The 72,089-nt window shown below is 34.4% G+C and overlaps 3 protein-coding genes and 1 pseudogene across 3 annotated transcripts; 2 read left to right on the top strand and 2 right to left on the bottom strand.

The window, feature by feature from the left end:
• The first annotated feature begins 1,007 nt into the window (after positions 1-1,007).
• LOC128175341 (uncharacterized) lies at positions 1,008-2,904 on the top strand. Its single transcript, XM_052840882.1, has 4 exons — positions 1,008-1,186; positions 1,462-1,565; positions 1,808-1,932; positions 2,389-2,904. The coding sequence occupies exons 1-4, from the start codon at positions 1,059-1,061 to the stop codon at positions 2,902-2,904; spliced, it is 873 nt and encodes a 290-aa protein (XP_052696842.1). The 5' UTR covers positions 1,008-1,058.
• Positions 2,905-3,361: 457 nt separating this feature from the next.
• Positions 3,362-4,371, bottom strand: LOC128176914 (uncharacterized). The gene is made up of 3 exons (XM_052843434.1): positions 4,348-4,371; positions 4,009-4,185; positions 3,362-3,916 (listed from the first exon to the last, which is right to left on the bottom strand). The coding sequence occupies exons 1-3, from the start codon at positions 4,369-4,371 to the stop codon at positions 3,401-3,403; spliced, it is 717 nt and encodes a 238-aa protein (XP_052699394.1). The 3' UTR covers positions 3,362-3,400.
• A 1,953-nt stretch (positions 4,372-6,324) lies between these two features.
• LOC128176912 (uncharacterized) lies at positions 6,325-7,790 on the bottom strand (annotated as a pseudogene).
• Positions 7,791-29,937: 22,147 nt separating this feature from the next.
• On the top strand, positions 29,938-71,403 carry LOC128175411 (dmX-like protein 1). Its single transcript, XM_052841025.1, has 51 exons — positions 29,938-30,121; positions 31,212-31,337; positions 31,499-31,570; positions 33,416-33,494; positions 33,867-34,071; positions 34,421-34,487; positions 34,576-34,615; positions 34,733-34,868; positions 35,410-35,595; positions 36,380-36,403; positions 37,050-37,133; positions 40,862-41,037; positions 41,151-41,372; positions 41,581-41,756; positions 42,378-42,490; positions 42,796-43,503; positions 43,706-43,838; positions 43,973-44,122; positions 44,581-44,806; positions 45,110-45,240; positions 45,393-45,765; positions 47,438-47,578; positions 47,699-49,357; positions 49,574-49,764; positions 49,937-50,056; positions 51,327-51,424; positions 51,646-51,811; positions 52,194-53,338; positions 53,656-53,777; positions 54,317-54,352; positions 55,912-56,228; positions 56,552-56,880; positions 57,028-57,137; positions 57,376-57,621; positions 58,208-58,362; positions 58,621-58,724; positions 58,936-59,066; positions 59,510-59,705; positions 59,818-59,932; positions 60,224-60,328; positions 61,329-61,343; positions 61,860-61,907; positions 64,231-64,355; positions 64,751-64,892; positions 65,464-65,547; positions 67,120-67,180; positions 68,197-68,327; positions 68,558-68,635; positions 68,933-69,077; positions 69,342-69,559; positions 69,727-71,403. The coding sequence occupies exons 1-51, from the start codon at positions 30,035-30,037 to the stop codon at positions 69,934-69,936; spliced, it is 10,257 nt and encodes a 3,418-aa protein (XP_052696985.1). The 5' UTR covers positions 29,938-30,034; the 3' UTR covers positions 69,937-71,403.
• The last annotated feature ends 686 nt before the right edge of the window (positions 71,404-72,089 follow it).

Here is a 72,089-nt window from a genome sequence, read left to right as displayed (position 1 = left end):
ATACATGGTGCGTGTAAACTCGTTAATTTACAAAGATTTAAATTCACAAAGTTTGATCCGGTGAAAAAAATTGTCGTTGCATCACGTTACCAATTTCCAATAAAGTTATGTTTTGGGGTTACCATTCACAAATCACAAGGCATGAGTATACCTAATCTTGAAATTGACTGCAAAGTTGCATGTCTTCCTGGGCAAATTGGAGTTGCAGTGGGCAGAGCAATAACAACAGACGGTCCGCGTGTCTTAAATTTTAGCCCTTCTCTCTGCAGAGAACACCTTTCAAAGGTATACAACTTCATTTATGCAAATGATATAGGAGAGCTCTGTGACTCATTGCATTGTTGCCAATCTCATTCTTGTGCCGAAAAAACTGTAAATGTGTTTGAAGAAGATGATTCTAGGAATTATGAATGGGATTCAGACAGTTTTGAACTTGATTGCTCGGAACAATTTTCCTTATACATAGACAGATTAGATGAACATAGCTACAGTAACTCTCAATGCCCAGAAGACTCAGTTTTACCTGAAATTAAAGACATCCTCCATGAAACACTTTTAGACTTTTTAAATTCTCCAGCAGAACAAGAGGCAAACCAAGCATTAGAGCATTTACTAGAAACGAAAAATTTGCTTAATGAGTGGTTTGCAGTTCAGTGTGCAAAAATGAAGGACATTTACAATTTGGCAACTTCTGGAGAATCTGTTGAGATGAAACAAAAGCACTTTACGGAGTTTTACACTTTATTTAATTCTTACCTAAAGTCAGCTTCATACTTGGATTCTCTGAGACATTTAATAGGTGATCTGAACAACTGTGGAAGCATTATCAAGCAGTTACTGACATCTGTAGTATTTCTTATTCAGCGTAACTTGTTACAAGAGAAAGCTTCAGCTGTTAAAACTGATACCCAGAGTATTTGTATCTCTCCGTCTCAAACTACTGAGTTGCCCTCTGCTGGTAAAGGAAAAATAAGATATGTTGGGGGTTACACAGTTGCCAAAACCAGGGGCGACTTCACTTGGAACAATCGTACGAACTAAAGTTACTCGCGTAACAAATGAACAGCATTTGTATCAACAATAGTGACATCATTTCACCTTTGACCTTAACCCGCGATGAACACTCGATAGCCCCTTGTACTCCTATGGTAAAGCGAAATACAAAGATGGCGGAGAAGGGTGCAACGTGAGTGCAGAGATGTTTTATTTCGTTGTTTATAACGTTATGTGACTTCATTTAAATCTTAAATGAATATTATTATGTTTATTGTCGTTTGATCCTTGTATATAATAATCAGAATAAATTCAAACTTAAATTTTTTTTTTTTACTTACAAATATCTTGCTCAAATTTGTCGTTAGGTCCGCGCTATATACTGCATGTGCTGTAGAAACTTTTTTTGCATGTCTATATGCATGTATATATGAAAAATTGTTCTAATTTACTAATTACTAATTTTAGAGTTAAAATCAAAGTGAGGCAGAAAAATAGCGAAGGAGAGTTGCAAGAAATGACTTGCGAGATGAATGAAGAATTGGCTATTTTCTTGAATAGCCCAAATGGGGGTAATGTTTTTTATTGAAGCTAAAAAGATATATAAACGAATGTTGCTCATTGTTTCTCATATTAATAATTATCCATTCTTGTTATATCATGTATATGAACTCTGTATTTAGTATACGGTTTGTGCAGAGTTCTTTCCGCTATGTATGCTTGTTTTATTTACCATTGGTGTATTTATAGTAACATATATTCTTTTAGATACATTCTGTGACACTGTTTTTATTTTAATATTGATGTTATTCAGATCCAGAGACTAAAGAATCAATTGTTAAAATGATTTTTGATACCCAAGCCCCCCAAGTGGAACAAGGTCCTGAAACTCCTGACAGTGTCCTACATACAGCGGAAACAGAAGATAGTGATCAAAAGGTACAATTTGGTCTCTTTAACATTGATGATGGAGACAAAATTCTGAACTGTTATGCCCCCAAACTCATAGAGATATATCTTTTGGAATCATCTGAGTCCGATTCTGGGTCTTATCCATCATCATGCTTGGCTTCAACAAGATGTTTCACCTCATCTTTATTCACTCCATCTCCTCCTTATCTGTGTACAGAGAATAATTTAATTCAAGTGGGCCCTAAAACATTTCTTACCCCAGAAGAGTTTCAGTCAAATATTATCCTGAAATTGAAATTGAATGACTACAATGAAAATGTAAAGAAGAAAAAGAGAAAAGTTAGGAAGAAATCTAAATGATGATGAGTTTAAAGGCAAAGAATGTGTTTAACAGATTAAAGTAGAAAAACAGTTCTCTTTACTGAGCATAACAAAAATTAAACATAATAAAGGAAAATGTAATCTAAAAAAAACTCTTTTTAGGTTCACATATGGAGTGAAACTGAAGAAAAGCAGCTAATTGCACTACGAACAGAAATGGATGATGCCTTCTACAAAAACAAAAATCATGAAACATTATGGCAAAAGATTTTTGAGAATATGAATTCGGCCGGAATTAAAGTCACCAAGCAGCAGATCATGAATAAGTGGAGAAATCTGAAAAGAAAATATAAAGAAACCATTGACTTAAACAAGAAAACTGGTAATGAGAAGCATGAATTCAAGTACCAAAATGAATTTGATAATTTGTTTGGACACAAGGCATCAACGAAAGCAGCAGTGTCATTTGACAGTGGTGTAAATGCAGAAGAAAGCAAGAATAAAAGAGAGATTGATAAGAAAGCAACACGACCCAAAAAGCGTTCTGCAGAAAATCTGCTAATGAAAATGGAAAATATGAACAAGGAAATGAGAGAACAGATGGAGCGGCATCAGGAGGAAAAGCTCAGACGCTTTGACAGATTGCTTGACATCATTGAAAAACAGGGTCAAAAATGATATTTTTAAAGTTGACATGTCTTCCACTCGACACATTGGTTTCCTTTTTTTTTTTTGAAGAAATACAGTTAGTAAAAAAGAATTCTTTATTCAGAAACCATTTTGTATATGAAGTTTAATAGGCTTTTTTGTTGAGTTTATGACCATAAAAACAATGAATAACGTCATAATGTGCCCAAATTTATCTGGAAGTGAGAAATGAAACAGATAAATTGACTATTTGATTTTAACAGAAATGGCTACTTTCTATTATTTACAATGAATGACGGCTGTACTTTTGGGGAAGTAAAAGGATCGGTTTTTTATTTTGTTTGACTAATAGAAATGTCATTATGATTGTTTTTGTTTGTTGTTGTTTATATCTTGATTTTGTTAAGTTTGATGCTCTTAAGAAAGATATTGATTTTTCACCAATTAAAGAAAGTCATTTTGTAGTTTTGATGTTTTATTCCAGTATATTACAATGGTTTTCTTGATATTATCAGATAAAAAGTAATCATGGTAGTCCCTGAACAAGTTGTTGCCTCCTCTGTATTCCATCTCTTCCATCGGGGTACACATTTGGATAATTATTAGGGTTGCCATTGTTCGGATCAATTGTCAGGAAATCCTCGACACCATCGTGATGCAAGATACAAAGATTGTGCAATATACATCCAGATACAATTGTCTTGATTATCTCCTCTAAGTCATGTACAGTTATTTCTTGTAGGCGCCGAAACCTTTGCTTTAAATGACCAATAGCCCTCTCTACAACTTGGCGTGCAGATGACAAAACTCGATTAAACCTTCTTTGATTTATGTTCAAACGGCCATTATCTTTAAATGGAGTGATCAACCAGGCCTTTAAGGGATATGCGCTGTCTGCAATTATGTACTTATTCACATCAAAGTACTGTCCAGCAGTTGCATTGTTAAAGAGACTTGAATTGCGTAGTACACGAGTGTCATGAGTTGATCCTGGCCAGCCTGTGTATATGTCCCGTAACATTAAATCAGAATCTACTACTACCTGTAATTTATAAAGTACATGTATAATTACATATAAGTACATGCATGGAATATTTTAATGAGGTAATAAATTGCACATGTTTCTATTAATACCTGGAGTTGTATGGAAGGGTAATGTTTTCTGTTAAAATAGTCATTATCTCCACCAATACAAGAAGACAATCTTATGTGGGTCCCATCCAGGGCACCAATTATGTCTGGAAGTCCACATAGAAGCTGAAAGTCTTGTGCAATACTATGTTGCTCAAGAAAATTGGGCCACTGTATGATCTAAAATAGTGTGATAAATGTCTGAATAAGTGTGCAAAAAATATTAAAAATTTCACCAAAAATGAAACATCAAAAATATTCCCTATAATTGCATTGTACACTAAGCGTTTAGCAATAAAGCAACCCCCCCCCCCCCCCCGTTTCTACAATAATTGCACATACTCGTAATGGCCATGGGGAATGCATTTGAGGTGCCGATGAGTATGAGGCGCCGTTTTAATATTTTTGAGGTATTTTCTGATATCAAAAAATAAATATTTATCAATAATTCGAATTATTGATATCAAAAAATAATTCTTGATATCAAAAAATAATTCTTGATATCAAATAATCATTTTCTGATATCAGAAAATACCTCAAAAATATTAAAACGGCGCCCCATAGATGAGATCACATAATTAGGCTAATACAGTGATATAGAGTAAAAATACCTTTGATAAGTTTTCATTGAATGCGCCATTCAACTCGTTTCTATTTATCTTATAAAACATTGGTCAAGCATAATAAACACCTGTATAGATATGCTTGTCAACAGCTTTTAAATGATACAAAGCTTGTGGAACTTTTTACCCATTGTCATTTATTTCTTAGACCAGCAGTTGAATCGGATGAGACCCACCTTGAAGAAAGAAATGTACCTGATTCAGCATGTATTTAAAGTATTTGTGATGAACTTTTTCAGAAAACCACTGATTTGTGTTTTTTGTTTAACAGAATTGTGAGTCTTTTTGTGGCAGTGTCAGTTGGACAGTTTATAAAAGACTATCTGACAAGTGTTCGGTGAGAAAAAACTAAGGCACTACGGAAACGAGTCTTGGAAAAGTCCAAGAAAACCCAGCATAAAATTAATTTTTCATTCATTTGTCAGGATTCGTTTGGAATATAAGTTGGCATCCCATTTAAAATTGTAATCGGAATGTCTGCTTAATGCAAAATTCTACATGAATTTCACGAAAAAGGAACTGCATTTTTAACAGAGGCTTATGGATGTAAAGTATCCCAAAGAAAATCAAAAGAGGAAATTGGAACTGTTTTATCACAGAAACTACAACAAAGTTCACAGATTCCCAAAACCGAAATTCTAAGTGCTATCCAACTATGTACTACCAGTAGTGGACTTGATAGTACCGCCGAGTGAACAGACAATAAATGAACCAAGTCCTAGTGAAGAAATGAGTATAATTGAACCAAGTACTGTTGATGAAGATGTATGCTTAAGTGAACCTAGTTGTAGTGAAGAGGCATGCACAAGTCACCAAAACATAAGTGATACAGGTGAAGTAAATGTATGAAGTGAACATTCTAGTGCTAACACCAAAAGTGTAAAACAGACAAGGAAAACTAAATCATCTGGTAGGAAAAAAGGACAGCGCAAAAAATCTAAGAGAAGATAAACATCAGAAGACATAGCTGATAAACAGGATTTATGTGGTATTTGTTCCAAATCAGAAAAAAAAGATGAGGACTGGATATGTTTGGATTTATGCTCAATCTGGTACCACAGAGAATGTGTTGGATTAGAGGATGAAGAATGGATTATGGTCTCAGATGCAGCAGCACTGAATACATGTCCAATGTGTCTTTAAAGTTGGGTAAGGAGATAATTTTGCAATCTTCTATGTGTTTATAATACTAACACACATACATACATTCATATATCTTATAATTACTTCCTGCTAGTTTGTCAGAAAATCATTCATATTCATTCCATTCATAATCAGTAAAGACACCCGTGAGTGACGTTCGTCAAATTTATTATCAGAGTATTATGTCATCAGTTATATCATACCCTGTTTAGAATTGTTAGGTTTTTTTAATACCTGGTAGTTAGATTTGTAATTTTTCATAGCTTTGCTTACTACATAGTATGTAAACGAGGAAATCATGATCAGATATATTTGAAATGATATTAGTTGTTGACCTGATGTGGTTCATACATACTCAGTAAATCCAATGTGTAATTACTAAAGTGATAAAAGATTGGTCCCAAGTTTTCACGTAGTATTTGAATCGTTGATAATTTATGTTTACTGATGTCTTAGACCAGCTAATTATTAACGTAATAGGACTCTCTCTCTCTTGATTATAATTACATGAGAACTTGGCGAGTATGAACAAACTAAAAAGATATATATATATTTAACCAATTGACAAGAACATACCTCTTTGTAGGTGCAGGAAATAATCCTGACATCTTGTTGAGGAGGAGGAGGAGGATGAACAAGACTTACAAGAGGAGGAGGAGGATGTTGGTCTGCAAATGTGTGCTTCAGTATCCTCAGCATTTGCTTTCTTAGAAATAAGAGTACTACCCAAAATGACTGCATTGATAAACTGGCTGTATGTAAGGTAAGATGGATTTGTGTTAGCCCCATTGTGTAGCCCTCTTTGTTGGGAGAAAACATTTTCAACAACATCACTGTTCATTCTGTTGGGAATGGTGGAGGAGGATGTTGAAAGAAAGTGAATACCACACATCTCATGAAACCCCATCAATAACGAACGAATGTCTTCCATTGTCTGGTATGAAAATAAAGATTTTTCTAATTGTTTTTCATTGATGTTAGTGAGACTTTTATTTTGTTTTCCCAAGGTGCAGAACCATTCAAGAACTTAACGATTTTCATCCAGACGCTTGACACTATATGAAGTTATTGGTCGGGCATCTCTTAAGTTCTTGATGATGACTGATGTGTGCTGCAGAAGCTCGATGCTTCCCTGGAGTTCTTCCCCCTTATCCCCCAAAGATCTTTGGGTCATGAAGTGAAGCATATTTTCATTTAAAACATCTTCAGCTAGCTTGTTTCTCATTTTAAGTTGTGAGTTTAAAAAGAAATGATCCTGAGTAAGCTGCTGGTATACTTTCAGAGTATTTGAGTAGAAGTCCCATTGATAGGCCTTGTACCAGTGCTCCCACACAATGTATTTTTTTTCCTAATTTCAGGTAGCGTTTATGTGTTGTCAGTGTACCGCTCTTTGTAATGTTATTGCGAATTTTCTTAACTACATGTGAGTAATACATGATTAGACATATTTGAGTTTTTGTAACATAAAATAAGTTGTCAAATGTCATTGTTTTGACACATTTTTTCTCTTAACAGCATTTTCATAAAATCTCTGTTTGTTTGGGCTCCATCCAAACTGACAAAGGTAACAGTGAATCCAAATAGACCCAACATATTAACAGCTTTCCAAAAGATTAGATACAGTTCAGATGCTGAAGTTTGCAGACAAGGAAAATGAGCCAAGGGTAATCTGAAACCGGTATTTCCAAGGAATACCAGCTGGAGGACATGGGTGGAAAGTTGTATGTTTTCTTTATGAGTAATGGTTGTGCTAATACTTTTAGCTTCCTCGACTATATCAGTGAAACCGACCAGTTCATAATTTTCTCCTGTACGCTTCAATAGCAGGTCCTCTAGGATCGCCATTTCATCTATCATTAACCCACCCTTATAACCATCTTTGCTGACATTCTGTTCTACTGCAATGGATTTCATCCACTCCAACATTTCAGGGTTCATACCAGGCTGTTGCTGAACGTAATTCTTATAACGCTGTAGAACTCTTTGTGATGGCAAAACAACAAATCCACTTCTACTCAAATCATGGTAAGTTTTGGATGAACGGCAGTAAAGGGATAGACACAGTCTGGTGTTATCTTTAGGCCATTTGGATGAGATTCTATAGTTTGCACCTGTGATTATAAAAAAGTAGCGATTATGTCAGGCACAGTTTTTAGCACATGATCAAGGACATCTGTCATATCTTTATGGCTAATGTCTGATAACTGGATGTGAGTTTCAAGTTTTTATCCACGTAATTTAGATGTATTTTCAAATTTCTTTGAAAGTAGCACACTCATCACATACAGATTTTGTTGTTGTATATGTTAATATTCTTTTGCATTTAGTTGAACGAATTTTTGTTGATGTTTCACTATTTTTGTCTGACCATTGTTTAATTAATGTGTCTTCAGTATTTGACATGTCTGAGTTGGCTACAAAGATTCAGATTTCTGATTCCATCCAATATTCCAGAAATAACTTTTGAGTCAAACAAAAATGTACTGCTTAAATGAATATCAGTCATATTTATTTCCTTGTTGCACACCAGAATATCAACATGTTTATCTTCATGAAATGACACTTCAGTTAATATTTTGTGTCCATTAACAGCAAACCCATTGAAATATCCTAGCTGAAGTTTAGTTTCACTTTCAAACATGACAAAGAAATCACTGCCTGAAATAGTCTTGATATCTAATTAACTGCAATTTGAATTAGTTAATGATTTCCATTTCAATCCATAATACATCTTTGTTAACCCACTTTTGATCTTTGTCCTTACAGATTTTATTAAGGTTCCCTTGAAGATGTTTTTGATAGTCCTGCCGATAGCATGACCTGAAACTGACTTATCTGGATATTTTTCCTGTATTGCTGACAATGTGATGCTTCCATTTTCACATTTACTTTTGTGTTGGAGAAGCATAAAATGTGAAGAATTTTTTTATTCTCAATCAAAATAAAAGTTCATACAAATAGTTCTGTAATGTACTGTTAGTCTTTTTAAAAACTTTAAATGTGAACGAAGCACGCTGTGTGAGGTCATACTACTATGGTCCAACAATACAAAGTGATCTTAAATGGTGGAGAAGTAATTTACATATCTTTAAATTAAGAATTAAGCAGGAAAAAAAGAAGTCAATAAGGTGAAGGATGGAGAAGATAACTTATTTATTCCTCTCAATAGAAGGAAAGAAGCTTCAAATAAATTGGTCATAATAATAAATCTTTTGGTTGAAGTGTTCATGTGTGAATTCAGAGATTTTCAGGGTGGGGGGGGGGGGTGGCTGCAACGCCTTTGTTTGAGAACTTTACTATAAATAAATTCATTTTTCCAGAGGGGTTCTGAACCCCTTCCCCTACCTCATCCAGATCCACACATACGGTTCATATGCAGGACTACCGAGAAGTTGGGGTCATATACAAAAGTTACCAAAAATTAGCTTAGGAACTTTCCCCTCTAGAAAACAAAAACTAAGACCACCACCTAAACACCCATACAACCCCAAGAATAATTTCTGCATCCATGCATTGGTTCAATACACCCCCCCCCCTTTTACAAGCAGCCATCTTCATGTACGAGCATGCAGATTGTGTTCATGTAATCCAGGCAAGTAGCATTGGGGTGGGGCACTTTTTTTCATAAACATTTTTCTTGAATTAACATAAAAGAAAATTAATTATGGAAGTTGCCCTCCCCTCCCACTTTTCTGATGATCAGTTGCTAATTTGAAAGAGATTTGTGATTAGCAAGTGCCCTTTTTTATCATTGAGCCCCTATGCTTATGATTTGATGATATTAATGGTTTGTGCACAACTTTTTAATGAAAAGAATTCATTTAAAGATAAATAAAATATCAAATATGAATTAAATATTTATAGTTTTCAGCTTACCATGCAACAACATTATCAGTTGTCTTCATTTTCTCAAGGTAAATGTCGATCTTCTTGTACTTCAATTTAAAAATCTGCGCCAAAATCAACTTACGATCTCTCTGGACTTACCGTATGCATTCGGATCATCTCTGACTTTATATGGAGAGTCGCCGCTAGGCGTCGCGTCGCCTGCAATCGATGCAAACTTCCGTTGCTTTCGATGAGCATGGACTGGTATCGAGGACGTTTCGGGTCACTGAGTGGTTAATACGGCATGTATACATATATAAAGTATAGGGAGAAGTCATTGGATCATTTTGCGACCTAGATCTCGCCAGAAACCGGTAGGCAAAGGGTATAAATTGCTGAAAATAAACTGTGAATTGAGCCCCCCCCCCCCCCCATAAATCCAAGATGGCGAGTGTCGGCCCCTTACTTTTTTTAATGTACATATGATACACATTTTTTAAAACGGCGATAAAGGGAGATTTTAACGGCGGATTTTATTTTGATACCATAGAACATATATTGAATGACCATTTACGTATATTTTTTTATTCGGGAATAAATTGTTATAAAGTTCAGTGTCTGACAACCGAGCCCCTGTGTTCTATCCCAGAAAACCCAGATAATTTCAATGAAAAGGAGCAATATGAACCCCCTTATACTTCAATCCCAGTACCTATCTACCAAGGAACAACCGATCACAACACAGAAACCCCTGAACCTTTTTACCGATTTGAGGAAGTCCCCTCTCAGCCAACAGGCCCAACACCAAGACCGAGCCGCGAGGGCTGTCCTCCCAAGTACGTATAGGATTATGTGCTTTCATAACTATTTCTGTTTACGACCTACCTAATTAAGTCTAGTTGTGATGGCTTTGACATGTCATGTACATGTATTGTGATAGTTTTTTCTGTTAAAAAAGATATAAAGAAGCCGCCCATTTGTGAAATGTTAAATATACATGTATACGAATGCACATGGTATGAGCTTAACAATATATACGAATATACATGGTATGAGCTATTTAAGTGTGTCGCGGTACAACTTGTCCGGAGATTTGCGCATTGGTGTAATGACACGTGTTTGATTTTCATAAAGGGTTGGCTCTTGTTTTGAAACGCTTGTGATTTCCATTTTGGCGACAAATTATCAATAATTTGTTTTAATTTCTACATTTACTGTTATTTTTAAATTGATATGATACTATACCCTCGTTTCGAAGGTGAGGCTGGTATATTGTTTTACTCTTGTGTGGTTGTCTGTCTGTGCCAAATCAAATATATCATTCGGGCGATTTCGGAGGTTCCTTCTCTAAAATCCAATTGTTCTAGTTGCCTTGGACGAAGTTGAATTGATGTGCTCGCGCCATGACAGGTCTCTTCCAATGTATGACTATGCAGTTGGTACGATGTTTTTATTGGATAGCGCTTCTTTAAATATGGATGGTGGTACATTTCTGCGGGTCTAATGCCACCTGCTAGTCATTTTTCCACTTCCCAAGAGCAATTAAGTCTTCTTTGTTCGACTGTGTCGTTGGTTGAATTGTTTTATAAATGAGACAGTCGTCTGCAAATACTTTAACATTGGATGTAACCATATCCGGGAGATCATTGATGTAGGCAAGGAATAATAGGGGACTCTGGAGTATTAAAATCATCATGAGTGTGAAGATTTTGGGGTGAGCGTGTTGTGCCATCTCTTCAACCTTCCTTGCCATTCTTTCAAACTGTTATTGGTGCGTGGTCCACCGATGTCGAAGTGGTTCCACAAAAGTCTATCACCGTTAACCCACTGCTCTGTCACGTAATCTGTGAAGATCTTTGTCGGGTCTGTCAGATCAGCTACATTGTTTTTCAGTGCTCTAAACCAGACGTCCTCGGTGCTGTCTAGGGGAACGGGGGGGGGGGGAGAGAATTGCAGCTCTTCTTTGCTTCACGTTGTCGTCTTCTTTGTGGGGTATCTGCAGTTTTGTCAACTGTGTCGTTCTCCATATTGCTTGGGTAAAGTGGAAAAAACATCCCTTGGTGGCGATGCCAGGAAACAATTTTCGGAAGGAGTTATGGACTGCTGTCTCGAAATTTGCTAGGGCACTGGTAAGGGAAAATTGGAGGCAAATGCCAAGTGTTAACTTTGTGTTTGACACATTCGTTGCCCCCTAGTTTGTTGAGTTATTCAGTGAATATGGAGATGATTAGACATTACTTCATCTCAACAACGATTGGTGAATTGGTTCATTGTCTGGCTACTCTGGCTGTGGTATTCGGGGTGGATGTGTGGGGCAGTCTTTCGAATCTTGTAGGAATGTTTCTATCTGTTGTAACGTCGCTGAACAACATCCCGTTCCAACGCATCGCCAGAAGTGCTTGCTGTCTGTTCTACTATGAATACGTTAAATGTAGCAATTGTAGACAATGTTTTGTCCTTTCCCGATTGTAATTAACTTTTCATTTATCTGTGCATTTGCCATAGGTGATGTATAATGATGATGTCTTGATGTTATCCTTGAATATATACAGTTTTGTAGCTTGTGTTGTTCTTTTGATTTATACAAGTAGATTTGAAATTTCAGATAAGCGGTGATTGATATGCTGCGTACTGCTATAATTATTTAGATAAATATGACTATGATAATTCAATATACTCAAGGTTAATAATAGGTCTCAACACAAAGAATTTAGAGATTTGTTCTTGTATTACTTACTGCTAGATCATCATATTTCACATATTCAAATTATTAAAAGATTTATTGATCTTTAGAAATTTCAAATAAGATTAAGAATATATATTTCTATAAATTAAGCTTCATTGTGAAAAAGGATGTCGCAGATTTAGTAATATTCAAGAATTTGAAAAACATCTAACTCTTGTAAATGTCATCTTTACTTTTCAATGTATGATAAATGAGTAAATGGACAAACCTTGTACTATCCAGGGAGAAGGCTTTTGGGGAACACACCAGAAAAATAGCAGTTTCAAGGTGGAATGCTACACCAAACTATTACTTTATGGGTCGTTAAGTTTTATCATTTCTGAAGCATGATTGCGTTTTTCAAAGATGAATATATATCCTTAATCATTTTATGCGATTATTTTTTTAATGGAAATGTTGTTTTGGTTGCAAGAAACACACTGTCGATTTTAAAGTTTGATGTGAAAAATGCATAATAGCTAGATATCTAATCAATCATGTCCAGTTATATAAAAAAAACTTTCTATCTTTATGAAAATATCTCGGAGAAAGAGACATGGTTTGGTACAAGATGTTGATAAATACCTCTTATATATGTTCAATGATTTTTGCTGCAGTGCAGATGGGCATGGGAAAGAAGTTGATTCACCACTATTGTTTCTGTATTTCTGATTTTTCCCACGTCACAAGGCTGAATGATCGGTAGCTCCTTTTGGATGAGTGGAGAAGTTGTCCACTTCATCTTTGTCGCATTATATCCCTTTTGAAGTCATTTTGCCACTTACGGACGGAATATGTCACGCCATCTAGGCGCTGCACAAGCTTTTGTGCATTACTGGGAGGTTCTTTTCCCTCTGATATTCTTATATCACGTCTTTTCAGCTCACCTGAGCTGAACTTTTAAAACATTTGTTTTACTTTATTACTGATTTTACAATGCATCTTAAATAATGAATATAAAAATTTACTTTCATAAATTAATCCTCAAATAAAGCGTATATTTACTTTAAGTAAGGTTCAATAAAAATAAGGACAATGCTCATGAGCAACAATTGTTACATCATGTCTTTTAATGTCTACACAAAACTCTCTCTAAACGACACTGAAATTTCCTTGTCCCTGGAGTTGTCATTCCTTGGAAAACTGTCATTTCTCCCTTATTTGTACACCATCTCTGTCGTAATGTTGGGGAAAGTGAATGTCTGGAAAATTCACACAGCGTTGTCCAAATTTTCCTGTGAGGTGATCGTTGATAAGCTTTCTTTTCTTATCAAAGGTTCTCTTGTATAACCCGGCGATTTCCACTGGTCATGATCTCCTAAACATGCACAGTTTTAACACCACTGTTCTCCAATAAATTCACAAATACGATGATGTCTTTATAGGTTTTCGTAGGAGCTGCGCTAGGCACTAATGTCATTGCCACCTATACACACACACTGTATGAGAATGGGATTCGATCAATCGTCTCAGGGACTCTTTGTTAATACCATCAGCACTCATGCCACCAACTCCCGAAAAAACTACAATGCGGTTAAATGAGGTAAAATTTAAAGGAAAACTGTATTATGTGGTAAAATTTGACCGTCCGGATCCGGAACGCGGAATTCCGGATAAACGAGACGAATTATTGTGTAAAAATTCCGTTCCCAAAAAAAATCGACCGGAAAGTGAAGCGTCCGGATATCTGAGGCTCCACTGTAATTAATAATGTATGTATTAAATGTTTATTCATAAAGCCTCTCGTCGACAGATAATCCCCTATTTGTCGCAAGATTTCCGCACACTTTCGTTTGGGAAACAAGAAAACAACAGTCCAAATCCCTATTTTAGACGGAAAAAACACCCGTAGTTTTCAGTGGTAAACACATTTGCCCATACAATTTTAAAAATGATTGTTTTGGGTAGCTTTCTCAGCGAAATAATTTCTGCTCTCAAATCTTAATGAGTTCTTTCTCGGGGTGTTTGTAACTTACCCCTGTATCGTTGCTTATTTCAAAATTATATACTCTCCTAGCAATATTGAAGATTCTAAATATTAGCTTCGAATGGGTAACTTTTATTCCATCAAACGTCCTTATCTTTTTAAAATTCTCTCATATTTTTGACTATTGTTTCATTTTACACTTTCGGGCGTTTTTATTTTCAAGTTACATTTTGTTACTGCCCTATTTCTTCTTTTTCGAGTTCGGTTTTTTCGGATCTTGGCATGGTTGCCTTACAACTAAAGGAGGCGTTAAAATTTTTGCACGTTGTTCTTTGGAATCACCGACATTAATATCTTTTAATGTTTTTGTTCTTCTGTGGCGTTTACTTTCTTTCTCCGATTCTCTTTTTTATGTCCTTTTATGTACCATTGGTGCATAATAGCCTCAAACTCCTTGTCGCTCTTTGTCTACATATGACGTAACTCTCATCTCCTGATGCGAGTTAATCGCCTCTTGTATAATATGAATGATAGGAGTGACAGAGTCAGTATACATGTGTTTATAATTTATTCATCAGTAAATGAATCTTAAATATTTTTATTATGAAACTATATTTATAAAATTATATAACTTTGGAATTAAATGATTAAATGATGTAATCTATTTAAATAAGTACAAACACCAGTTCCTTTTGTATTGATGATATTATTTGGTTGAATATTAGTTTCAATTCAATTCAATTCAGTTTATTTCGCTCACACCATGAAATGGTACATGAGGTCAATCATTATATACAGTTCAAAAGACAGAGGTACATTGTATAAATGAATAGATAAGTAGTATATAAAAAGTAAATAAGCATAAATATACAATATATACAATGAAGATAGGAAAAAGTATAATAATGGAGTACCGACTATTATATCAAACTGTATATTTTGATAATAAAATAACATAATTAGGGCCCCGCAAGGATTTGCGGGTGCCCTATAGTAATCACTCTGTCCGTCCGTCCTTCTGTCCGTCCGTCTGTCACTCTTCTGTCCACAAATTTTCTGTTTTTTTCTAATAACTTTTTGTACGGTTGCCCAATCAAGTTCAAATTTGGTATGGTAGTTCAGTAGGCAGAAATACATATTTTGATGCTAAGTTTGGTTCTCTATGTCTTCTGGTTTGGAGCTGGGGTGGTGGGGTAGATTCCTTAACTATGCATAAGAATGAATGAGCAAAGAGAGATAACTGCATAAGAATGAATGGGCAAAGAGAGATAACTGCTGAGAATGTTACCATTGTATACATGGAAGGGTCCTTTGGGATTAATTAACCTTCCACAGGAAGAAAATCCTTAGCTTTATCTTTATCTGTCACATTGAGATTAATTACTGCACTGCCTTTGTGTGCAAATGAACTTTGTTTTGAAGTTAAGGTCAATTTTGAATGATGTGTAGTATTGTGTACATTCTTTGAAATATGGATTTAAAATATAATATTCATACTTTATTTTGGTTAAAATACAGTACACAATGATTTATGATAATTTTATTGAATTCTAATATCAAGATATATATTAAGATATCCTTTTTCACTATTCTATTTTTTAATTATCTATTTTATTTTTTCTGCCTTAATGCTGTTAATTTTAACAGGTAATCAGATAATAACCTCATTCTGTCATTTCTGAAAAAAAAGTCTTATTGTAAATTTAGAAGAAAAGGATGAGAGAGCAGAACAAATAATGCCCTGGGATTAATTATCTTGCCTGCTGCAGAAAATTTAGAGGCTTATCTCTATCTGTCGTATTAAGATTAATGAACACCTTTGTCTGCAACTGATGTTTGTTTTGAAGTTGAGGTCAACCCTGGGTGATACAATGTATTTGCATTCACTGAAGGCTTGCATTTTATAAAACACCTGTTTAAAAATCTTTTTTAAATACACATTTCATTTAGTTTTTAATTTAGTTTTTTTATAAGACATGAGGTTATCGCTGTTTTATGCAGATACAAGGTTACTATTTAGAGTTTTTGGACATTCGGAAATTATCTTTAAATTTTAAAAATACAGTTGTTACTTATAATTTTCATATATTATTTTTGAAATGTAATCAAATTAAACTCTCATTCCATGAGCTGCACCCATATATTTTTACCCCATTTATTTTTCATCATTGTTAATATAAAGAGGATGGAATTCAAAAAAATTTTCACTTCTCTATATTAATTGTCATAGCGGGGCCCTTCCTGACTGGTCAGTTTTCTAGTTTTTTCAGGTTTGTAGCATTTGAACAAGACATAAGTTAACAAAACTAAATAGTATTTAGCGCTGACCAGTATTTTTCATCAAAATATTTACGTCTAAATGTCAATAGTTCTTTACATTCCAGAATATAATGAAATTCGTCAGCAATTTGACCAGAATTACAGTTTACACACTCTTTGGTTTAAAGGTGTATTGTACCATCTCCCAGTCTCCACTGGGAGATGGTGATTTGAGGTTCTTAATTTCATAAAAACCTTTCTGAGCCTAAGTGGCAATATATTAATGTAATTTTCATAATTAAAATTTTTCTTAAAAATCTTGTAAATTTGCCCTTTTGACGAGTCATTAATGTCACTAGACCATTTTTGGATATATTGGTCTTGTAACCTTTGTTTTACAATTGTAGAAATCCACTTTACATTTACAATATTTTGTTCATACCAAATATTTGAAAAACCACACATATCTAAAATATTTTTAACGCCTACAACCCAAGAGTTTGACATATTTCCCCTTTGATATTGCAAGACTAAAAACTTATATAAAACAGATACAATTTTGCTTTCAGAGTTTGTAAATAACTTTGACCAGTAGGAAATCATTCTGGTATATACATTGATACATAAAGGGAAACGACCTGTTTCCCCGTAAACCATTTAGGATGGTGTACTACTTTTCAAGTTAAAAACATATTTTAAAAATTTTAAATGTACACTTTCAATAACTTCTATATTTTCGTATCCCCAAATTTCGCACCCATACAATAACACTGGGACTACAATGGGAATACAATAGTGAAACATGATATCACCTAATATATGTATTGCTAATAAAAGGCGCCAAATAATATTTACCGTCCTTTCGTGGTTCCTCTGTGTCACTTCTCTTTATTGCCTCGTTAAGGTTGTTATTGGCCCTTTCATTTTCATCAATTACATCCTAACTTGCTGTTGTTGTGAATTCATCGCCTGTTACATGATATGTAATATAGGATTGGCAAACCAATAATCTTTTTATAATCAAATGCATTGATTTTTTAATTCATAAAAAATGAATCTAAACGTTTTCTATTAAACCATATAAAATACTTGATATCACCTTAAGTTTGCAAAATAATGTTGTAATCTAGACATTTAAATGAGTACTACATGTGTCACAGTGTCTTTTTGAATTTCTCTTTTGCATATTGATGAATACATATTATTGCTATAATTGATAACACCCTTTTAAACAGATGCTACCAATTTGAGTGGGTAGATGAAATTACTTCTTTGGTATTCAATTTTTCATTTAAATAAGCGATACATGTATCACTTGACCCTCATGCAATAAGTGATATAATACTAGATGCCAATTAGCATCACAGAGGTGCCAAATTATATTAATTTTACCATACTTCACTGTGTCAATGCTCTTCTGTGCCTCTTCATGGTTGGCATTATCTTTTTTATCTTTGCCCGCTGCTGCTTTGTTGCTGTGTTTTTCATTCTCATTATTGCCTTAGTTATCACCTTGCTCATCTTCCTCAATCACCTCCTTGCTTGCTGCTGCTTTATTGCTGTATTCCTAATTCTCCTCAGTGACTCTTTCATCCTAACAAACAAAGTTGTATAATAAACAATGTATAATTGAATTGTAAACCTAAGGTTTAATAAGCACTTACTGCTTTTTTATGCCTCTTCAAAGATATCATGATCTTTTTATCCTTGCTTGCTGCTGCTTTGTTGCTGTGTTCCTCATTGCCTTTGTTATCCCCTTTCTCATCTCCCTCAATCACCTCCTTGCTTGCTGCTGCTTTGTTGCTATATTCCTCATTCTCCTCAGTGACTTTTTCATCCTAACATACAAAGTTGTATAATAAACAATGTAAACATGTAATTAAAATTGTAAACCTAAGGTTTCATGAGCACTCGCTGCTCTTTTGTGACTCTTAAAAGTTATTATGATCTTTTTATCCTTGCTTGCTGCTGCTATGTTGCTGTATTCCTCATTCTCTTCATTTCTTTGTTATCCCCTTTCTCATCTTCCTCTATCACATCCGGCATACTTTCGTGATAAATTACACCAACATTCTCGATTGATGAATATGTTGTTTTGAAATCGTTCAGTGGAAGATGTTTACAAGGCTTTTAACATGGATTTTACACAGTAAATAATGTTGAAAAAAATAAGTACACATTAAAATTTTCCATTGACAAACGTATTATTAACTTGATTTATTTCCATTAAGTATTTTTATAATTATCGATACACCGGTATTACATTAATCTAACCTTTTTAAAGGGGCATGGTCACGATTTTGGTCCAAAAACAATTTTCGGTAAGGCATTTTTGATAGGTAACCAACATGTGAGTGTCATTTGTTGAGTTATAAGCGAGTTACAGAGCCTACAATTCTCTGCTATGTAAACAAAGCATTTGTTTACATTTTGAATCTTGAGGGTGAGAATTCCAATTTCAGACCTAAAATGAATGTGTTAACCGTTTTAAAGAACTGTTTATTACTGCTTAAAATGAATAAGAAGAAAGACAAATCATCTTGAAAAGGATTTTTATTGAACCTATGTAATCAAAAACAGGACACGAGCCTTGTTTACATGACAAAGAATTGTAAGCTCTGTATCTTGCTTATAAATTAACGGCTTACTCTTAAATTACATTTGATCATTAGAAATGCATTTCTAAAGCATTTTAAATAATAAAAACATAAATAGAATTTGACCAAAATCGTGACCATGCCCCTTTAAGCGTATAAAATATATCAAACATTCCGGGATTCGAATCTAAAAGAAATAAGTGAGTCACTTTTTTATGTGGTCAACCTGCGTAACTACCCGACCAAACCTGACTCAATGATTTTGCAGAAATTTAACTCATCGTACAAATTTCCGGAGATATTCATGTTTTTTTTTAAAAAGTTTGATTTTTGAAATGTCTCTTTGAAACAAAAAATCGGAAAATTCCTTGCTCTTATTGTGCCTACTGGGTTTATTGTTCACGTAAATTTAATTTTGTTTCAAGGAGGCAGTAAATTTGTCAAAACAGTGAGGATTCCCGTTTTAAAAAGCATAAAATCTATCAAATTTTTCTGTTTTACAATTCCATTAATGGGCATATAAAAATATATATGAAGGTCCCAGATACCATACTACATTGCTTTATATATGACGTTGCATATGCATGTAAAATGATTTACATCGAATCATATTATTTAAATTTTTTTTTTCATAACCTTTTAATAGCGAAAATAGTGTATTTTACTAATTAACAATTTTTAATTGTCAATGAGTCCATGACTTAAATGATCTTCTCTTCTTTTTGCCCAATGGCGTTTTTTCTGGAATGATAAGGAGAAGTCCTGTATAAAGATGAAAAATAAAGATTATTGAGGTTTTCTGTCCGTGCGGTTTTATTTGATATGGAAAAGTGACCGACACCGGCATGCATATCCTGATTGGCGAAAATGTGATTTTCAAAAACTGACCAATGAAATTCTTTCCTTAATTTTTTTTTGGTTTAGGGGTGTAAACGTTACCAGCAAACGTGTTCATACGAAGCGCACATGATGATGGTTAAATTGATTACATAACAATTTGACAATATATTAGAGGTAATAGACACTCGGGCCTATAATTAGTCCGCACAAACCAAGCTGGATTAAGCAGTTTAATAAAACTAAAATAAAATTAACTTATTCACTTATACAATTTACCCATGAGATCAATTACTTACAAGAGCAATAGATGACAAAACATAAAAGACGTAGATTTTAGCAGCCCTGATAGAAGGTAAATAATATCGATGTCATGTTAGATAACACTTACTTCAAAAAGTAAATTGCGACCGGGTTTAAAGAAGAGTTTGATAGCTCTATATGTTATAATCTTTTTTTTCCATTATTAATCAAGATATTCAAAAATATAATTTTTAGTTAATTTGAAAACAAGTTTTCCTCACGACATATGTATTTTACTACTTAACATTTTTTAATCGTCAACCCGTTAAGCCAGCATCTCGAAGTTTGCTAAAAGATCTTGCACGTGAGTATCGAAGTCCTTCGAGAAAATCAAAACGTCATCAATGCACACCAAGACATATTTGAAATTCATTTCTCGTAGCACACCAGACATAAGTGCCTGAAAGGATATAGATTTAATTAATCTAACCGAATGGCATCCTTTTTTTATTCATCCACACAGTCTTGTGCGATAGAACCTGCTTTGTGTATGGACAAGGAGATATTTCAACTTGCCAGGATGAAGACCGAAAATCTAAGTTGGTGAAAAGTTTGGCTTCTGTGTCCCCAATTGCATTAAACACTGATTCAAGGTGAAGAAGAGGAAAGGACATTGGGACTGTGATCTTCTTTAAAGCCTTGTAATCACAAGCAAATATCAGCTGCCCATTTTCTTCTTTACCACGACAACAAAAGAATGCAACCAAGAGTTTGAAGGTCCAATCTTATCATTTTGTAGTATTTCATCTACTTGTTTCTTGATTTCCTTCGACATCTAAGGGAATAACCTGTTAAATTGCTTTCTAACTGATTTTGATCCAGTTTCAATTTGTGTTAATTGCACAAATGAGTTTTGTTCAGATCAGATGAATCCGTAGAAAACACATCTCTTAGATCATTCAAGAATGTTGAAAGACGTGTTCTCTGACAATTTGTCAAATATGATTCCGACAAATCAAATTGCAGATTTGATTTGCGATGAGATTTATCAGAATATTTGGAAGCAACTCTATGTGAAGTAGTCATAACACTGTCAGAGTCTAGGAAGAAAACAGTTGCACTGCCATTTGTACCTACAATCTCTGCGACAGTAGCTAATTATGTCTCCCCTTTCAAAAGGGAGACATATTGTTTTTGTCGACTTTCTTATTCTTCTTATTCTTCTTCTTCTTATTCTTCTTCATCCAAATTTATCCAAGCCGTAACTTAAATACCCTTTGACATTAAGACTTCAAACTTGGAACATAGGCAGATGGTATTCAGAAAGAGTGCATGCCACAAAAAGTTTTTTGACCTTGACCTATTTTGTTCTTCAAGGTCAAGCTTTTCATTAAAAATATTGTCTGGACCATAACACAAGACTCCTTTAACATACAGACTCTAAACTTGTGTTATAGATAGATGGTATATAACCTAGTTGAACCTTACCAAAATTTTTGACCTTGATCTAGAATTTTTATTTCAAGGTCATATTAGAAAAACCTTCATTGTTCAACTCCTGAATATACTTTGACAGAAGGACTTCAAACTTTAAACAAAGAACAATAATAATACACTTAGGTGTACTATTGAATAATATTTGACCTTGACCTTGTTTTACTCAAGGTCAAATTAAGAAAAAAGAAAAAAATAGTAAAATTTTGTCTAGGTCATAACTTTAATACCCTTTGACATTAAGACTTCAAACTTGAAACATAGGTAGATGGTATTGAGAAGGAGTGCATGCCACAAAAAGTTTTGACTTTGACCTATTTTGTTCTTCAAGGTCCAGATTTTCATAAAAAATATTGTGCAGACCATAACATAAGACTCCTTTAACATACAGATTTTTAACTTGTATCATGGTTAGATGGTATATAACCTAGTTGAACCTTACCAAAATTTTTGACCTTGACCTTAAATTTTTATTTCAAGGTCAAATTAGAAAAACTTCATTGTTCAACTCCTGAATATACTTTGACAGAAGGACTTCAAACTTTAAACAAAGAACAATAATAACTCACTTAGGTGTACTATTGATTTATATATGACCTTGACCATGTTTTACTCAAGGTCAAATTAAGAAAAAGATGGGTCTGGGTAACATATAGCTGACATTATTCTTTTTCAATTGTTAAATTTGCCCCATATTACAATCCTTGGGGAGAAGGGGAGACATGTGTTTTTTTGTAAAAAAAAAACAAAAAAAAACAATACCCACTAGTATCTGATTATTTTTCAATCTCACATCACTGTATGTAGGATTAAGAACCTCTAGATTTAGATATGTTAGTCTGTTTTGCACCTTCACTACGCATTCAGCAGCTTTGATATAAAACATTTTTACAAGAGATTGAAGAGGTTCTTACAGCACTTTATGACCATTCTTACATCTTGATATTAGAACAGAAATTGTCATTTCTGATCGTTTTGGGATGACAATGGATTGTGTAGTTTTTCCTTAACCTGAGTTTGAAACGATTTGACACACAAGAGTCATAATCTATGTAAGCATGGATAGCTGTGAGAAAGTCTAAACCCAAAATAAATGAATGCTGAAGTTGAAAGCTGACACCATCTATTTGTAAGCTAATATGTAGCATCCCTAGCACTTTAATATAATTACGAGTGACAACTTTAATTTTCTGATGTTGTTGCTTTATCAATTAGCACTATGATACTAGTATACTACTATATGTAGCTAGTTTTGATTAAGAAATTCAAATTCATCACGCTAATAATTGAACTTGTATCAAGCAAAGCCCTAACATTCTGATCAACAGCATTCATTAGCACTTTATTTTGTTTAATAGTTGGTTGTAGCCAAACAAATATTGTTACCATTATGCCCATCCTGAGACGGCTGTCTAAGGACAGGCGCGAATTCCTATGATGACCTTTGAAATTTAGTAGCATTTTCTAGTAATCTTGAGTGACATACTTGAGTTAGATGACCGATATAACCACAATAAGAACATTTAGAATTAAAATCAGTACAGTGAGTTATTAAAATAGGTCTTATAACCATATCGCAGGCAGGGACCTCTACGTCTGGGAAATTGATTGTTGCTGGTCCGCTGGTGTTGGGGGCGAGGACTGTACACAGCGTGAACTTCCTAATTCTGTCTATGTTGATTAGCACTAGCTGGCATGATGTTCATTATGTCTGTTTGTATTACTACTAGTTTGGAATCCATGCTTTTTGTTGAGAGTCTGCGCTGGAAATGGGGTTGGATGTAGATCCTTTTACATCCGATGCATCCTTTGCCAGGATGGCTTGCTTCCTTAGCTGGTCCAGCGTTGTTGGTCGCTGAGGTACCACAAGTTCTCGGAGTCTTTGATGAAGTTCATCCTTTGCTAAATCCGTCACTGCTGATTCATCCATGGTGGAATCAGTGGCCAATTTTCGCACTTTGTATATGTACTCTTACACACCTTCTCCTGGTTGTTGTATTCTCATGATGTCTTTGTTTATGGGAGATGGCTTGAATCGATCGAAAAAGGCCTGTTTAAAGATGTCCAATGGTGTTTTCTTCACAGGATCAAGAATGTGAACCATTGTAAGGAAATCACAGTCAAGTAAAAATGTAACATTTGGATGGCTCTCACGGCAGGGATGTTTGTAAAGGAAATAAAAGCCATGAATGACATCCATCATTTTGTCGCTGATCCTCTTCCATCACCTACGAAGTTGTGGCGCTGGGATTCTGTGAAATATAAGTTCCTCTTGGTGTGGCGGGTTGGTTTGAAAGGGTTTGAGGTGGAGGAGGAGGATGGCTGCAATTTACTTCGTCAACATTGGCATTCACTATTTGAAGGTGTTCCTGTTGTTCGTTGAAGCTACTTGCAGCAGCTTCTGTCCTTTTTTATTGTTCCTCTAGTTGCAGTATATACTCATTCTTTTCATGCAACTGTTGGATTTTAGCTTGGTGTTGTCTCTTCTTTGATTGAATATTGGAATTTGATTCCGCGACAGCCTCTTCAAGCTTTTCCTTGGTCACACGGTTGCATGTTGTCAGACGTGTTGGATGGGGTACCTGAAGCTGGCATGGCTCTCACAGATGGAATAAACAAGCTTAGTTGTGGAATACTCGCTGTAGTGAGAGGTGTTGGGACGAACAGTAGAATCGTCCACCAGTAATCCTCCCTTCTTTTTGTCTAATGGCGCTTCTTATCAAATGATAAGGAGAAGTCCCGTATAAAGATGAAAAATGAAGATTATTTAGGTTTTACGTCCGTGTGGTTTTATTCAATATGGAAAAGTGACCGATACGGGGATGCATACCCTTTTGGCGAAAATGCGATTTGGTAAAAGTGACACTCGTCTTCATACGAAGTGCGCATGTTGATGGTTAATTGAGTACATAACAATTTGGCAACATATTATCTAGAGGTGATAGAGATTCGGATCATTCATTTCATCATTCATTACTGCCCGTGACGCCTTTGGCGTATAGGGCAGTAACGAGGGCTCTCCATCCCTGTCTGTCACTGGCTTGCTTCTGGAGAGTGCCCCAGCTTCTTTGATGCTCTTTCATCTCGGCTTCCACTGTTCGCCGCCAGGTAACTTTTGGTCTCCCTCTCTTCCTTTTTCCTTCTGGTGTCCAGAAGAGGGCTGTCTTTATGATGGATTCAGGGTCCTTTCTGAGTATGTGGCCAATCCAGGTCCATCGTCTCCTGGTGATGATGGTGGCCATATCCTCCTGATCGCATCTGCTGAGAAGGTCCTGATTTGAGATAGTATTTGGCCAAAATACTTTTAGGATTCTTCTCAGGGACTTGGTGTGGAAAGTTGACAGTTTGTTAAGGTCGTTCTCTGTCATTCTCCAGCACTCTGAACCGTACAAAAGAATTGGTATGATGCAGCTTTTGTACAGTTTGAGCTTTGTCCTGTTGGTATACTGGCTGGATTTCCACACAGCTTGCAAGTTCTTAAATGCTGCTCTGGCTTTGGCTAGTCGCTGCTGAATGTCCCTGTCTGCTCCACCATCTGTTGTGACAATACTCCCTAAATAAGTAAAGTTGTTTGTAAATGGAAGGATGTGATTGTCCATTTTAATTCCTTGTGGGTTATTCACATTTAGGGAATTGACCCTAAAAATGTAAAAAATCTAAATGTGAATAGAGATTCGGAGGACTATACTTAATCCGCACACAACAGCAATTATATTCAGTAAACAACAAGTATTTACACTAGCTTGCATAAGAGAAATCTATTTATTGCATATTTGCCTCGTAATTACAAGATTATTTTGTCATTATTTACATGACTGTTTTAACCGTCTTTTGAATTTACTGGGTTTTAACGACTGGTGTTTCATGTACTCCGAGTCTTACTTGTTCTATACCCTGTCTAGAGTTTTTGCTTCCACCATTTTTCGAATGATATTTCGATAATAGTAAATGCCTTCAGTTTGTGCTCACACTACAACCATCCACAAATTTGAAAAATGTCCAGATTATCTGTTTTAAAATGTCCCCTCTATTGCTTCAAGTCTTAAAGCACGTCCTAAAATAGAAAGTCTACGTGAATTTTGCATTGCATCAGCCATGAAATAGCCCGGATGATAACGTTGAAAAATTGTGCAAGGTATTCCGAGTGAGTTCCGAATGGAGAAAAGATGTAAACATTTCCCATTATAAATCTCCGTAAGAAATTTGTTTCTGTTCCTGTGAACTTTTTTTGAGTGAAAAAGGGTAATTTGTCAATGAAGATATCTTTGATATATTCCATTTCGTCGATTTCAACTGTATGATATTTCTTTCACAGGTATGTATACTTTTATTAAAAATCATCAAAAAGTGATTGAAGCAATACCTTTGGACAGACTATAAATAAAATCTAAACTACTATATTAAAATAATAGATTCGAATTTTTGGTCTTTAATACCGAGAAATCGGAAGAGTACTGTCTTTTGTTTTATATATTTTAAACATCATTGGTACTTGAAGACTACCAATTTGTTTTTATTTTTTCTCAATATAGCTTCGCTGATTAATAATCAACGAAAAGTCCTGTAAAAAATCCGGATTACATTACGGATGCGCATTGCATTCACGTTAAATCACGGGAGGCTCTTTAGTTTATATTTCCACAATATCACATTTTCATGGATAAACTCAAATACATGTAAATTTTCATTGAAATTTTGTCATATATTCTGTTCTTTAAAGGAAATACGGGAGATAACTCTAATATGAAAAATCCCGAGAGTTTCGAATGTCGACATGGTGTGTAAATTCGAAGCGAGTAAAAAACGTTGGTGGAAAAAGTGTTGAATTTTTCATTAGTATGTATTTAATTTTTAGATGAAAGATATTAACAGCCTCAAAATGGTTTGATATGAATAATTGAACTATTATTTTCAATGCAGCTCCATTAATTTTCTCTAAAATCGTTTCGGAGCGATTCTGCAATTGTTTGCTACATTACGGGTAAATGGGAGGCATTTTAACTGTGGCGACACACAGTTGGATTTAACTAACAATTTTAAGCAGAGTGTAATAAAATTAAAACCATTATTGCAGGATTAAAGCTTGGTTATGTAAATGTCAACAATACGGTGTGTTGATGTATCTTTTTCGAAAATGTCCGATATCATATGCACTGTCAACCCGTGCACCCACGGGTCAAAGTCTAGTAATACAGAACATGATTTAAAAATCTATATTTACTACTGTGTGTTTATGGAATGGGAAGATAAAAATTATATACCCTTCTCATGTACAGTAGGACATGAAACTCTCGCTTCGATTAGATTTCAATCCGTATTACTAACCGCAATACTCCGCAGTTCCGGAAAGTTAATAGAATAAAACGGCGCGGCCGATAACTTTTCCCCCTTTTTAATTTTTTTTTTTTTTTTGCCAAAACGGAGTGGACGATTGACACTTTGATTTTTCCTTTGATATTATGTATTGATGATTGATTATGCTTTTTTTATCAACAGAAAGGCGTTAAGGATAAATTATTTAATTGATGTAAACAATTTATCGTTTGATTGTACATGTACAGTAGAAAAATCTGAAGTCGAGTGTTGGTCGCATATCATGTAAAGCCTAATAAAATTGAAGTGGTTTCAATTACCACACCTCAAACCTTTCCCTGGTATATATATATATATACGTTTCAGCAGTTTCATTCATAAGGTTACGCAGGCACCCTTCGAAATAAAAATAGAAGAAAAGAAAAAAATCTTCATGACATCTTATGCTCGTTGTAGTTTATTCCAAGAGGCTGTTTTACTCTCGCAAGATGTACTATTTTATGTTGCAGCAGACAAAGCTTTAAAATGAATTATATAAAGTAGCTGATTAAAAATAATAAAATGAAAATAACATTTTTTTTAAATAATAAAAATCATATATTTATTTTCGAACGATTGACTGACACGTCTCTCTCTCTCTCTCTCTCTCTCTCTCTCTCTCTCTCTCTCTCTCTCCAAGGGTCAATCAAAAAATACGAAGGCAATGCTGTCTATCATATATTTTCATAAAAATAACATCTATTAGATTAATTTACGCAGTAATAGTTCTTTTATTGGTATACAAAATTTCATTTTATATGATGAAAAGGTATTTTTGTTATCCAATTTTAAAAAACAGCAAATTTCGTCACCACGGCGCACGGTACTAACGTTTAAAACATGACGTCAAGGTGATGAACGTACAGTAAATAGAAAAAAGAAATACCCAATCTTTATATCACGCTGAGCATCTTAGTACTTGCCATTTTTTGTTCACATTTGTTCGAAAATCATGTTAGTTTTGGGGGATTTACATGGTTTTTTTTTTTTTACCGTATGTCTCTTCATTTACGGTATGAAAACCCTGCATGTCAGATGACATTACTCATTCTTTTGACCAAATATTCACATATAAACTATATTTTCTTTCATGCTAGCTGATGTCCACAAAATGTATTACCGTTAACCACATATGTGCAAATAATTTTTGACATATGATTTGCACCATTGAGCATTTAATTGTACATTTCCCAAGCTTAATCCATACTGTTTGTATCTTTTATTGCGCCGTGACGTCGACGACTTTAACGTTTTTAGTCAATTTTAAAAAGGATTATCTGTCTTATTAAGTAACCGATATCTGTTCAACGAAACAATCTATCTCGTCAATTTTTGGAACATAAAATAGCAGGACAATACTTAATTTGAGGTTTCAATATTCTTTGGTCTAAAGTCCAATTTGTAGAAATATTACTTTCGCCATTAAGTTTAGACCGTGCGTCGTAACCTCATTTTTTGAAGGATTAAATTTTGAATAGTTCTTTAAAATAAAGACATATATTTATTTTTTTATTTCAAACTATTTGAAACTATTGCTAAATTATGTCTGCCAAATTTAGTAACAATATGACGTTAAGTAAAATAGTTATGGTAAAAGTCTTCGTATATTTTTTGATTGACCCTCGTATATGTGTACGATTTTTGGTTTTACCTCATATTCCAAAGTCAAGGATTTCTGATCCATACCTCTCCTTATACCCCCTCTACAGGGGAGGGGGCATCCTTTACATTCGACTACATTTACACTTTATTGTAAGAAAATTCACATCACGCGAATGTTGTCAAATGTCCGTGTTGTTTTACGCACAGTAATTTGCATGAAGCTGGCACACAAATGGTTTTGCGAGGGTTATTGATGTCCACACTAAAGACGTTTGACTGTTGAATATTGAGTAAGTCGTTTTGCACAGATTTTAGCTGTAAGGATTTGGGGCATATATTGACTGCAGTCGAAGAATATGTGGGCAGCAAGACAATAATGGCGACGAGGTGAGTTAAATGTAAACCGTTGTATATAGCGGTTCTGTGAATCATATTTCATATCATATAAAGCATTATATATTCATTATATAAGATGTAGTCGAGGGTAAAGTGAAAAGCTAGTTTCGTGAAACTATATGTAAAACCCTTTTGATTGATATTACTACCAGCTAGTAGTTGGCATTTAGGAACGTGTCATTTAAGGCCATACATAACATACATCATGAAAAACTATCTGCGTACATGTATTTATTTATTATTTGTATCTTATTTTAAAAATTTCATATTTGCGATTGTGATTGTTCCCGTTCGATTTATTAAATATGCCTTAAAGTTTTAATTTATATTAATTTTTTTCTCTATTATAATTTATTTTTACATTTCTATATTTGGAATACTTTTTATTTCCTCATTCAAATCGAAAACGATGCTATAAAAAAAATATTAATATAGTACATAGTGGGCAGATGAGACATATAATATATACAAAAGATTTTTTTTCTCCTGCAAAATGAAAGCTAAAAAATTAATTTAAAAAAATCAAATTTTATAGTATATATTTCAAAAATGAATAAACATGAAAAATTAATGTAGATTACAAATGGAAATACGATACCAAAGAATACATGAATGTATACCTATCTATGTATTTTGAATAAACCTTTCAATTACAACTGAAAAAGTATATTTACAACTGACTTAAAAAAATATAACTTTGTTTATGAACAAGCCATTAATGCAACGGAGTACACATTTATCAAATGATCGGAATTATTAAGCACATTTCTAACGTTATGATAAAAGCAACTTTCAACTATTATTACTATATATCTAATTGATAAGATCATGAAGATTCTTCATGAAATTTTTGCCAATGACATTCCTCGTACGTGTTAACAAAACAAAGTCTGTACGAGTTTCTTCCCTTGAAATCAAAATCCAATATGGCGATGTGTCAGATGATAGTGGTATTTTCATCAACAGCATAAGTTGCAGATATTTTGGTGCTATTGAGACTGATATGAACCGGCACCAAGTTCTAACGGGAGCATGCAACGCAGGAGACCAATGCTATGCAGTTGGGAGCGTGGAAGGCATTCATTTTACCGTACGTAGATCAAGAAAATCGAAAGGAGGTGTGCGATTTCTGGATTGTCAATAATATATTGAGAATTGTCCTGTGGGAGCGATAAAATCAATTTTTGATGACAAACTTAATTAGCATAATCAGCTAAAGTTCTGAATATTCTACGACAGACATGCAATGCTGCAAAATGTTGTCAAAACGACATTACATTGAATTACGTATCGGGAAGTAGCCATGTAATCAGGCTCTAAATTTCTATCAATAAGCCGTTAAATGTATGGGAAGAGAGAGAGAGAAAGAGAGAGATATACCATATCTATATAAAAAAAACAAACCAGGGTGTATTTATTTATATGCTGGATATATATCCCTTACCATACATTTATCAGGTATTGATAGAAATTCAGAGGTCTGTGATATAATAACCAAATAATTGTCTTGATTCTATGTTTTCCCCATGATTTGTAAATGAACGTTTTCATTGTAATTTTTAACTTCACTATGTTGAATTGTTTCTATCCTGTTGCACTAATACAAAATTGATTTTACAGCCATTATAGCTGTTTAAAAAAAATTGTCAGTTTGCTGAAAGTATAACATTCTCGCTGAAATTGGTCCTGTTCTCTTAGAAATTAATTTAAAAGAAACCTTTTTTTTTATGACCAAGATACATTTAATACATTTTCCTATATTGATAAATATCTCATTCTTGCCACAAAAATAATATCCATTGCAATGTTTTAAATTAATTTTATTATACTTTCGGTTATGAATTCAACAAAAATATGTTTTTAACAAATAAGGACACTTGATTTATATATAATCAATTTGTTATTTAAAAACAATGCAAGTGGGTATTCTGTAACCCTTTCCTTTTTTTCATCTGCCCTAAAAAAAGATTTACTGCATCTAATGTTTTAAGTGTGATGGTGTGTATAATAGCCTTAGTACTGTCAGGCTCTTTCTAGCACTAGCTAGTGAATTAACCCTTTAGCTCTGTCAGTATAGCATTGTTTTTTAAACTGAAGGGTCTTGGGTTCCAGCCTACTCATGGTTATTCCTATTCTATTACATAAAAAATTGTTTCCTAACTCCATTTCTATCATTACAGGCCTATGCAGCAGGATGCGATATTGTAATTTTGGCCAGTGATTTCCAGAGGGTCCAGATCATTCCAGGGGTGACCCATGGCAATGTCAAGGTCAACTGCATTGATTGCTCCACTGACAGTGGAAAGGTGAGAGAACAACATCTGAATATTTTGTAAAATTTGACGGTATATCGTATCAATAATTATTGGATATATATATATAAAGTTAAGAATGTAGAAAGCTCAATGAATTTTTGCTAATTCCTGTAGTATATGAGAAGGGATTTGTAATTGTATGAACATTACAGATAGCAGCATCATACCAGAATGAAGTGTACATATTTGAGCCCACGCCACTTCGCCATCACGAAAGCACCCATGTAAGTTGTAATTTATCCTATTGGGAATAAATAATGTATAAATTTGTTCATCTTTAAATTAAATATTAATCCAAGGCACTGATTAATTGAAGTAAGGCCTTTATCGGATCTTTCTGTTAGAATATGGGATGACTAAATGGTCGTGCTTCAACATACAGTGTTGAGAGTCTTTTTAATAAAATATCATTTACATGTATGTTAGGCATCTTGAATACCGATACTACTTCTCAGCAAAACTAATGTTTGAAATATTTTTTCAACTAGTGCTTGTATATTAACAAAAATAGGCTACTACATGGTACATATTATGAAGTGATATAGATCTATATCAACATATCATTACATGTATTATAGATATTATTAATATATGGCTTCTTAACATGAAAATTTAGTATTTTTTACTTTAAATATAGTATTTTATAAAAAAAAAAATTACATACATTTACTAACTTTTTCATTGATCAGCTGAAGCATACAAACAAACTCTTATTCTGTTTTAAATTTATAATACATGTACATGTATTACATTATAATTATGGGGCGTTTCTCTTAGTTTTATGAAGTTGTTTGCTATTTGTGCTGCCTATCTAACTAACAGTTTTTTTCTTTTAGGAATTTGAGGTCTGTAATTTACAAATTAATCCTTTCCTCACTAACATTCTTTCCTTTTATTTGATACAATCTACCTCAGTTTAACTACAAAATCAAGATTGGAACATCGTGGAAACTAATTTTATTCAAATTTATTTATGAAAAATGCCTGCTGATTAAAAAAACCCTGATATTATAAGTTATTGCAAATGAGCCACAGAATTAATTCAGTTTGAATTTTGAGATGTTAATCAATCTAAATGTATAAGGCTGAGTTTAGATTTTGTATCATGTGCAATGGTCACAATCACATCTATAAACATGCCAAAAATATCCTTATACAACTGTCAAGCTTTTATTTTCAGCATTATTTCTCATGTCAATATAACCAGTGAGAAATATTAAGACACTTTCTGTGTTTTGCCATCAAAAATCATGATTATAAGCTGCATTTCATAAAGCTTTTTTTGGCAGCTCATCATGCTATCTGTCAGGTCGCTTGCCATCATAGGAACTCTTCATAAATTATACTGAATTAATTTATTCACTCGAAATTTATGAAGAGATTGAATCTAATTATTAAAATTCAATGAAAAGTGGTGGGAGCTGGAGAAAGGCTCAAGCTGTAACAACTTATTGGTATACTAGTATAGTGCCAATGAATTGTATAGAGGATGGAGGGTGTTCAGATGAGGGATTTAGTGAAATGCATAGCTTATGTCAAAAAGGGAAAGGTACTAATTATCAAAGAATCCGAAATGGGCATACTAACCGTGATAACAACATATGAGAATGAAAATAATATAAGGTCAATTTGTGAAATAATTTATGGGATAATGATGATAAACTTTGCATGCAATATAAGAGAATTCATGTATATCTGTCACATATATATATTCATATATATAGAAGCTGATATTATGGAAGCTTTGCAGATGACATCTTCTTATGGCTAGTGGAACGATATCTTAGTAGAATATTGAACTTTGAAAGTTTTATTTAACATCAAATTTTTTAATGAACATTAGATTGATAAATAAATCAACTGCTCCACCTGACTAGCCCTCCTTACATGTAAGCTCAAAGTTCATTGGTTACCAATGCTTACTGTTTTCTCATTTTTTAAAGAAAGTTTTGTAATGCACTAATTTTACACATATTAGTCTTTATTTATACAAATGAAACACACCTTCCCTTTTGTATAAGTATTGAATTCATTTGTAAACATTTAATATTTTCAACATTATTTTCCAGAAGTTAGATTACAGATGGTATCAGACGGCCAAGTTTGAAGCAGATTGTTACATCAACTGTTTGAGCTGGAACATAGAAGGTAAAAAACAAAACATATCCAGATCATATTTATATGACTGTACAGTCTTGTATATGCATTTTATACATGTTCAGTATACACAAAGTGAAGGTGTGGTTCAAGCACTGCATGTTTACTGATTCTAAAAAATACACCACATGTCTATCTATTCAGTATCTCATGATGTATTATAATAGATACCAAGTGTATAATATATTTGAAAAGTTGCTCTTACTATTATACTGTGTTAACACCACTTTCCATCATCTTGGTGAACATTTACTATGGTTATTGGTTAAGAAACTTCTGATTCATTAAAAGGCTTAGCGAATTATCTTTTAGTTCCTGTGTTGCTATTTCTGTTTTACCCGGTACTCTTTCTGTTTCACTCAGGATCAAGACTACTCACTGGGGGAGAATCTATACAGATCTGGGCATTTAGCCAGGAGCATCATGAAGAAACTGGGGGTGGATCCAAGTCGGTCCACTTTGATGTAGGTGGAGTTGATGAGGACCACAAAGCGGATAAAGACGAAGGGGATGTCCATGATCCACTAGAGGAGATTTCCACAATCTGGATCTGTGTTTGGCGATGCAAGTAAGTTAAAGATTAAGAGTCATATTTATATACATGTATTAAAAGAATTGTTTTTCTTCCACAGATTCAAGCATGCTCAGATAATTGTATGAAAGTAATTTTCATAGATTTATTAGAGTATATTAGCATTGCCAAGGTATGTTTTTAGTGTGGAAAGAGTAGGTTTCTTTTTCTTCCATAGTGGTGAACAGTTATTGAAAAATTAATCAAGGGAAATAAAAACCAGGACAAAATGATTGAATGATTAATTCTTATTAAGGGAGTAGGAAGATTTTTTATTACCAGTATACTCTTACAATGCTTTGGATGTTTATGTATTTAAAAACCCTCTTGTACATTCTATTCATAGACCTTCCACTCCTGTGTATCATTTGAGGTACTCCTGGGATGGACTGCTGTTTGCCTCAGCCGGAAAGGTATAGACTATTATCTAGCATGCAGCCACATAAGAGTAAAATTCCATGTACATGTACGTGATTAAAATTTTTAAAATGTCCTTTACAGAATGATAGATTGGTGAAGATTTGGTATGAAGACAGAAAAAGTAAGTTCCAAATATTCAGTGCTGAAAGTCAGGGATTTAAATTCTCGAGGCGTAGTAGTAAGCGTGCTATCTGTAAATGCTGTGATAATGTTAAATCTGACTTTGTTCTATTCACAGACCAGTACCCCTTACTGAGGAGTGACAGCATAGTGAGCCCCAAGAAGGAGGAGCAGCACTACTCCTTTATATACATTGCCCACCCCAGGGCTGTCACTGGGTTCTCATGGAGGAAAACTAGCAAATACATGCCCAGGTACACAGATGATATACCCATTGAATGAGTATGCAATCATATTCTTATAGTTTCTCAGGGCAAAAATTTTAATTATAATGAGGTAGCAGGTATTTATTTTTGTTGCAAGGTTTGGAAAGGAGAAGATTCAATTTGATTTTTTTCCTCACTGACAAAATTTTTTAAAAATTGAGTTATTCCCCTTCTCAAAAGAGAAAAAAATGAATTAATTCGGTAGCTGTTTGACACAATGCAGTGGTGCCTATGAAACTAATCATTGTTTCTATTTGCCCTATAAATGCAAGACAAACTTTCTGTTGATTAATATATAATATTTAGTAGATTTACAGATAGAGAAGAATTTATTATTAGTCTGTCTCTGTCACATATGTCGGAGTCAGAACTATATTTATGAAGGTCAATGTTTTTTATTAAAGCTAAATTAAAGTAAAATTAGCCTCAGTTCACCTTAACCCTACCTTGTTTAAGCACAACCTTTAGCAGTGCTATTTTAAATGGTTGATTTTTATCCTTTATGAGCTGGATCTCTTTCGTGTTGTAGAGGAGCTGTAGCCAACATGTTGGTCACTTCCTGTCTGGATAATGTCTGCCGATTGTGGGTGGAAACCATTCTCCCCGATGATGGGCTGGTGGATCTGGAACAGTTTGACCCCAATTCATCGGTGGATCCAAAGTTTCACACCCATCGACACAAGAAGAGGTTTCTCCAGAGGTTAAAGACTATCAGGTATGGAAAAAGGAGTAAATCACAGAAAATTGAACCACATTTTTATTTGCTAGTTGCTGAAGTGTGATGGGTCTCTTTAAAGGATTTTTATTTTCCATTAACATTTCAAACAATTTCACCAGAAATCTTACTTTCCCATAGGAGAGCATATCACAACTTCATTTATATTTTGGCAAAGAAGTCTCCAAAAATTTTGAAGGCCTGCTATTAGAAAAGTGCCACAGTTAACAAGCAACAATACTCTACTTCTTGCAAAAAAAGTTCCCATTCAAATATCAATTTCATCAACTTGTCTTTTTTTCATTATTCTTAGTTGATGGATCAATAAGTCTTTGATATTTCACTGTAAAATGTGTCAACTCAAGCCCCCTTAAATAAATCTTAATGACAATACATTAAGGTGGCTCACTACACTTTGAAATATTTTCTTAAATAAGCAGAAAATTACTTGATTATGATAGATATCATAATGGATAAGAAGTATTTGAGTCAAATTGGCAAAAAATGTGCAATTTTGGAGAATTGAACAATATAAACAGTGTAACTGTTTACAAAACATTTAAATCGCCATCTTGTGACGTAGTGTCGTAAAAAGTATAAGCCTGGGTGTAATGAGGTACCTTAATCTCACTCTTCATAACAATTTATATGTTTTAATTTTAATGATAATCATGTTGACATCTGTTTATCTGGTATAATAGTTCATGCAACAAACAATAACATCTTACATGCACAAAGTTTTACCTCCTCTGATTGCTCTGAATTTTCATTTCACCTTTTTAAGATTGCATTTACATACATTTGAGAGGTATGAATTACAGGTTCATGTATTGTGTAGATATTTTACTGTTGTGTTCACAATAGTCATTGATTTCACATTAAATGAAAACTTTCCTCATGTATCTTGTATCAAGCACAGAGGTTTTTTTTTTAAATGCAAAATAAATATGAACGTTCACTATTGCATGCTTTGGTTAGGTTGGTTTAGGGGTTGAAACATTTATAATACACTTTAGATTTGCTGACAGACAAAACTGTTAATGCGAATGTTTTGAATAGAAATACAATGTAGCATTGCTGTAAGGAAAATTAAGAAGTGTTTTCATTGTATTTCTTTTTAGCAATTTACTTGAAGTGTAAGTTATGAATATTTATAATCTCACTCCATGTAGGTTCTAACTAAAATCTCTCTACTAACTCGGGATACAGCCTTGTGGATCTGTGCAGGAGAATAAGAATATATGTTAAGCATAGCGTACTACTGTACATGTATATGCTTAGTGGTTGTGATACATGCAGTGCAGAATTAGCATTCTGTACATAACAATTAATAGATATAATGCTATTTTGTGCAGCACTGTTTATTTTTTGTTAAGAGTAACAGCTTTTGTACATTTTTTGCATTGGAAAGTTTTAAGCATAAAAAATATTCCATTTTGTTTCCATGGCAACAGAAGGGGATATCTTGGGCGTAACGGATATCCCATTAACCGTCTTTGGACAGGAAAGACGGACAGATGTGGTCTTCACATACAGAGGTTTTTTTCTGTCATTTTTTTTTCTCAAACATAAGAGCTTTGGTCTTGAAGATGACTCACTGAAGGAAATGCATTTATAAATCTGTTTTTCATTTAAGATGGTCAATTTTTATTTGGATTCTTTTAAAATCAAGAAAATAGATTTTGAACCCAAAACCAGAGAAGTCTATTATAAATTACATAAAATCAATAAGTATTGATTGTAATTACAGAAAATTCTCTGATGTGAAACATAAGTTAATTTTAAATTAATTGTTTTGAATTGCTCAATATCAGTCATATCAGCAATAGCAGTAATAGGATATGATGAAAGTACATCAAATTTTGATATACTAGGTAATAGTCTAAAAAACATATAATTGCAGTCATCAACTTGACCAAGTTTGCTTTGTTCCAAAATCCCTATCCAGTCTTAGTATCCACACATATTACCTGGTACATAATAGCTTAATGACCCCCAGTAAGAATCAGAGATCATTACTGCAAGCAAGCTTAACTTTGAAAAGTCACACAAAATAAAATCACATAAAATATATTTCCTTATTTATTTTACCCAGGAATCTTGTAAATGATAAAATAGTATCATGATAGGCCACTTTTAAAAAGATGTTTGTGTGCCCTCTCCAGACTGATGGACAAAAAATTACCCACTTCAAATTTTTTTTCACAATTAATCCACATGGAAGCAGATTTGTTTTAATTGAAATCCAGTTGTTTGCAGATTTTTTCTTTTTATTGTCTTGCAACTTTGAAAGAAAAAACTATTAAATTTTTTTTGCTAAAACCTAATGTTGAAATACTGAGTTGAGAGAGGGCCAATTTTTTTTTTTTTACAGTGGCCTTAAATTAATTTGGGGATATTTTAACCCTTAATTAGGCCAAAAAAAATTAAATACTTGGTTCTCAGGCCAGTTTTGTCAAAATTAAATGAGGGAGGGAGGCTTTTTTTTTTTCTTTTTATCCAATAAAAAAATGACGAGGGATTTTTTTTTTTATTTAATTTTCAAAATCCGAACTTTTAACAACAGCGCTTCAATATGTGCATTGGACATTGAAATTGAAAACATTTACTTTCTAGTTTTCTTTCTTTTCTCTCTAGCATTTTCTACATTTTTTCATAAAAACTTCTTTCTCTCAAAGTATCAATATGTGGGTCAATGGTCCAAATGCAGTTTGTTATGGTTTGAATCAGTGTTTTGCCTTGGTCGAAATTGGTTGGTGTAAACCCTAATCCTGCCTTTTGCAGCATTTGTAAAACTCTGTTGTATAACACCCTCTTGTTGTTAACGATATCTCCATCTGCTGCATATGGTTCTGGTAAAGACAGCTTTCGAGCACCAGATATCAGAACTTCAAATGCATTCCTTTTGGCCTTACCTGTCAATAAGGATTTTTAAAAACTTTACATATGGCATTGTAAATTACATTTACAGAGAATGTACTCATAACTTTCGCTATTAAAATCAGTTTTTTTTCTTGTGGTGCAAATATTTCAATGAATATTTAATAGTGGTGCTATTCAATTTTATATTTTTTCTAAAATTTAATACGAATATTCTTTTCTGCATCAAATCATCACATAAAATCAGGAAAATACCCAACTACAATGGTGTGAAAATATGCCCAAAATATCGTGAAATATTAAGCATATATATAAAATATGATTTTTCACACTAACTAAATACATAGTACTGTACGTACCAGATTCAGCGCCAGAATCCTCCGTTCCCGATTCCGAAGGCATTTCACAAGCGGTGCTTCTCTTTTGGTCTTTATCTTCTACAAGGTTGAATCTCACATAATGACCAAACAACGATACTGTTTGGACAACATTCATATTTGCCATCACATTGTCAAACGCGTCAGTCTTTGATTTTCCAACAGAAACTGTTATCGGCAAATCTCGCAGTTTTTCCGGGAAAACCCAAGTCCCGAGGTCAATGGAGCCGTTCTTTATGGATTGAAAGAGTTCTAACATAGTACATCCCTCGGAAAACCCACCAACTATATGCCAGGGAAGCAAAACAGTTGATCCCTTCTGAATTTGGGCCGAAATTAATGCCATCGTGGTCAAACTGAAACAAACCTTTTGATCTGACCGCCATTTGCATTGCAGTGCTTATCTGTTTACTCGGAACTCCAAGGTCGCACACTTTACCTTAGCGTAATGGAGTCGGCCGAGGATTACCGATTGAGTTTTAGTGATTCTAAAATACGATCGGGATGCGGTCGGCGAATTCCGGAATTTTTTTTTTCAGTCGATCTGCGCACGAGAGAATTTTGTATTTTATTCATTTGATGATAAAAATGGGTAATGCGCATTGTTAAAAGACATGCGGGCGGGCCTGAGAACCAAGTTATTAATTTTTTTAGGCCTTACACAAACAGCTGATGTATTTATTATACTATCCAATTAACAACTGTTAAATAATCAATAAATACAATATTTTTTTCATGTGTCTGATACTGACAATGAAAGTCTTTATTTGACCTTTCCCTCTCATTCCCAATTAAAGCTTTCTCTCCTTTTCCATCCATCCCCTTTCAGCAGATATTAGACAAAATAATCACCCCTCACCACCCAAAACTACAGTATGTGATAAAGAAGGTAGAAAAGATACACAACAAAATGCTTTGTCAGCTTTGACACAGACAAATATCAATTATATTAATTAAGTTAACTATTGAATTTGGAGATAGTGAATCCTTATGAACCTAAAAACCCAATGTAAATCCATTTTCAATCATTCATAATCTGCATGAAGCACCATTTTTAATAATTTTTTCTTTAATGCATAAAATTATATATTTATTATGTATATATCAACAATTAATTAATTTTAATCATGTGCATAAAATCTATCAAGGACATATTCCTTCAGTAGACATATCTACAATTTCATATGCAGGCAATAATTCAAAACACTAGTACATGTATAACCTTATTTTTAAATTGCTACTGGTAGATTTGTGGAGATCAACACAACAATTTGACTTTTATTTGATTTTGCTTATGTGGTACATGTTGTTATGGTGGCATTATTAAACGTAGTATGTAATTTGCATGTACTACCTGTTTACAGATTGATAAAGGGATAATAATTATCTGATTTATTGCATGGATGTAGCAAATGGTATTTGGTCATTTACTTTGTTGTAAAGAAATAAAACGGAGGTCATAGATTTATTGTCAGTTAATAAAATTCTTTTGATACCAAAAAAATCATGGTTATCCAGTTATCATTTCAATAAATTTTGCAGAGGAAATTTAGTAAAGATTAAAATGTGATTCAGAAATATTATTATTTTCCTGAATGCCAGTTCACATAAATAAATTGTAATGGTGTGCGACCAGTTCTCGCCCAATACCATTTCTAACCAGTACATTGTGACGCCAGTTCGGTATAAAATTTTATGTGTTGATAAATGACGTCACAATGTACTAGCGAGAATTGGTACTCGGTGAGAAGTGGTTTCATGCCAGTACAGTCATGTAGGTTTTAACAATTTTTTATCTTTTTATTTCAGTAGTCACTTAAACTTAAATAACGCACAGAAAAATGAATTTTATATATTAAGATTAATTACTAATACAATTGTATAACAAATTGTTTATGGGAACTATACAAGATTACTTACTAATACAATTGTATAACAAATTGTTTTTGGGAACTTTATTTAAAAAATCAATTTTTATAAAATTAAGCAATGTCTTTGATCCTGTGCAGACATGCCATACACAAGCGTAAAAAACACCATAAGATGGGGCCAGAGACTGTGATGAGCATGGCCAGCTTCAGCACTGTACAGAGCGTCCATGATTTCCACAAGTACGCCATCCACCACAACGGGGTGGCCACAGTGCTGCATTTCCACCTGGCTGCCAGCATCAACCCAGAAACAGGTGTGGTATTTAATTAATTTTTAAGAGAGCAAGAGACATCACTGATAAACAAACAGAATTGTCACAATAGATATGCTGTTCTAAATGAATGATTTACAATGTTCTGTCAACAGATGTACCACTTCTCCCTGTGATAGGATCCAAAGATCAACAGTTTAACTTCCAGCTTCACTGGCTCAACAACAAAGAGCTGCAGTTTACAATGGAGGCTGAAGTGATACTGCAGGATATGCACCGAGGGGTTCTGAATGTGGATGGCCATTCAGAAGACCCTCAGCATGAGGCATCAGACAGTGACCATGATGACCATCATGTGGATGAAGTGGATAAAAGTGGTATAAAAGACACCATTATTTTGATAGATTGTAGTAATTTGTTTCCCATCAGATTTTAATTATTGTGACTTACTGATAGTACAACTGCAGTCGAGTTTTATGCCCTTAAACCAATGATTTTGATAGAAAATCATGGTTAAGAGCTGATATAAACAAAATCTTGTGGGTACATAGTAATCAGTGTCAATGTTGAAGTTCTATGATTCAGGACAAAATCAGCCTAAAAAAAAGAAGAGCAAGCTGTTCAAGAGAAAAAGTCGCCATTCCCATCGCCACAAGTCTACCAAGGACATGATGGGGGAGAGTCAGGCCCACATGACATCATCCGACATGTCTGACCACACTTCCGAGGGGACATCCAGTCTGAACTCACCTGAGGTACCTGTAAGTTTCTAGGCATGCTGTGGTGGCAGCCCTTTGTTTTTAACACTGTTTCCCAAGGTAATAAAGTATAATTATGTACATGTAGCTTTGGATGAAAGATAGGGTTTATAACTTGCATGATTGTGTAGAGTGGAAAGAAATTCTTATATGATTGGTTCAAAATTGTAATTCTGGTGTAAATATATGATAAAGAATATTATAGAGTAATTTCTTTAATATGTTTAAGCTCTAGAAATGATACAGTCACTTTGTCACAACTTACAAGGAACTCTGTCTTGTGCTCTCTACTGGGAAAGCAAGTAACATATTTTTCCAAATAATTTAAGAGAAATGTTATTAAAAAATGATTCCAAATTATTTAATTGTATGCTCATTGTTTAATGCTAATCTTCATTGATTTAGTCATACCGAAAAAAGCTAAAAAAAATCCAATATATCACTTTGCTTTCAGTACTTTGATTTTATTACTACCAGTACATTTACATGCATGTTTTCATGCTAATATGGGGTTTGTGTATGGTTTTGGTGGAACTTGAGGACTGGTTTTTATTACCACTAATAAACCCTTCATATTATTAATGTTGAGACAGTGTCTGTAAAATGACGTGGATGAAATTGCAGGGTTCAGTGATTGATGCTCTAGACAGAAAGATAGAAACATTACTGAGGGACTGGCACCAACACCCAGACATGATGTTCAGCATTCACCCTGTGGATGGCAGTTTTCTTGTCTGGTAAGTCTTATGTGTAGAAGTCAATCAGGGGTACTTTTCAGGAAATGTTAGGTATTAGCAGGATTTATTAATGTCACATAATTATCTAAATCCTTACCAGTTTTTATGAAGCATGTAACTCCATTATAGAACTTATGAGACCTGCTTAAAAAGTTAACCACTCATATATATATATCTGAAGTGTGTCACTCTTATTTGATAGGCAAAATTGTTTAAAAATTATAATGAATCATTTTCCCTGAGAGGTTTTTATAATATTATTATTTATGAATTTCAAAATTCCTGTTTGACTTTGGACTCTGTAGGTTAGTGGATTGGTTGGATGAATACAATCCGTACTGCTTCCGGCAGGCCCAGGTCAGCTTCTCCTCCCGCCTCCCCCATGCGTTCCCTGTCCCTGATGCCCGGACCATGGCCAGTCGTCTGTGGATGTACTGCAACTACAGTAAAATGGACATCAAGTCCGCCATGCGGATGAGTGAGAGCACCGCCAGCGAGAATCCGAAATTCCAAAATCCACCCGCTCCAGCTACCGGGAAGAACTCTCCTGGTCAGAACGACAACATGCTGATACCTAATGTTTTACTGATCTCCAAGCATGTGAATGGCTCATTGAATCAGTGGCAGATCAGCTTTGCTGACCAGTCCAAGTTTTCCACTGTTATGAGTGTGGCCCATGCAAGTAGAGCATGTGGACATAGGTTCAGAACCAATTCAGCGACTTGTCACCCAGTGCTGCCTCTGTTGTTATCCACCTCCCACCATAATGTCCCAAAAGAACACTACAGAAAGTCGGGCGCCTTTGTCAACAGTCAAAAGGAGGGTTCTGAGAGTGAGGAGGGTGGGAAGGGTGGGGTGGGTGGTGTAGAGTTTTGTAGTGAGCTGATTTTGTGGCGTGTGGATCCTGTGGGGCCATTGTCCAAGTCTGGTGGAATTGTGGAGCTAGCTCGGATTAACTCCCCTGAGCTGTCAGCATTCTCAGATGTAGCCTGGGTACCTACACTGCTGCCAAGGTACTTACAGTGTAGTAAATGCAATATAGAAATTTGTCTTTTAAAAGTATTTACATGCATCTACTTTTGAATGTGTCCACTTTTTTTGTCACTCATTTATATGTGTAAATGAATAATGAAAAATGTTTTTTCTAAGGGCTGTTCGAAACTTGAAATTTCAAACTGATTAGATTTGATAAGAACAGTTCCTTTCAAATTTTAGTACCACTCTTGGGTCATACAGCAATTCTCCCAGTGCCCTCTTTGTGGCCTCAGATGGGAGTGGTTTAAGGATGTTTCAAGCTGTCATTGATGCTAGGACACTTCTTTTGGAGGTTGGGGCTCAGAAGAGGGATGTGAGTATAGCCTTATTGTCACATTTTTGTTGCTTTTGAAGTACAGGAAACAATGTATAATTATGTTTATCAGGCTCCTTTAATACAAAGTTTTTTCAGTTAAAAAATCATGATATATTTGTTTTGCTTTTTAGCCTGGGATGAGTTTCAGCAGCAACACTAGCTCAGGGTACAGTATGGAGGCCCAGAATCCCCCCGGGGAGCTGTTCAACATTGTCAGCCTACAATCCTCTGCCAGACCAGGGTGTATTATAGAGCTGGAACCCATTGCAGACGCTGCTCAGGTAAGGCTTAAACCCTTAAAGCTTAATCATTACCCTGTATATCAACAACAGGCAGTTTGATAGTCACATGTGTGTGTACATATTTTTGGGGTATTACATTGAGTTATTCATTATTAAAACTAGAAATAAAAAAAGCTAAAAGGTAACAAGTAAATGTGTAAATGTTAAAATAAACAATGTTTTTGATGTAGTTTTGTATAAACTGTTACTGAACATATTTTAAAATGAGGTAGATTACATGTAGATTTAGGAAACTGACACATACTTTTACAAAATCCTTTTAAAGAAAAAGCTACACTCATTGTCTGATACTTTAGGGAGACTTCAGCTCAGTGTTGAGCAGACAGCTGTCTAATTATGTAGATTAACCATTTAACATGAAGTTATACTAATGCTGTAGAATCAGCGTTTGCCTGTTTTAAGATGTTACACTGATAGTTATATGGCCTGTATTGTAGAGCTGGCAGCAGACCCAGCTTCTCCACGTGTTCCAGGAGCAGATGATCACGGGCCATGTTAGCGCCTCGTCTAGTGGGGGGATGGAGGCGGTGGTGGATCTACGCACCTCGGGCTCCTTCTGTGAACACTTCTACCTGGTGGTGCTGGAGAAGGCCAAATACTCAGGCTCTATACTCCACATGTGGAAGATCACCATCTCCTCCAAGTCTGGCGAGCAGTGTGAGGGTACGATAGTATTTATGTTACATACAGGGGTAATAGGTTTATAACTTTAATATTTTTATAGAGTTTGATTCGTTTTAGTCAACAGAAAGATTCTGTTTTGTGTTTTTTATGAAAAATACATTTTCAGAAGAAAGACTTGAAAATGTATATAATGGTTAATGTACTTAATGATGTTGCAACTGAGTTTTATGGTCATATGAACGGAAGACTACTGAACATTGTGAGGAAGTTCAGTTACATCCAGATTAATATACACATATACATGTGGTATTTAATTACATAATTATATGTCATTATTTGTAGCTGATGGAAATGAAGACAATGGTGCTGATGGCAATACAGGAGAAGAGGGAGCCCAGTCAGAGAACTCCTCACCAGAACATGTGGTCACCAAACCCACTACGGTCGTCAAAGTGATCTTCTCTACCACCAAAGTAAGACACCAACCATAATATCACTGCACTAAGTGTGCTAGCTATACTTATTTAAATATTGAGGAAACTCAACTAAGTTACATCATATTTGAAATAAATTTTGTATTCTGGAGGTATAATTATTGTTGTGATACCAAACTGTACCCTTGTAGGTGTGTACACAGCCTTTGCCCCTACCAGATGGCGTAGATGTTCAAAGCGCCACCATATCAGCTGGTCACCTAAGCTCCGCCTCTATTTATCCAGCATGCCTTGCTCCATATCTGTTGGTAACTGCCTGCTCTGATGGAGAGGTCCGATTCTGGAACTGCAGCATGTCGTCTGTACATCAAGTTGGGGGACTCTCTGTTGCCTCCAGCTCCTACAGCACAACAAGCTTTGAGATGGCTGTACAGGAGGATAACGGAATGCGCAAGCCATCAACCTCAGTGTTCACAAAGTCAGAGGCCATGGAATCTAGCTACAAGTGGCAGGAATGGAGCATGATGAACAGCTCAAAGACTTCTAGTGTTATCAGTATAACAGGTATTTATTTCTAAATGGTTTTCCTTTAAACAAAAATGTTCAGATTTTGTTTGATGGTTTTTGAAAGATATCACTGTCAAGACTAGTATTAAGGTAATGGTCCATACCCCACTAGATAAATAAAATGCGTACAGAATTTTTTCATATTTTTCAAACGTGTATCTGAGGATATGTTCTTATCAAATTTTACCCTGTTGGCTGGTCAATCGGTATTATAAAAGCTAGGGCCGTTGCTAAAAATAGAACCGATTGCGGAAATAGCGCTTTTCTCATACACAAAGAATATAAGCCTAAGCCTGAAATTTGACTTTTACAAAATCTTTTTTTGACTTATATCCTATGTAAAATAAAGGAATTATTATTTCAAAACAAAATTTTTTATGTTACACTTGCTTATTTATCAAAAAATAGATAAATCTGCATACAAATTAGATAAAATGAATAAATTTTCAAAGAGAATATAAGCTCTTATGATTTTATTTACGTACAGAATTCTCTAAAATTTTGATACTATTTACATCTTAACGCCATTAATCAATTGGAAATAAAATTACCCAAGGGACCGGCCTTTACAGGATCACAATTGGCATATTTTTGGTAAAATCATTAAAATATATATTTTGAAAAAAGATCCGTAAAAATAAAACTGTGCATAGGTTAATTATTTCATAACTCTAAACAAATATGTTTTCATTATTGTTAAATAGAAAATATGATTTAAACAAACTGTAGATTAATCTGTATCATTTAAATCGCAAAAGATGGTTTCTTTGGATATCGGTTAGTATTATGGATCGGGATCGGTATTTAGAAATTGCATGCGTGGATAATGCTAACAACCTGATATATGCCTTCAAGACAAAACCTCTATTCAAACTTTTTTTTTACTGGTTTTAAAGACTGTTCTTATAATGAAGTAACTTCTCTTCAGCGCATGGTTTTTAATTCTAAAAACATTTTTTTGTGGAAAACAAATCTATGCTCGTTGCTAAGCGAATAGGATAAAGATGATATAGGTCAAATTATTTCCCCTTGTGTTTTTATCTCCCTTATGCACTGAAATATAGATCTCGATCAGGATTTCATTTTGGATGTTTATGGACTTTCAGGGATTAATGTTAAAAGAATTTGATTAAATTCAACCTTATAATGGATTGATGTTTATGCAGCACAAAAGTAAGCGGTCTATATTTTCAAAACGAGTACGCAATCGACACAACCTAGTCATGTTATTTCGCTGATTAATACCCCGGTGGGCCTAATTGATTGCAGTTGCCAGGATTTTTGATATATTTGTTTTGAATCAATTTCTATGTCAGCTTGATTTCTTTGTTTTGAAATACGCCTTTTAACGTTAATAGGTCTTAATTAGATCGGGCACGGATAAGACGTAATAACGCGTGAATTACGTCAGACGTTGTTTTGTGACGTATGGATAATTACCTTAAATTGTAAAACTTGATGTTTGTTTAAATTTTTGGAAATTTTATTATTGTCTTTTTGAATTCTGTTAGCCAACTTTTATTTTTGTGAAGAAAAAAATTTTATGCAACAAAAAGTCATTGCTTACCAGTTTATTTTCATATAAATTGTGAATTAAAGTCATCACAAATTAAACTTGGTTTTCAGTATCTTAAATTACATGTCCCATTTAGCAATTCTCTTTTTGTAGGTCATCCAATTGCAGTGAGTTGTGCCTACAGTGGAAGGCTTGCTGTGGCCTACCGATTACTAGGACCAAAAGTTCTTCCTAACAATCCAAAGGGAAAGCTTTTGAATATGTGGGTGGCCATTTATGAGTGTGAATCCACAGGTTCGGAACCTTTTCTGACATTAGATGTTTAATTGCTAGTGGATTTTTTTTTTTCATTTGTTCTCTTGGCTGTTAAATTATCATTAAACAAAAAAATTCTTTCAAATTTTTTTATTGCAGGAGGATCAGAGTGGATTCTAGAAGACACAGTTGAACTGAAAAATGTGACAATTCCTGACCCTAAAGCGGAAATAGACATGGATTGTATTTTCAGTCCAGCTGGTATCAAATCACCAAGATTCACGGAGGAATCAGACACTCCCAAGGGAATGTCTCCCTCTTCCTCCTTAGTTAACATCACAAGAGCAGTGTCGATACCAAGTTTGAGTACCATCTGTAGTGTAAGAAGAAGCATAGCTGAACATGGAAACATGGCTGGAATTCTTCACCAGAAGCAGTTAGTTCAGCTTGACTGGGTGTCGACTGAAGATGGGTCACACGTCCTGACTATTGGGGTAGGACAGAAAATTCTCATGTATGCGCAAGTGTCCAATGATGTCATCAGTGCATCAAAGGAGGCTAAAGAGGATTCTGAAAATAATAAGAGGAAATTTAATGCAATGCAGAACCCTAGTCGTGAAGCTTTGAATTTGCATCTGGGTCAGGCGAATAGAGAAGCTCCAAAGGCAAGGGGAAGACTTACCAAGGCTAAATCTGTCATGATTATAGATGATACTCCAGAAGATATACGGTGGATGTTGCTACGTTCAGTAGAACTAAGTACTGCTGATGGACTTCCTCCTTTGCCTATGCACATATCTTGGGTAAGAGCTGGGATTTTGGTGGTGGGGATGGATAATGAAATGCATGTGTATTCTCAGTGGAGGAGTGCACACTATCATCCGGATCATGGAAGTACGGATGACTCCAGATGTATTGAGGATCCAGAGTCTTCTTATTTCAACTTGGAGAATCTAGCCAGTGTAAAGTCTACCACTACATTCAAACCTTCATACTCAATGCCAAACTTTAAACATCTGAATTCCATGTCCAAAAAGAGCTCTGATTCTATGAAGTCAAACTTGAACAAAGCTAAGAGTGAGAGTCTGACCAGCTTAATTGCAATCCATGACTTTGGACTCTTTGAAGCCACACGTGAGGCACATCCTTGTCTTCCCCAGTATCATCCGAAAAGTATGATGGAATTACTGAACTTTGGTAAGGTCCGTAGGGTAAAAGCAATCCTGGCTCACTTAGTAAGGTGTATATGTAATGGGGAAATTCCTCCAATGAACATGTCTGAAGAAATGGACACCGAAGAGACGAGATGGGGTCATGGAAGAAACCGGGCACTCTCAGTCAGTGGAGCAAGTCCAAATGAGGTCCCACTCCTCCATGAAGAACCTCAGCTGGAGTACAAGGAAATCTCCTTTATCCCACCGCTTCCCATGTATGCTCTCCTGGCGGCTGATGAGCATGTGACAGTGGCCAAGAACGATTTGATTACCAGCTCCACCCCTGGGCACACCACTGCCAACAAAGACTACAGTGATTTGTTCTCCTCCAATGTGGGAATGGATGAGGAACTCGATACTAATGTACTGGGAACCTCTGCTGATAGTAATGCCTCTGGACGAGGCAGGCTCCAATCCACATCCGGTAATCCATCCAATCCAAATGAGTTTGGTTCGAACCATAGCAGGGTTTTGATGAAGCACCTTACACACACTCAGCTTCCTGGGTTGACCAGTGTGGATCAGATGTACCTTCTGGCTATAGCTGATACCGTGGCAAACAACAAGATCGACTTCACTGACAAGTTTGAGGGAGAAAAGCCTGGTAGGTTGCTTTTATAAAATGATTTAATATTAAAAAAATTTAATCTACTTTGTAGAAAAATATGAGAGGCATGAAAAAAAAAAAGTGAATATTAATGTTGAATGTGTTTAAATAATCAATAGTCTAAATAATTGACAAGTTTTTTCCTAAAGACACATTGGGTTTGAGTTAGGATAAGAAAAAAAAGGTTAACTTCTGCTTTTAAATGTTTTCCAGCCAGCAGTAGTGGTGATATGAATAAAGAATCGACGGAAACGATAGATGGTTGTGGCCTCCGCTTCCTGCTGGCCATGAAGAATCACATCTACCTAGTGGGGACATTACAACCCAGACAGAGAGCTGTGCTTCAGAGAACAGGACTCAAGTCCTTCAACCTGGTCTGGGCTTTCCATTCCGAGTCCACAGAGGTGAGTAGTAAAGAATACACATGCAGTGTTTATTAGAAATAAAAAGTAAATATGGGAATAAAATTTGACCTTAAAAAAGGGTTGAATTGTATCATTCTTGCCAAAACATGAATCAGAATATTGAGCTGTTAAAAGTTGAGTGTATATAATATGAGCTCTAATCATTATTCAGGAGTTGTTGTCCCATATCCCCAGCATGCAGAAGGGGGAGCCAACTTGGGAGGAACTGAGGCAGTTTGGTGCGGGCTGGTGGATCGACAACATCAACATCCTAAAGAGAACCATGGAAAAGGTTGGTGGCAAACGATGCCAACCCATGGCCATGTTCTTTAACACTAAACAACTGAATTATACCGTAAATCTGGAAATTTTTACGGTGATTTATTTTTGCGAATTCGAGTCATAAAGCTATAGATTATTTTTTACGTTTTAAATTTTTGCGAATTGTCATCGGCGCTAAAAATAAAAAGCACTCAAATATTAAATGTCAATATACTGACATGCACAATGTTAGCTAACCTTCGGACATTGTATATTACCGCCGCCTCTAATTTTCTCACGAATCGTATATGTTTACCAACTTCATATAGTATCATGTGAGAGTTGATGTCTGCAATTTATATCTTGTTAAAATTACCGATATATACAATAACAGCAGCAAATGCAACAAAACTACCTAAAGGGGTATCTTGATACGGATTTATAGCGAGATAATTATCCCAATTAGCAGTTAACACCTTCACATGCGACAGTTGTGTACACCACACAAGTATCGGAGGGTCACGTGTCAAACACAGGATATGTTTTCCCGTGTCAAGCGAGCGAGAATGAGAAGAAAATGGCGGCATTCAGCGAGAAATTCAAAATACTGTACAAATTTTCGTATTCCGTGAATTTTGGTGTCCCGCCGGTACACTATGAATGGGGTAAAAAAATAACGCCACATTCTGCGTAACGCCGGTACATATCATATCTATGATTAAATCACGCATGCATGCAGTGTCATCAGTATACATGTACACTTAAGATAGACATGAGGCTACCAGTCAACCGAAGATACCGATTTTGAGTGAAGTCCTTCTCCACACGCTGGTTATAGCTTGGGGGTAAATACCTGGTTATATAAACAGGTTTTTTAAATGACCACTACTTACGGACACCTGTTCATATAGTAAGGAGAAGAGACCAGCCTACGGCAAAATTTTTATTACCTATTTTTTTTGCTGATTAATTTTTAGGGGAAAAAAATTTGCGAATGCAGAGCACGAGCAAATTGGCTAAAAATTTATCTACGGTATAAATTTCCAGATTTACGGTATTCATTTTATATGATAAAGTCAGTAGGGAATGTATTTCATTCGTTAGGAGGACCTTTTATAAGTATACTTAATATTGAGTTATTCTTTTGAATATGGAAAGGGGATTATAGCTAATTTATTTGTCAAAGAATTCTAACTAAGGAAAAATTACCATTTGTAAATTACTTTTTCAATTTATAATAGTAAACAGTTTTTTTCAAAATGCAAATTTACATGTATTGATTGTGAACAATCTGATTACAGGTGGCCAAAGCAGCCTTTCAGAGGAAGAAGGACCCAATGGATGCTGCTCTGTTTTACTTAGCCATGAAAAGAAAGAATGTTCTGTGGGGCCTGTACAGGTGGGTTCCTAATATTATTCTAGGTTTCAATATGTAAGATTTCAAATCTCAAAATCAGTGTATCTGCATTGACAAAGTTAATTTTACATGTACCGGTATTTAAAAAGTATCTGAAGACAATGTTTTGTTAGGTTCACATGTCAAGAGTTTTGTTGTACCATAGGCCTGTTATATGTTTGATGTTACAATAAACATTTCATTTTTCCCTCTTCCTTTACTAGGTCTGTTGACAACAAACGTTTGATGGAATTCTTCAAGAACGACTTCTCAGTGGATAGATGGAGGAAAGCAGCCCTCAAGAATGCATATGATCTTCTGGGTAAACAGAGATTTGAGCATGCAGCAGCTTTCTTCCTTTTGGCTGGATCTCTACCTGACGCCATTGAGGTACCTCAATAATATCTCGCATGACAAATAATGGAGAATTTTCATTTAAATTAAAGGATATTTAAAGGACATTTAAAGGATATTTAAAGGATATACAATGTCAGTTGAATGTACATTGTTGTCATACATTATCATACTTAACTCGATATGAGTTCAGTCCAGTTATTTAGACGAATAGATAACTACTTGATTCAGGAAAAATAACTCTTTATACCTCTCTTGATCTTTTTACTTACAATCTACAGTAATTGATCCTCATTAATAATATGCAAAATTGTTCATGCACATAAGTCGGGTTCCTTTTTATACTTTCGCTTCAGACAGATATTTCAGTTATTCATACATTATTGATTTTTATGCTATAGTTATTTTATTTTTACAGGTGTGTATCAACAATTTGGAAGACATCCAGTTGGCTCTAGTTGTGTGCCGTCTCTACGATGGAGAGACCATGATGCCGGAAAGTGCAAAAAAAGTTCTAAACCAACATGTGATTGGATTGGAAGAAAGAGACTCTAAGACTGTGACAATCACAGGGAAATGGTCTTCAGACCCATTCCTGAGAAGCATGGCATGGTGGAATTTCAAAGAATACCGAAAATCATTGAAGACTTTGCTCTTGTCAAACTCAACAAAAACCCAGTTAAGTCCTGACAATCAGGAGGGAGAGGTGCAGAGTGCAATGCCAAATGTTTTCAATTTCTACAATTACCTGAGAACTCATCCTCTGATATTGAGGCACAAAATCACGTCCGCTGCTCCATTAGCTCATAGGAAAGGTGTCATTCCTGGCTTTACTCGCCAGCAGACGATCATTGAAGAGCAGGAATCCCTAGTGTTCATAGACAAGGTCACACCCATGGAGCGTCGTCTCTTTTTCAAGACTGCACACACTCATTTTACAAATGGGTGCCCTCTCTTGGCGCTGGAAGTGTTGTCCAAACTTCCAAACATTATTAAAGAGGAAGACATTGAAAGTGACGATGACGATGATAGTGAAAGCATAAAACCTTTGTCAGAAAATATCAGCACAGGGACTCTGTTAGCCGAAAATCTGAATAACAGTGAGTCTAAAGAGGGCTATGATTGGGGAAGCTCTTCAATGAATGGAATGGTGAATGGAGACAAATCTGAAACTTTTGATTGGTCAACACCTCTTTCTACTGGCAATAAAGCTACCAGTGAATCTCTGGACTGGGGAGCCCCAGTGTCTAGATTTGACATGGAAGATGAACCCAGGTTTACCCTCAGTTCTGAGGAGAGTGGTTTGGACAGTGACTTTGAGAACCATGCAAATGAACAAAACAAGCCAACCCAGAAAGGCAAATTACAAAAGGTTCCTAACATCATAGTGGAGGATGACTTGCCCAATGGACATGATGAAACAAATTCAGACCCCAAACCTAGTCACAAAAATCAGATTGATATTTTTGCTCAGCAGTATAAGTTTATAGCTTGTCTGAAAGTTCTGATGGAGGAAATGAGGACACTAGCTACAGGGTTTGAAGTAGATGGAGGCCAGCTAAGGTATGATAGAATCACATGAAAAACCTTCTGTTCTAATATGTTTCAACCCAAGATAAATAGATCCAGAGATACTGCTTATAGATCAATATTCATTAAACAATATTTAGGCTTTTTCAAAGGAAATGTTCTGATAATTGATAAACATGACAATGAATTGTATTAATTTTCTCAATACATGTATTTCATATCCTCATCAGATCTCCACTTAAATTGATGTCCAATATTTAAGGAACCATAGAGGACATTATTTTCAAGAATTTATAGTTACTTGACTTTTAAGATTTAAATAACTTATCAAAGTTTTGTTGTTAACCTAGGTTTCAGCTTTACATTTGGTTGGAGAGAGAAGTGGAAGTCTTACAGTATCTCTGTAACTATGGTGACTCCAGTACAGCAGCAGACGACAATCAGCCCAGCCAAACTATCAATTACTACGAAGGCAAGTTATTCAAGTTATCTTATCACTTACATTTCATGACTTATTTCAGTAAGTGTATTGTAGTTAAAGTGAATGTGCAACAGTGATTCAGTGTTATTAAAACAAATACTTAGCTGGAGAAGGCATTTGCTTATCAGAAGAAGGTTGACAATGGTTTGCAGTTCCTGTTTTAGAATTTAAAAAAAAAATCTTTTTGATTTTCGGTAAAAATATTTAGATTATTTTATCCCTTTAAATGAATTTTGAGTGTTTTTAAAAGGATTATCGTGCTGCAAAAATAAAATCATCATCATAGTTGGTTGGATACGTACTCTATATATGGATTGGTTTATCATTATAATGATATTTATGGAATATAAACAGGAAATGAAGAAATCAAATTTGATTGAATATTAAAGTACAGAAAGAAAATTAAAACAGCTGGTAACATGAAATAGCTAACTGCTTTAAATGTTGCTTTAAAACACAAAAAGTTAATTATAAAGTGACTAGCAATTGGCAACTACATGTAACATGACTTTAATGTTGTTTTATGATAGACTGTGTCGATCCAGCATCTTATGTTGAGCTGAGCGGTATGATCATTAACAAGCAGCTTGCCTTATCTTGCTGCTTGACAAGTCAATATATTACTGAGCTTTCTCTTTGCATGCCATTTTTTTCATTTACCTGTAAAATGCCAACTTTGTTTCCTTTTTTTTCAACCTAAACTTAAAATTTTATTATGTTGGCAAACAACTTAATTCAAGACCTGGTACATTATACAATTAATAGAAGCTCATATTAGTGAATATAGTGAATTATTGATGTGAATGAACTGTGTAACAAATGTGAATTCTGTTCTGGCCCCAGGATCATGAAGCAAACTTGGACTTAAGTCAAAAATTATAAACTGTCTTAATGCCTCTTGATTAAAAAAACACGTACAAAATTGAAATGCTATTAAAAGTTCCTGATATAATGTTGCTAATTAAATTTCAATCGTCATTTTATGATAAAACATTATTTTATGACTGATCAAAATGTTGACTTCAGTCTGAAATTGCTTCATGATCCTGTGTACTGAATATGTAAAGAATGTGTACATTTTGTACATGTTGATCCATGTACATATAAGTGTTTTATATCTTTTCTTCATTTGAAAATCCTCAACTTCAGCTTATGTTTTCTTTAGAAATTCATTATATTCAATATCTTGCGCTCATGTTGTCTCTTTGAAATTCATAATTCATATCTTCAGCTCATTTTGTCGTATATTCAATCATATTCATTCATTATTGAGTGCATGTCTATTGGTAATGTAAGATGACCCTCCAAATTTTTTTTTTTTATTTTGATTTCCAAGCATACATGTACATAGTTTTTCTTAACCTTTTCAAAAGGAAGTTGACATTATGATAGTGGCCCAATTGAAACAAAATTGAAATTCATTTAGTACATCTGTAGTACATTTTGTATAAAGAAAATATGAGTGAAGAGCTTTTTAAAAATGTGATGAAAACTTTATGCAATTAAGGAGTGGTTAAGGTTTCTCTTCTATTTTATTGGCTAGATGCTAGCATTAGAATTAGAGACTTCAACATCATAGCTTCATTGTAGTTGTGAGCTGTTTATCAACACCAATCCCCATAGTTGTTTGGTGGGGCTATATTTTTTTATTTAGTTGTTTGAATACCTGCAATAAACTGGTGCTGCAGCGCAAAATAAATGGACTTATATATGTATTAAGTTTTTAATAGTGCTTAAATTGTCATATGTACTATATTAAGAATGATAAATACACTATTTTGAGGATGGAGTATTTTAATTATTTTGGCATGAATTCAAATTGAAATTTTCTGTAGCTAAATTTTTTTCCTAAAAATATTAATAAATACTTTTACCTTCAAAAGTTTCATATACGGTATCTACCAAAAGAAAGGATGTCAAAAATGTGTCAGTCATTTATTTTCTCCAACATTGAAGCTTCTTATGTTAATTACTGCTTTGAGCCATGCACAAAAAGCTAATTGCAGCTTAGCAGCAGAAATACACGTAATTAAGTTACAAGTCTTGTGTTCATCAAATCGTGTTATCTCATTCATCTGGCACTGTTACTGTAATAGCAATTAATGATCTGTTTTGATACCAATAGATAGCAGTGCCAATTTAATCAACTCCTCATCCTTTGAGGACAGCAGCATGTACCTGGACGTCTCAAACAGGAAGTTCAGCCGGTCCATGTCCATCCGCTCGGACACCTCCTCCAGCTCCATCAAACCGACCCTCCACGAGGTCATCCTAGCTGAAAAGATGGACTTTGAGGCCAAGCTGGAGCGCATGTCCAGGAGGAAGCAGTGGCTGCGTAACCACCAGCAGTTACTGCGGACGCTGGCCAGCTACTGCATGCTTCAGGGGTCGGGAGGGGGAGGCCTGGCTTCTGTACAGATGGAGCTACTACTTCTGTTACAGGCAAGTTTCCATTAATAGGATTCACCACGTTAAAATTTAGATCAACTGTAAGCAAACTTGTATATTTCATAGTCATTCATCGTTACACATATTAGTTTAATTCACTCTGTCAGAATTTTTCAAATTGAATTTTAGCAAACTTGTATGTTTTATAGCTGCACATGTACATTATACATGTGAAAATCTTGTATCATTGGTTCAAAATACAGTGTTAGTATGTGATAATATAGCAAGATTAGTATTGTTCTACTCAAAATCATTTGTTCTTTCGTTCAAAATGTATATTTAGACTATATTTAGACTGAGATAAATCTCAATTGTAGGAGCATCAACAAGAGAAGCCCCAGCAGCAGCTGTTATCTCCCTTACCTTTCCCTACTACACTTCCCCTGTTATCAGCTAGCATTGCCAGCTCAAAAACAGTGGTGGCCGACCCCATCAAACACATCCAGTGTATGACCCAGGATCTTCTTCACACCGTGATAGAGATGACCCTACCCCCAGGGATTGGCAGCCACATGAAAACCGTGTTCACCATGAGGAACCTAAGCCTGGCTCTGTCGGCATGTGTGTATCAGTGTCTGTGTGACTGTGATAGTTTTGTGGTCTCACTCAGTGAGAATGCCGATGCCTCCCTGGAGGGGTTCACTAGGTACGTCACATTTAAAATTAAATAAGGAATAATTTTTGTACCATTTCTAAACAAAATATTTGATAAAGCTGTGTAATTCTGACTGCGAAATCACTTGTGCAGTTCATGTTGGTAGTAAATAGCTTTTTTCTTCTGTTTTGGTTGCAGTCATAATTTTACCAGTGCACAAGCAGGTCATTTGATGGCCGGTGTTCAGAGATATCGCCGGAGATCCAGCTCAGGGGATGAAATCAACACTCCACCAAACAGGTGGCCAGGTACAACTAACAATGATGCTTTCTTTAAAAAGAAAAAAGAACCTGAGTTTAAAATGCAGTGAATATGTAGCTTATATTATACACACTAGTATTTATTTAAAAAAAAAACAATAGTTTCTTCCAACAACACATATGCATAAAAAGTTGAAACTTTGAAATTTGATTCAGCAGCAAATGTAAAATCAATGTTTTTCACTGAAATCGATAGATGTACCCCTGAGACTTTCTCCTTTGACAGGTGTTCAGGGACTACGTGCAATGTTGGTAAGAGAGAAGGATGAGAATGCTCCCATACTTCACATTCTCCTGTGTGAGACCCTGGTGTCGGTGTACGTCAGTCTTCTTGTGACTGCTTTGGCGACCTATGACTGCAGCATGCTGTACAAACTCATCGCCCACAGATTCGTCCAACAGATGTGGGGGGCTCTGTTTGGGGGAGGATCCAAAACAGTCCTCAAAGTGTCTGAGTCTTCAGTACCCCTTAGTTAGTTTTATTTTTTACATCAGCTGTTTCTAACAGTTCATCTCAAGAAAATGAAGATTATTCTTGAGATAATTTCTGTTGACAAATTATCATGATATAGGAACTATATTTGCCCCCCGTTTTATTATTGCCCTGCTCGCCCTCGTTGTCAGCGAGCAAATTTAAGACTGGGTTAATTCAAATGTCTCATATTAACTTTTATAAACATAACTTTGGGAATTCAAGACAGGGTGAAACTGCATGTGTTGAAGGGCGAAAATTGCAAGAGGCAAAATAACCATTATACAGTATATTGAAGTTTTATGGTTTGTTGAATGATTTGAATTCATTGGAGTCAGTATTCATATATTGTCAATTTTCAGCATGGAGCATCAGCATCAGTACAATGAGTAAAGAATGAGATTCATAATTTGTTAAGAATGGGAATTAGTTGATGAGCTAAAAGACTTGAACCACCACCAATTCTAATGATTTCACAGTACATACATGTATATGGCAAGTGTATATCTACAGCTTGCATACTACTGCTCTTGTACACAATTGTTTGGCAAATACATAGTTTGTCTTAATTTATTTTACAAATCAGAGGGAATAGATGAGGTAGACAAGCAGAGACTGAGGCTGGTGAAGCGGGTGATGGGAGGGACCGGGGGTAAGAACCCTCCCTCCTCCAAGGAGAAGCCGGTCAAGGAGACCTTCATCCCCCCCGAACTCAGCATGGTCACGTTCTTCATGACAAAGGTGAGAGAGAGATGTTCTACTAAACATATCCTTAATAGTCAATTTTGATTTTTTTTTGGTTACAATAAATGCTATTCATTAAATTCTTTATAATCTGTTTTATGCCAACTTACATGTATTTCACAATTTTGGGTTTTAATTGGTCAAGCTTGAGATCAGGCATACATAAGAATACCAGAGTTTCAATAGATTAAAAATAATATAAAATAATGTTGTAAAACAGTTGCTAAAAGACTTTTTTGTTTACTTCCCTTTTAGCCCTTTACCAACCCAGCTGAGGGTGTATTTATGTATGATTCTGAGGATTCCCTGTCCTCAGAAGATGAGAGCGATGAGGAGTTTGATGATGGATTAAGTTCTTCGTAAGAAGAGAGAAATATTAGAGAGAGAGAGAAAGAGAGAGAATTGAAAGAGAGAAAGAAAGAAAATAAGAGATTAACGGATTGAGAAGAGTGGAAGAAATAAAAAAGAGAGATTGAAGGCTAAACAGCAAAAAAAATTACTGCTTGTGCAATATGAAACCAAATAAGCATCTTTTGCCTAGTGATGTCTGTAGTTTGGTTTGTATCACAGAGCAATGTCAGCAGTCCAGCAGCACACGGACCCCACCTCCTACTCTTGGAGTCTGATTCGTTACTCCGTCATTAAACTGGTGCTCCACAACCTCAACACATTCCTGCCACAAGTCGGAATAGATTTACCAGGTATGCCATAGGCTATGGTCCATAGTAATTAATCAAAGCAACGAGTCGGAGGCAAAAAATGAATAAATTTTTATGGTTCTCAGCTGCATAGGGTTAAATGCTTCTGCCATCATTAATTTTATTGCCACATTGAAAAGGGAATAACAAAATTTTCAATTTTAAGATAAAATATAAAATTTGAATTATTGCTTTTTGCAACTCTTGTAATGAGAACAAAACTACCTGCCTGTCTCATTAAATTTTGAGATTTTTGGTCTGAGAACGAATACATTAAATTTTTTTAACTGAACCTTCATTGGACAGCCGAAGGTGATCACATCTTGTACTGATTACCCAGTGATGATTAAAAGAAAGAGTCACCTTTGGGTGTCCATTGATGGTATTTGACAACAAAACTTAACCGAAAAGAATATGTAAATCAAAGTGTTTATTGTTTGTTTCAGAATTGCCTGTATGTTCACCTTTACTGCATGCTGTGTTAAAAACACTAGAACAGTGGATGGATATTTTACAAGGCAAGCTGGAGTTATTCTCAGGGCCTCCAGATGATTTCATTGCTAACCTTCATATAGATGTCATTCCAGGAAAACCACATTCCAAATTCAAAGCACTCTTAAACCCATCTAACTCACCATTCATGTAAGTGTTAACGATTAACTAATTTTCATAATCATTAAAAATTTTGTATGGTTTTAACATGATTAGTTTTGAACAAATTGATCTGTACTTGTATTTCTTTTTGTTTTTTTAGAGATGCTCATTCTACTTTGCCTATAAAGAGGCTCTGGTTTTATCTTATTAAACAAGAGCCATTGAAAGAGGTGTTTATTAGATACATATTTAGGAAGAAAATCAACCAATCAGAAGTAAGTAATGCATGTAGGTCAACCAATCAGAAGTAAATAATGCATGTAGCTCAGCCAATCAGAGTCAGGTTTTGTGTTGGATGTGTTGAATAGAAGTGATATAATAGCAATAATTGGTAAAAAAAAAAAAAAAAAAAACCTATTACATTGTATATCAATTATCAATTACTAGATAACAATTAGAATAGTGATATGTATTTTTAAAAAAAATTAAAATGAGATATTAAAAGCAGATTTTTGATGTGAACAATTACATAAATGTATGTATTAAGCTTTGAATTGTCATAACAGGAAACTAGCACACAAGCAGATTCAGAAAACAACATGAAGATGAAAGAACCAATGAAAATCATCCATAAGGAGCAGGACATCATCACCGCCTTTGCTCTCAATCAGGTACTCTTTATTTTGTTGAAATTCTCTGTAATTGTTATGATTTGAGTGTTGTAATGGCAAGTAGACCCGTGATTCCCCATTTATTTAAATTTTTTACTTGCACTTTTACAATAACATGATGTTGACCTACTGAACACTTCTTTGTTTATAACAGCTAATTTTTGTGCAGAAATGTTTAGATTATTCTTTATTAAGCTTTATTTCAAAACACAGACACTTGCTGAAGAGAGAAATTGATAAATTGCTTTATTGGGCTATGAGAACTTTTAAAAAATATTATTTAATATGTATATAGTTTAAATCAGTAAATCAAACTCAGACTCAAAAATCAATAAATTGATCACACTTAATTTTTTGTAGAATTCTAAAGTTTTAGCAAGTGTAAATAATTCTGCAAGACATTATTAAAGGGACTTGGACACGATTTGACTGAAAATTTTCAAATTTTATTTTTCCATTTTCAATCTTTATACTGATAAATATAGAAGTTTTTAATGCTATGTCAAAATTTGAAAGTCAAATATCAATTTATAAGCAAGATACAGAGTTCATAATTCTTTGTTTTGTAAACAAAGCTCGAATATTGTCACATGTGTTGTATTGGTGTAAGTTTTAATCAAATGTATCGTTCTTTTGTTGATACTAGTATTTATGACGATAATGAGTTGTTTAAGTTGTTTTTTACATGCATTTTGTCTAAGAAATGGTAATTCTTTACATTACATATTTTGTAAACAACTATAAGACTCGAGCTTTGTCTACATAACAACCAATTCTTACCTTTGTATCTTGCTTGTAACTTGGCTTTAACATCCAATATTTTGGTAATTCATTTAAAATGCACCAGTTAACCATTTTATACATAAAAAATAAAAATAAAAATTTTTGATCTTAAATCGTGTCCAAGTCCCTTTAACAATATAAGTGCAAAATCATTATCATTATCATTCAATGCATTTAGTTCTGAATCATTTTTGATTTCAATTGACAATGTTCCCAGTCTCAACTTCCAATGGTAAGTGTAGCATATAAAGACAATTCAGTGCCATTTTTCATTGGATATTCAGTCACAGCTTTCGTCTGTTTCAATGTTTGATGCAGTGACAACTTTAGGAAAGCATGATGCATAGTAAATGTAGACAATGGGAGGGCAAATTTGAGTTGTTTTGCAAGTGCACAGAGAAGGGAATTGCATTTTGTACTAGAACATGTAGAATTATGGAACAAGCATGTAATAGTTTGAAGAATTATTACATGTTATTGAAAACTACATTGTATCGTTCAAAGAATAATTCCATGTAATTGTTTAAAGAATAATTACATGTCTTTGAATGTTTAAAGAATATATTACATGTGATTGTTCAAAAAACAGTGATAGAAGTCCATCTAAATCATGGAAAACTGCATTTTGTGAACCATTGATAATAATAATTTTTGTACATAATGTCTATCAATATTTACATGTAGCATTAAGAGGTGGCTGTGTGTTTATTAGCTTATGAATGACATGTGCAATGTGTTATGGTTTCAGATCAGTAATGAGTATTCTAGCTATGAACAGCTGAGTAGATTTTTGAATGTAAATATCATTGGTTAACAACACACTCAGGCTATATCCTTTTAACCTCTTATTCTATGAATTGTATTATCGACTTCAATCTATTATGCTGATGTTCAGCTCTCAACTCACTACATGTACCTATTAACAGCATCATTTAATATTAGTCATAATGGTTATATATATATTGCATCTTCAGTTCTTTTTATTACAGAAAGACATGGTTATTGTATCACTTTCAACATTCAAGCAAAATTTTAAGTTATCATTTTAATAAGACCAATTTCTAGCACGTACCCATGACACTTCAAAGTGGAATAGTACCTATTAAGCAGTTTCTGTTAACATAAAAGGTAAACTGTATTTATTGATTCTATGAAGCAGTTTAAGATACAAAGAACAAGCTTCTTAATCATCAAAAGTACCCAAAATTCAGCAAATTTCCAAAAATCCACGAATGGAGATAAGTCAGATTTAACTAAAACTTTCAAAGAAAATTTTTAAAAACACATTAGACAAGGTTCTGGGCCATGGATTCTTTTTTAGTAAAATTTTGTAGGTTCTTATTTTAAGTGAAACAGATTGTAGCAAACTACATTCATTCTATAACCATGGGGTTTTTTTTAGTTGGATAATACATTTATATTTAGTTTGTATGCACTGCAGTTATAATAAAGTAACATTTTCTATCACTGTGTATTACATTCATTCATAATAATCACTCATATTTCACACTTTTGGAAATATTATGGGCTTTACTTTTATGAATGTAGAATTATGTATTACGCTGGTTCAGTAATAGGACTAACATATTTTGTTGTCATTAAGTACAACATTATTATATTAAAATGAATTTCTAATAACTAAAGATCTGCATTCAGCTTGTACAATGTAATGTTTTTTGAAAGAAAATTGCTGTACAGTAATGTATTGACATCCATGCATTTGTCATCTTTTCTCTATATTTAGGATTGTATAATCAAGATTAATTATGCACAGCCTATACAGATTACCAGAGATTAACTAACATCGCATAATTGTATGTATTAATCTGGTAATGGATCCACTGTCTAACCACTAACCATCGTTACATTCCTGTAAACCACATCCTAATATTCGTGTAAAATTTTACAGCAGACATTTTATCCAGTTCTTCATGTAAGTGTGAGCCACTAACACGGCAGGTGGTTGTAGAGTGAGAGAGGGGGATCCAAGAGGAGTGGTTACTTTAAGCTCACTGGGGCCTAATTCCTACAGTTTTTTGTTCAATGATAGTCTGTCATCTTAGGAACAAGGTGTAATCAAAAGATATCTTTTAATGATATGTGATTTTGGAATTATCCCAGATTGTTCAGAATATGCATGGGTGAGCGATGTGGTTGCATTGAGGGTTATTTTTTAATTGCGAAGTTTCTTTCCTGTTGTTATTAAGTTGAATTAACAAATTGGATGGGCCAAATGAAACCAGTGGTTAGAATTATTCCTTAAGTTTATGTGTTTTTATTTTAATTCTAGAAGTTTGGTTGGTTTATTTTTTTAACAAAATATTTCTTATGCTTGTATATATACCAGTACATTTACCGATTATTCACTGAAATGGCTTGAACCACAATTTCTTGAAAATGAAAGGATAAACACCTGACCTTGTACATGATTGTATAAATGATGAAAGGCAAAAATATTTTTTATATACCCACAAAGTTTTATATGACAAGGTTTTCAATATTATTATCTTTGAAGCCATGAAATTAAATGAAAAAGTTATAAAAATCCTCATATAGTTATAAAAATGAAAATTTGTGTACTTTTTAACATGTTATTGTAAATGTATTACCATTGGGTGTCTTTTCTTTTTAGTGGCTTTTGGCAGAAACAACTTCATTTAAATCAAAGATTGTTAACTGCCCTTTATATATATATATTAAATATGTAGATACATTCTATAATGTGCAAAATCTAATCACTGCTCACTTGTAAAATATGAAATGCCAAATATAAAACATTTACTGTGTTAATTAATTTAAAAATCTCTCTCTCATTAAAATTATCTTCATTGACAGTATTCTCTCTTAAAGACACTGTAGCTGCAGTTGATGTACAGTATATTCATGTAATAGGCTTGACTAGTAATGAAGAAAAGAATTTCTAAAACAATTCTAAATATATTTTGTTATCAGTTTAGAGAATACATTGAGTACATGTAATGAAATTGCTTATAAAAAACCCATTTTATCAAAGTTTTTGTAATTGACTAACATTAAAATGATGTTAATTGTTAGTTAATAAACAAATATGAATGATTATGATGATCTGTATGATGTACATTGTATTATTCTGTTCCTAGGCCAATGCCAATCTGTTAGCGTTGTCCACACAGAAAGAGATCGTAGAGCTAGACATAGGCCCTGTCCTGGCCCCACCCACCTGGCTGGAGGACGAGAATGAGATGGATATCGAGTACATCAAGAAGTAAATATGAGTTATGATTGACAGCTGTCTTATGATGACAGTAAATCACTGAAATGATTGAATGTATTTATTACCTAGGGAAGTTGTAGCAAGTAGTGTAAAATATTCCATGAACATTCTTTGTATATTTGGATCATTTATTTCAAAATGATAATTTCTCCCTTTCAAGTAAAACTTTGTTGATAAAGAAAAGCAAAATAACTCTTTTATTTGAAGTGAAAATTTTCTATTTTGCAGCAATTTATTTTAAAATTTTTGGCTAGGAAATTTAGAGATTAATTTTTTCTATGATTTGATATGCTCAATGAGAGATCATTCAGATGCTAATGACAATGTACAATTTTGAAATGGGAACTCATGCCTTGCATAACTCTCAGTACTTTGATTGGTTACAGTCCCGCTCCCATTGCACAGGACTCGGATTTCTATGTAGTACAGACTCCTGCGGACACCCACACTTCCCAGTACAGCTCCAGTGCCAGCAGTCCCCAGTCCCCCGGTCAGACTAACTGGTCCACGGGCCGCAGCACTACTGTGGTAAGGATCCTTCGGGGGTCAAGAGTTTCCGATCTTTGATATTAAATTTCTTATTTTGTAAAACTGCACTGTCAATTTATGCATGTGCTTAATTAAATGTGATTTGAAATGCAAGTAAATGTCCACTTGTGTCTCCAATATGCTTTAGTCAAATGTACTACATATTGAATAATTGTGGCACATTTGAAGTTTGGGCTTTGCTAATGAGCAAAATTGATAAACCAAAAATGGTGAAAAGGAAAAATGTTCAAAAAATCTTCAAGTTGTCTTATTTACTGTTCATATGTGTAGTTCTTGTTACTTGAAATAATTTTCCAGAAAACGGTAAACCAATTTTTAATCCTCTAGTTTACAATATTATTGCTACTAATTAAAGAATAGGAATCACTTGTTTCTTGTTATTAGTCCTTTCCTCTCCCTTTTGACAATTTAGAATAATTAAAGTTACATGTAATATGCAGATCTTTTAATATTGCTAAAAGTCTCTGAATATAAGAATGTTTCTAATAAACCCAAAGTTAATAGTCGATAAATAGCTCTCTGTTTCTTTCTCTCTTGCGGCTGATCTCAGACAAAAGGGATTAACATCCCAGGGATCACAAATCCCCACATATCTCAGCAGATTCATGACAGGAGCCATCGTCTGCTGAGAGTGGTAAGTTAGCTGTTGTCACGTGACCCAGAATTCTCCACAACAGAGTGGTTGTGCTCCCCTTAACTCACTGTGAATTGAGCTCTGTTGTGTGTTAGCTAGATAGCCTCCATTGTGATTGAAGAAATTGCTGCATATTTATTTTTTGTATGTGTTTATGTTCATTTAAATTGTGCAACCTTTTTATTTTTTTGATGTCATCTGTAGTGTGATTTTGGTTTACATGTCTAAATTGAAGGAAATTGATTTGGTTTTTTTTTTTTTGCGTAAAAACTTCAATAGCAAAACTAATTTTTTCTTAACCATATGTAATTTACACCAACTCTAGTATATTTGCAAAGTTTAAAGAAAATCTACAATCTCGTACTTTTTAGAGGCCATTTTAAAATACAGGTACATTTACTATAGATATGTACAATGGTCATTTTCTGCACTTTGAAGCAGATTATAAAAATACTACAATTTAAGCGATTTTCCTCAAATTGTAATATGTGCTTAGTAATAACATTTTCTATCTTACATGTAAAAAATACTAAACTATATTGTCTGGTTTTTAGTGGGGGTCATCTCAAAATATTAAAATGCACCAAATTTTGCTATGTATTGAATACATATTGAATTCGTAGTATTACAAATGTAGATTGGTACAATGGATTCATTAAAAAATTAAGAAAAATAATCCTGAGGATAGCATTATTCTGTGTGTAAAATTTCAAAGGCATACGCTTTTTCTTTTCTGTTTTTTCTAAAAACGTACTCCTTCAAAGCTTCATTTTATCATAATGTCAAAGAAGCACATTGGCAACGCTCACCTACCAAACAACTGAAAAATCTGTTAAAAAAATAAATTTCTTTAAAAATATAAATAATTTTATCTGTATTTTGTTTATTTTGTCAATTTGTTAAATGGTATCAAAACAATTTAATGAAAGGTATAAATACACTGTATTTTACTACAATGCACAAAAACTTGCCCAATGAAAATAGATAAAGTCGGCCTCCTTAAATTTGTGAAAAACTCCTTCTGTCCTTCATCCTTCCCTCCTTAGTCTACTCCTGAATGTGTGCAAATTGAAACATGGGACAGCTGATCTCTTTGATATTAAAAAGTTGTTTTCAAACTGTTTTTATACAGTGTACATGTATGAGCTGTGCTTTATTCTTAAATGCTGAAATATTCTTAAACTTTGTCCATGATCCTGACTTGCAGAATGGTTTGATACAAATTTCTTTTGAGATGTTAGTTTTTTGTGTTCTTTGATTTAATATCCTGTCAGTTAAAAATGTTAATGGTTTTCATTCTTTTTAATTGATTTTGGAATCTAGTGGTTGATTTCCATACATTTAGCATATTTTTCATTTTATATACTGGAAATGAGACAATATCTGACTTGTGTAATTAATGGACTGAGGTAAAGCACACTAAGTCTTATAGCTACCATTTCTATAATATCGAGGTGAAAAAAAGTAGAGGTTCATACATGTAGGAGAATTCATGGAGACCAAATTGCTAGTAAAATGCAACATGAAAAAAAAACAAAAAAGGTCTTGACTATGATTCAATATTTTTTTTAGATATTAAAGAGGCCAGTGGCAGGAGTCAGAAGAATTGGTCCGCATCCAAACCTCCCTCATTGTAAGTAACTGTAACTGTTAATTTCTAATTAAACACAAGGAGTTATTGTCCATATAATATAATGATGAGCATTTCACAAAGATTTTCAGATCTTGCAATTATTTTTAACACAGTTGTAAATTACATGAAATTAAATAAAGATTTTGTTGTTTGCAATTCAAACATTCAAAAAGTTATTTACTGTGGAATAATTTTTGTGATCGGCTTCGGCCGATCACTACTGTGTCCATATGAGGCATCCGGCAAATGCTTCCACGTGCGCACACATTCCGCTTGCATAAGTAGTTCTTATAAAAACTTGAAGTTATGTTCAGTATTTATTGTTAATTCAAGAATGCACATTTTGTCTCACGCGTAAGAATTTCGATCGAAAGATTCATTCAGGAATGCAGTTGACCTCGATGAACTGACCTCAATCATAAGAAGATGCTCCATGAACTGACCTCGATCTATTGATGTTGCATAATAGTAGCTAGGAAGACGGCTTGATTTATAAACAAGGTTACGTTATAATGCGACATCAATAGCAAGTTATGATGGCAGTGAATGTTTTTCATTAAAATTTAAATTATTTTAATACAACTCTTTCTTTGTATACATGTTAATGCTCTTTGAAGAGCCCTACTCAGTACTTTGAAGAAGAAGATACATTAACATTTAATAATTACGTTAAAAATATAAAACTAGACAAGGAGTTTATGAACGGCTTTCCCCAAATTTATTTCAAGATCAAATTTGTTGACGGTAAATAATGATGAAATTATGGTGTACAGATTCAAAATATTCTATATTTTGTAAAAATACAGTATTTTTCAAAAAAATTATAATATTTACATTCCTAGGGATATAAATTCGTGGGCAAGGGTTGCCAATGATAGCCACAAACGATGATTTCACAGTAATCATAGAATTGGTCCACAACCATGCCCTTATACACATTTGATAACTTTCGTCACAGTTTCGGTATATATCTTTCTTGAATGTTGACATAAGGCTTATCTTGCATATATTAACAGATTTGACAGGGAGCGCTGATGGAAGTGTCCGGCTCTATGAGTGGGGACACATACAGCCACTAGCCATGCTGAGGCAGCCCGGGGCCTTCCCCAAAGTTACCAAGGTTCTCTTTAGTTCTCAAGGCAACAAGGTCAGTATCTACTTGTATTTTCTCATCTGAAATCTTCTTTCTGTGTAGCTTTCAAGTAGATGAATATCTCAGAATTGGTTTTTAAGAATTCAAATTTTTTTAACAGATTTTTTTTAAACCCCAGGCCTGTTTTTTTTTTTTTTTTTTTTTTTTTTAAGAAGAAACCCTGTTTTTGAAAAGAAAATTTGTTTTGTTTTCAAATATCTTGTGTAAGGGTTTTTTTTTTCCAGTGCTGTGTCAGTGATACAGAAGGAGATGTTTGTCTGTGGCAAGTTGGACTAGGAAGCAATTTCACCAAACCAATTATGGTATGTTTCTAACACTAGATATCTGTATGCACACCTGTTTAATACCAGTTTTGCCTCAAATTTGATATTCATATTTGAAGACAATTCAGAGTATCAAATCTCTCATGTACATAAATATTGATGTTTATCAATGCTTTTTTCCAATAAGAAACAACTTTGAGTGTGGTTTGTAAAAGCATGAATTGTATTTTACTGTCATAAATATTGATGTTTATCAATGCTTTTTTCCAATAAGAAACAACTTTGAGTGTGGTTTGTCAAAGCATGAATTGTATTTTACTGTCCTGTCTTTGACAGAGTCTGCGATGCCACAACAAGACGACAAGTGACTTCAGCTTCATCGGATCCTCCAGCCTCATCGCTACAGCGGGACACTCCTCAGAGAGCAGGAATGTCTGTCTGTGGGACATGCTGCTACCCCCAAGGAGTGCCTGTGTGCATTGTAAGTACAGTGAACTTAACTATGACACCTACTCATACAGAAGCATTGGAAAGATTTTGAAGAATTATAAAAGTCTTAAAAAATCTTCTTGATTATATTTTTCTAAAAATATTTTTCTGTCAAGCATATTTTAAGTTTTATCAATGCAGGTGAGTTAGTTTTGTGTCAGATTTTTATCAGAAAGGGAGACAATTCATTAAACTTGTGCAATACAAAATTGCTGTATGTTGTGGTTACATGACATTGTATTCTATCTGTTTACAGCTTTCATCTGTCATGAACATGGATGTCCAGCCATTGTGTATGCCCCCCATCACCAGCTCCTGATCTCAGGGGGCAGGAAGGGGGAGGTCTGTATATTTGACATCCGTCAGCGACAGCTCCGGCACACCTTCCAGGCCCATGATGTACCAATCAGATGTCTGGCTATGGACCCAGAAGAGGAGTACTTCGTCACAGGCTCTTCTGAAGGGGATATCAAGGTACAGATTCCTCAGACTTGACTTGAAATTTTTACCCCTCTACCCCCATAAAAGAATTGTTGTCTTCTTCTATTAATTTTTGAGGATTCAGTAGATGAAAAGTAAGATTTTGTTGTGGTTAATGATACAGAGTTTCATTGCTAATTTTCTCTCTGATCGTTTTACAGGTATGGGGATTGGATGTCCATCAGTTAGTCGTCAGTTTCCCAGGTGAACACAGTAAAAGTACATTCTTCAAAAACATTGGCTCCACTTCAGGAGTGACACAGGTAGCCATTGGACCAGAGCATAATCTGTTCTCCTGCGGAATCGATGGATCGATGAAGTTCCGATCTCTCCCTGAGCGGGACAGTATGGTACGATACTGGACAGCGTAGAGCGGCGTAGCTATAAATAGTCTAACAAAATGCATAATCATGACAGTGATTTCAGCAATGGCGTATGTTTTTTCTTCTTTTGTGTTGAGCTCATGCATAGTAATGAAATATATTCTGGAGGCTCATAAGTATTTGTTGTCCAATTATTTTTTAAAGTACTGTAGCAAAGTATAGTATATATGATTGTTGAATTGTGGACTTGGTGAATATGTACTTTGCAACATGTTCTTGTGTTCAAACTACATGTAATCATGATAATCAATGTTAATATTCCTTTTGATAGCACAATAGTCAATTACAAGCAATGTCTGTAAATAGTGCCATTTAATTTATTGAAAAGTCCCTACATAACAGACTCAGTGATGGGTAGATGTAAACTTATTAGACTCTGTACATGATAATGTTGGCTTATTGAAGTGTTTCTGAGCAAATTCCAAGCTGTTTTCCCACCTTAGTTTTCTGACCTCAGTCCTTTAGAGGGATACATTGTATTTTGTCTGTGTTGTGCAATGTATTTAAGAAAAGAGAAAACTGCTGTATTTTGAAAAGAATTCTTCGAATTTATTCCAGACATGTGATAGTGTGTGTGCTTAACTAAGGCATTGTGTATTTATTTGTGCACTCATTATGTTACAAAGTATTCATGTACCTTGAAAGGTGGACCAATTTGTTATACACTGCTATGGTGCAGGAATCATATCGTTAATTTCATTGAATTCTAGTCTATTTGGAGTGTAGTATGCAAAAATTTATTACATGTAGTATGATTGTGAAAAAAAAATCAATTTGATGTTGCTATTCCTATCTTCCATTTGTCTACTATCAATCTATTATTTTCATTTCTATATAGGAACAAATTATGAATCTAATTTTATGGAGATTTTTTTCACACAGACTGTAAACTTTCTAGACTTCAGTTTCATCCAGCAAGCTCCTATTAAGGTTTTCTCACCAAGTTTCTTTTTAAGGTTTTTGCTCAAGGGAAATGAGAGTAAAATCTTATCCAACTATAAATGAGAGGGGATTAAAATTATATAAGATACATGTCATTAAAATTTATTTGATCTCAATGATAAATTCCAAAATGATTTTACTGAAAGAGAATTCTGCTCCAGTGAGAGAAAACTGCAGCAAGTGAGTTATTGTACTAAAATAATTAGTAGATAACAAATGATTGTAAGGCATACCACCGTAATTGTGTGATAAGGGCAAATGTTCATAAGTGTGTGTGTCACACTGTTGATACATGTCTTGTGAGAGCTACAAGTGCACGCCTGTTATGCATGTACATGTAGTGTAACCCCCCCCCCCCCCCCCCCCCGTGTTATCTGTCTGTTCCTGTGTTGTTTTATGTTATGTCTTTTATTTTGTTGAATATTTAACAAGCTGTTGGTCTGTGATCATATCTAGATGATTCTATCTATGTTGGTTTTCTTTTTAATCACATGATTAAATATTAGAATATCACTTTCTGGGTGTTGTTCATGATCAGCAAGGCTATGAAAACGGGCTTATTTTTATGCCACATGGTACAGGGAAAACAACTGTCTGAAAGGGTTGATCTCAGAAAAAAATTTTGTTTAAAGAAAAACACTTCTGAATCATTAGAAATACCACTGTCCAATATTTACAACAGAATTTCCAAAAATATTTTTTAAAAATTAGAATTTTAATTGTTCAGAATGTGATCCCGAAACAAAAACCGGGCCCCAGGGAAGATGAAAAAATCTTGAAGTTGTAAAACTTCCTCTCAAGAACTACTCTGCTACAATTATTTATATTACAAGTACGATGGAGCCATCTTCGGCCTGATATAGCGTAGAACCTAAATCTTGTCCGGCGAAACCAGTATTATCGCTCTGAAGGGGGGGGGGGGGGTACAAGGTTCTTTATACATGTAGATATAATCTTTAAATATCATCTCAAGAACTACAATGCTGAGAGCTACCTTTGATATTTAGTGTAGTTTCGGAAATTGTTGAATTTTTGCCCCTCCACCTACCCCACCCCCACGCCAATTACAAATATTCAATTGAACCAAGGAAACAAGGAGAGGTGAGTTATTCTTTACAGTGGAATATATAGAGACAATACAAACGTTAAAATCTGAAAAAATTACAGTTTGCTCTGGTTTCATTATGAATGCATCTTTA

This window comes from Crassostrea angulata, chromosome 3 (assembly GCF_025612915.1).
Source record: "Crassostrea angulata isolate pt1a10 chromosome 3, ASM2561291v2, whole genome shotgun sequence".
NCBI classification, from domain to species: Eukaryota; Metazoa; Mollusca; class Bivalvia; order Ostreida; family Ostreidae; genus Magallana; species Magallana angulata.
This window is presented reverse-complemented; position numbering and strand designations above follow the sequence as displayed.

What these genes read in the sequence shown, in the direction of transcription:
- LOC128175341 (XM_052840882.1), top strand. Translation starts at nt 1,059, where the DNA reads ATGAACAGCATTTGTATCAACAATAGTGACATCATTTCACCTTTGACC. An exon ending in ATGGCGGAGAAGGGTGCAAC is followed by an intron (nt 1,187 to 1,461) that starts GTGAGTGCAGAG and finishes TACTAATTTTAG; the next exon opens with AGTTAAAATCAAAGTGAGGC. An exon ending in CAGAAGATAGTGATCAAAAG is followed by an intron (nt 1,933 to 2,388) that starts GTACAATTTGGT and finishes AACTCTTTTTAG; the next exon opens with GTTCACATATGGAGTGAAAC.
- LOC128176914 (XM_052843434.1), bottom strand. Translation starts at nt 4,371, where the DNA reads ATGCATTCCCCATGGCCATTACGA. An exon ending in ATTCCCCATGGCCATTACGA is followed by an intron (nt 4,186 to 4,347) that starts GTATGTGCAATT and finishes ACACTATTTTAG; the next exon opens with ATCATACAGTGGCCCAATTT. An exon ending in ACCCTTCCATACAACTCCAG is followed by an intron (nt 3,917 to 4,008) that starts GTATTAATAGAA and finishes TATAAATTACAG; the next exon opens with GTAGTAGTAGATTCTGATTT.
- LOC128175411 (XM_052841025.1), top strand. Translation starts at nt 30,035, where the DNA reads ATGAACCGGCACCAAGTTCTAACGGGAGCATGCAACGCAGGAGACCAA. An exon ending in ATCTGTGTTTGGCGATGCAA is followed by an intron (nt 34,072 to 34,420) that starts GTAAGTTAAAGA and finishes TTCTATTCATAG; the next exon opens with ACCTTCCACTCCTGTGTATC. An exon ending in CGGGCCGCAGCACTACTGTG is followed by an intron (nt 64,893 to 65,463) that starts GTAAGGATCCTT and finishes GGCTGATCTCAG; the next exon opens with ACAAAAGGGATTAACATCCC.